The sequence below is a fragment of the Leptinotarsa decemlineata genome, unplaced genomic scaffold, assembly GCF_025532065.1.
Source record: "Leptinotarsa decemlineata unplaced genomic scaffold, Ldec_3_MD MMD2_tig00026347_RagTag_RagTag, whole genome shotgun sequence".
In the NCBI taxonomy this organism is placed as follows: domain Eukaryota; kingdom Metazoa; phylum Arthropoda; class Insecta; order Coleoptera; family Chrysomelidae; genus Leptinotarsa; species Leptinotarsa decemlineata.
In genome coordinates, this window is record NW_027412698.1 from 776,407 (window position 1) to 848,495 (window position 72,089).

At 33.1% G+C, this 72,089-nt stretch overlaps 3 protein-coding genes across 6 annotated transcripts; all 3 read left to right on the plus strand.

Moving 5' to 3' along the window:
• The first annotated feature begins 13,247 nt into the window (after positions 1-13,247).
• LOC111517931 (uncharacterized) lies at positions 13,248-21,042 on the plus strand. Of its 2 annotated transcripts, XM_074183876.1 has the most exons (9): positions 13,248-14,835; positions 15,015-15,226; positions 15,301-15,402; positions 16,537-16,680; positions 16,759-16,821; positions 17,599-19,241; positions 19,535-19,695; positions 20,089-20,163; positions 20,213-21,042. In XM_074183876.1, exons 1-9 carry the CDS (start codon positions 14,763-14,765, stop codon positions 20,254-20,256), a joined length of 2,517 nt encoding a protein of 838 aa, XP_074039977.1. In that variant the 5' UTR covers positions 13,248-14,762; the 3' UTR covers positions 20,257-21,042. The 2 variants fall into 2 exon arrangements, with proteins under 2 accessions (XP_074039977.1, XP_074039978.1); XM_074183877.1 differs by having other exon boundaries at positions 13,248-15,226; positions 15,317-15,402.
• Positions 21,043-24,227: 3,185 nt separating this feature from the next.
• On the plus strand, positions 24,228-27,927 carry LOC141486121 (uncharacterized). Its single transcript, XM_074183839.1, has 3 exons — positions 24,228-25,046; positions 25,253-25,378; positions 25,723-27,927. The coding sequence occupies exons 1-3, from the start codon at positions 24,881-24,883 to the stop codon at positions 27,786-27,788; spliced, it is 2,358 nt and encodes a 785-aa protein (XP_074039940.1). The 5' UTR covers positions 24,228-24,880; the 3' UTR covers positions 27,789-27,927.
• A 1,552-nt stretch (positions 27,928-29,479) lies between these two features.
• LOC141486195 (uncharacterized) lies at positions 29,480-36,083 on the plus strand. Of its 3 annotated transcripts, XM_074183917.1 has the most exons (8): positions 29,500-29,867; positions 29,924-30,003; positions 31,789-32,012; positions 32,073-32,123; positions 32,194-32,268; positions 32,321-32,385; positions 35,058-35,251; positions 35,774-36,083. In XM_074183917.1, the coding sequence occupies exons 1-8, from the start codon at positions 29,863-29,865 to the stop codon at positions 36,007-36,009; spliced, it is 930 nt and encodes a 309-aa protein (XP_074040018.1). In that variant the 5' UTR covers positions 29,500-29,862; the 3' UTR covers positions 36,010-36,083. The 3 variants fall into 3 exon arrangements, with proteins under 3 accessions (XP_074040019.1, XP_074040017.1, XP_074040018.1); XM_074183916.1 differs by having other exon boundaries at positions 29,499-30,003; XM_074183918.1 differs by lacking the exons at positions 35,058-35,251; positions 35,774-36,083 and adding an exon at positions 33,071-33,795 and having other exon boundaries at positions 29,480-30,003.
• Positions 36,084-72,089: the final 36,006 nt, after the last annotated feature.

Sequence of the window (72,089 nt, forward strand, 5' to 3'; positions counted from 1 at the left end):
TATTTGTTCAAATACAACGAACTGCGGCAGCATATCTGACAGCCTATCAGCTCTGCAAATTGTATGATTGCAATGTAAAGTAACGGTATCATACGAAGAGCACACGGGAAAGACGATGTCCAATAACTGTAATTATTCAATAAAGCGTTTTTCAATTTCAATTCGGGTTATTAGCAAGTCAGTTATGTAATTTCAGCAAGTGAGAGAAACACTCCTTAAAAACATGCTATTTTATTTATGTCAACACATTTTCCGGCTATCAGACCTGCCTATCAAAAGATATCCCCTTAAATGCAATATACTTTGTGCCTGCCCCGCTGGGGACCAATTCATGTTTTTAGAGTTCGGCAGAGCCGACCTGAAAGAGCACTCACCATACAAACTAATCGGCTTCGTTAAGAAGCTGGGTTTATTTGGTCAAGTGTTAATAGGTGTGAGCCACAATAAACCCTTGCGGGTTGTGGTGGAGGGTCGAATAGACCCACTCACTTTAGACCTAACCTAACCTAAATGCAATATAATTACCTATTACATTTGTGAAAAATGATGAAATTTTAATTTTTGTGGCAGTTCTGATAATGATTATATGTTGGCCACCTTATCCAAATTTAACCTATGAATGTTTTTATTCAGGCGGTAAATGAGGAATTTATAGTGTCATATTTGGCAATAGATAAGGTAATAAACCTATAATTGATGCAATAATCAATACATTTCTTTTTTTTTCATGCCCAAAATTGATTTTTCATGAAGTAAATTCAAGAGGGACGTTCGTGACTGCTCGCTACAATATTTTGATATCTCCTTGATATCTCCATTTTTTTCTTTAGATAACGGTATCAAGTCTGGTGAAATAATGTGGTTGTGTAAACGTAATTTCTCTTCAAAAATACAGCACTTTCATATATATTTTTTGGAAGCTTGAATTCGCCACTTTCATTGAATATCCCTTGAACCATAATATGAAACGCGATAATAAGCTAGTCTAGGATGGCCAACAGAAAATTTTATTTTCCTTATAAGTCTGCAAGGTTACTTTTTTGTGCAGTGGTCCTAGGTGTATCCCCCAAGTTTCCTATGTGAATTTTATCGATATTTCCATTCATTCAGGTACCAAAAAATGCATCTTTCTGAAAGGAAACATTTTATATATAAAAATAAATTTGTCAAAAAATAGACTTCCGTTGTTTATCCCTTGTGCTCTTCAAATACATAAACGAAACAGTGTCAGATGGTTGATATTATACCTGCTTTCTTTGTTCATTTTCAGACTCCCCCCTCGAAAATTCTTGAGAAAGCTGCTGGTTCTGAAAGTGTAGAAATTTTACCAATTCCAAAAATATTCGTTTCAAATGAAAACTGTCTTTCAGAACAACCTCAGATTTCTAAAGAAGAAAGGGCAAATGAAAATATAATTTCAAGTAGTGAAGCTGAAAGAAAACTATCAGCTGAAAAAATGTTGTTTGTGGAAGATAACATGAAAACATACGCATACTTAGAAAACCTTATCGAGGTACGATATTCAGTTTATAAGTTTTCATTGAGTTCATTAGGTACTGAATATCACTGTAAAAAAAAATAAAGAAAATATTTCTTGATTCATATCTGATTTTGACTCTGTAATAGAGTCGAAATTATATTGTTTCGATATTTGATTATTCAACTCTAAGAAGTGATTCAACTTCATTAACCTCAACTGCTCTTATGTATTTACGACTGTTATTTTTTGCAATTCGGTGGTCATTCAATATTTTGAAAGGACTACTTTTATGTATGAATTTTAGCTGCAACAACCAGGAAGTACAGTTTCTAATGGAAGAGAAACAGTATAACTAGTTTCTTTTTCACATAATGAAAGTTCTGATTTGGTAAATATTTAATATACTTTTCTTTTACGAGTTATTGATTCTATTCATTTCAGTGTGAAACATCGCCTACTGAACTGAGTTTCACAACACAATTTCTAGAACGCGAAGGAAATATTAATTGCGCAGATATTTCAGAGGTATTTCAACATATTCATAACCTATCTGAATAGATACTGCATATTCCATCTTTATAGGGTTTCCAGTTGGTTGAAGATTCACAAACTGTTCAGGAATCTGTACCAAAAAGTAAACGTTTTGATATGAACACTGATAAATTCCTTCATAATTTTGGAAACATTGTTGAAGTAATGTATTGAAATATTAACTCAACCGATTATTCCATTAAAGCATCATGTTTCAGAAAGAATCAAATTTAAATTTAGAGAAAATCGATAACAAGAGACGCTGGACAAAAAACGTGTTGCCCATATTGCTATATTGAAGTTACACACTTTCCTCGGCATCTGCAACGAAGACATGGAAGTGAAGGGGCTGTAAGAGAAATATCAAGCTTGTCAAAAATGGATTCCCAATGAAAAATCCTACTAGATAGTCTCCGTAGACAGGGAAATTATGTACTCAACAGCCAAACAGAAAAAACACGCCCTGTTAGAAGACCAAGAACCGAGGAATCCAGAGCAAATTATTTTCCATGTAATTTTTGCCTAGGATTTTTCAAAAAACAGTACATATGAAGACACAAAAATAATTGTAAAATGAACAAATATGAAAAATAATCACTTATCAGAATCTCAAGCTTTCTATATATGTTCAAGCCAAAACAAAGAGTTCTATGAGTCCCTGACATTGAAAACCGAAGTTCTGAATAAGATGCGTGTAGATGAGATATCTAAAACGGTTATGGAAGACATATTGATTTGTAGCTATGGGGAGAGCCAGTTGAGAAGGCACAAACGAGTACAATCGGCTACAATGGTGTCTAACAAAATGAGAGAGCTGGGCAGGCTACTCATTGTTTTGAAGCAAACAGTTGGTATTCGAAACTTATTTGATGCCCTCAAACCAGAGTTTTTTGATAACATTGTCACTGCTACAAAAATTATTAGTGGATATGATGAGGAAAACAGAAATTACAAGTCTCCTAGTCTGGCACTTCACATGAGTACAAGACTAACTCAAGTGTGTGATATTGCAACCAAACTGATGATCAAAAAAAGTAAATTCATGCACTACGAAAACTCACAAGATTCACTCAAAAATATCAAACGCTTCAAAATGTTAGTATCGTCTCATTTTAATTCAGAAATTTCCAGTCTTGCCCTGAAAGATCTGAACGAGAAGCAATGGAAGAAGCCTAAAACGTTTCCACTTACCTCAGAACTTCAACAATTTCAGAAATATGTCATGGACGAAGCAAGTGAAGCGAACAAGCATATCAAAGCAAATGAACAGATATATATATTCATTTCCGGAAATTAACAGAGTGTGTTATGGCTTTAACTTTATTGATAAACCGAAAACGAATTGGAGAGGTTCAGTTTTTGAAACTGGCGACCTACACAAGTAATGCAGAATCTAATCACCCTGAAGAATTTTTGGAATCTATTACGAAAAATGAAAACATATTAACAGAACATTTCAAAAGGATTGTTACTGAAGGTAAAGGTAGTAAGCCAGTAGCTATTCTGTTCCCTAAGAAAATTCAATTGCTTATTGATGTTATATTGTCTGTCAGATCAAGATGCGTGCCTGAATCAAATGAGTATTTATTCGCTAATGCTAAAACCACAAACAGATGGCTCAGTGGTTATCATATTTTGAAGAAGTTAGCTGATCTTTCTGGTGTTACAAATGAGGACTTGTTTACCTCAACAAGACTCCGGAAACAAATCGCAACTGTTCTTCAGGTCATGAACGTTAGTGAGACTGAAATGGAGCAATTTGCTAATTTCATGGGCCACACGAAAAAAACTCACGAGGAATATTATAGGTAGATATCAAATTATTCAGATGTCACATTACTAAGAAATCGGGTAATCATAGGTACATCAATTTCATTTCAGCATCATTCGGTGGAATGTTTTCAAGTACGTTATCATGACATCAGTACATTTCAACTTCACATCGGCTGATTGTGAGCAAACAAGGGATCAAAAAACGTTGTTTTTTTCTGATTTTCTTTGAATGATTCAACTGAGAAACACTTCAATTTTCATCTTGTATACATATCAGTACACAGCATGAAGAAAATGAACTTGTTAGTGTCAGAAAATAGACTATTGTTTAACGAGCATGTCCCACGAGTGAGAAGTTTGCAAATCAAATGAGTGGGAAATTAACATTCCATGCGAATTATACATTTTTTTTTGTTCTACGAGTGGAACAGATAATAGCGAAATTACCAACATTAACAAATAATATGAACCTCAAAATTTCCATTTGACAAGTACAATTACATAAATGAATAGAGCTGTCATTGCTTAAAATGTGACGTATTCCATGAGAAACGTGATCTATCAAAAACAGTTAAGATAGAGCAGTTTTGTGTTATAGCCGTTGTAATTTAATCCACCTCAATATTGCTCATATTCATTATTTCACACTATTTTTTTCATTTCGCATTTGAAATTAATAAAACAATGAGTTTCAGAAAAAAATATTGTTTTGATATAAAGTAATCGAGAGAGAATGAAATTTGATAGTTGCTCATATTATTTCTTCACCAGGAACTTTGTTAGAACTTGAATCAATGTTATGTAGAACTATAATTTTCTCTCCGACGTTCCAATAAAGGCTCAAGAGTTGTTATATTACCAGTCATGGAAGTGAAAAAAAAAGTTAGCTGTTTTTTCCGAATTTGCTGAAGGCTAAAACATTAGCTAACTTTTTTTATAATTTTCATGACTGTTAATATAACAACTGTTGAGCCTTTATTGGAACTTAATTGGAGAAATTTGAAATCAGATTATTGGGAATCCTCCACCACTATTTTATCAATTTGTTTTATGTTTAAATCTTCTTTTTTGTATTTATTTGTAAATATTCACGTTCAATGATCGATGATCATTGTTTGATTCATTGAAAAAATAATTCAGTGAATCTCACTGATGAAATTGATAGTTTTCTGAAATTTTCAAAAAAAATTGGGATTTTGCAGTGAATTCATTTTGGAAATAAATATGATTATTGGTATGAAAAGTTTTAGAAATGCCATTTTGTCGAAAGGAAACATACAATAGATGAAGTTATTTGAGTTTGATACGAACATTTTACCACGTATTACGACCACTATTTTTTCTAAACTTAGAACGAAAAGTGCTTTGAGGATAGAAATCCACCACTATTGCTTAATACTTCATAGAATACTCTATGCAAAATAATTTTCCGTTAATTAATCAATTAGAACATTCTTGAGTAGGTGGAATATCAAGCACTTCCACTCTATCCAGCGAAAGAAACATTGTTGTTGTAGAAAATCGAATGAATACCGTAATTGAAAAAATATACAGGGTGTTTATTGAACATGTGGGAAAATTTAAGGGACTATCCCTCGGACTATTCTGAGGATATTTTGTACTTTGATAATTTTTCATAGGGCGCTTTGTCTCGAAGATACGGAGCGAAAAATAATTTCGACAATAATAATTTATGACCAAAAATTACATGTAATGTTTCTTAATCTTCAAGAACTGTTGAAAATGACTATCCCCCGCTCGGATACAAGAATCCAATCTTCTCCTCATCGAATCCCGAACTCTTTCAAAAACACAGGGATCATTACTATTCAAATTGAATGTCTGCAGCTGTTTGTATAGTAGTCGAAATGTTGTGTATAGGTATTTTTTATTACTTGGTATGTTCAGTGTAGTACGCTATACTTTCATTTCGGATACGTTAATAATTTTAAAATTATCAAAATTGTTCGAAATTCTTTTCGAAACACGGCGCCCTGTCAAAAATCATCAAAGGACAAAATAAGAAAAGTCCCTTAATTTTTTGTCGCATGTTTGATAAACACCCTGTATAATTAGTAATCGTGCAACTCTTTCTCTTTTGATAATTTTGTGGGTAACATTGATTGATTTGAACAAATAATGTTATCGTTCTAATATTTGTAATAAAAAAACATGATGAATTGTTAAAGTCACTAACTTCCGACGTCGAACTCCGAATGACGTCCAAGTTTGAAATTTGAATTTTATAAAATTCCAAGTTTAAAGTCGGTCTTCAATAAGATTTCACATTTGAGGCCAGAATTTTATAAACTTCCGAGATTGAATTTTATTTGAAATCTTATTGACTTTTATAAATTTCTAATTTTGAATTGCATTGAATTCCCACTTCAGACTCGGAACTTTATTAAATTCCGACACAAACCTCTTAATTTTATTAAATTCCGAATTCAAAATTGGAAATTCTTACTGATTTCACTCGAAATTGGAAAGTTTGCTATGTATTTTGCTGCACACTTTGGTAGGTATTTTGCCACATATTTGCTGCAAACAATTTCAATACGGTGAAGTAGTCCATCCTTAAATTTGAGTACTACAATTCAATGAAGGCAGAATCATCTCGACAGACGTGTATTTTTATTGAATGAAATTAAAAAAAAACCTTTCGAGGGTATATACTTCCATCCTCAGTATGGTAACATACATAAACAGAGGAAGCTCTAGAACATATTCAAAAAGTTAAAACATTAAGTCCTGATAACCCCCATAACTCGATAATTCTTTCCTATCTGGACTGAATTGTTAAGCTTATTGCATATTTATGTTCTATACCTTTATCTGTTTCTTTATGTTATCACACTGAGGATGGGAGTGTATACCCCCGAAACATAATAAACAATTTCACGTTTCTGACTATTCCTTTACTGAATTAGTTTCGAAATCAATTTCGGAAACTTTTTTTCGAAGCAGGAGTAGAAATTATTATTGTAATACTACTAGGAGCATCATCACCAATAATAATAATAATATATTCAGGTTACCTTAGGACTTATTTCAAACCGCTAAGGTATCAAAAATACGTATTGCTATCAACAAAGGAAAAGGGAGCCGATACAAAGGAAAATCTCTGGATGAGGTAAACCTCAGCGATATAGACTCATTAGATGATTCAGACCATGAGTCAACGAATATTCCGAAAACTAATCGTCCGCTGATGGAGGATAAATCAAAAGTCGAATATGAAAGTTCCAGTAAAGAGACGAAGACGATAATCAGAAAACATACCTCCACTGAAATTATCAATGAACGAGAAAGTGAATCAGATTCTTGCAATGCGACTAGAAAATGTCACACAAGCGAAGAAGAATTTATTCCAGGTTCTTCCAGCTCTGATGAAGGTATTTGAAGGTAGTTTTTTTAATTCATATTCCCACTTTGTTTTTTCAACCATTGGTTTAATATTATTACCAATACAGAGTGATTTTTTGGTGGACCGACCCAGAATATCTCCAAAAATCAGATGGTAATAGCTCAGGTAGGTATGTGTTTATCAAGGGGAGACAATGAACCATTTCTCCAATGCCCTAAGTGAAACGGGGGAGCAGTACATGATGGCAAAATTGAACACATTAGTTTTTTCTACGTCGATTATTTTGCTTTTGAATCTCATAAAGGTGTTCTTTTTTGAATTTGAATATTGCTAAATGTCCAAGAGGCATGTTCGATTTGAAAATATTTTGCGTAGAAAAAAAAATGTCAATACAAATGTGTAGGAAATGAACAGAGTTTTGTTCATTATTTGAACATTTTTTTCAGTTTGCATCGAATTCCAACTGTGGAGAATTTTTACCCATGGAGCTTTCATTGGTATTGATCCTGGCTTCTTCTTCAAAGTTTTGTCACTTAAACCAGTCTATCTTTCGCTAATAATTACCAATTATCATGAAATCTTTACGAAGGAGTTCTCCCATTTGTATCGAAACATTTTTGGCTGTGAATTTTAGAAAGTATTTTAAAGTGTTTCTTGTGAGGAACTTTGCCAAAAATCCAACAGATATAATTCAACGGAGCATGGGACAAAAGTTGTTTTCGGTTAGACAGTTGATAATGGAAATAACTGGTGTATAAGTTTTTGTGAGAGATTGTATCAATGAATCTGAAGAGTCGTTCGTTTATACTTCAAGGTCTTTTTTGGAAAAGACGATTTTTGGCTTACTACCCCTCCATCTTGATACAAAGAAATGGTGGATTCAATTAAAAAACTTCAAGGTCCTCCTTCACAGTAAATTAGAAACCAACCTCAAAAAACTCCTCGTTGAATTCCTCATAAAATCACCTATCCAATAGATACCACATATGAGGTTATTTTGTTTGATATTTTGAAGAGGATTGTGTGTAGAGGAGTAAGTGATACGCATTTTAGCGATACCTCATAAAATTTCATAAAAATGTACGTGTTTCGGGATATTAACATGTCTTATTTTTGGAGATATTAAACGTTTGTCCTTTCAGAAAAATTATCCTATATTAAAAAATATTCAATTATTGCAATTATTTATTTATATTTTGAGTTATTTTTGGAATGATCCATATATCTGTGAGTTCAGGCTGGAAAGGAGTCAAATCACTTTCCAGTAACGTCAATCTTTCCGGAGAGGTTTCAATAATGAAAATGTTGGAAAATCTTAAGTCCAAAATATGTGTTAAATATGCAATATTTTTCTTGAAGTGGAACGAAAACCGATATTTTATAACGCAAGTTTCATTTCAATTCATTTGAGATTAATAAATACTAAAAGAGGCTGAAGTTGGTTTCATTTTCAACCCGTATAATATCTTGATAAAGGTTTTCAATATATCTCATTTCAGATCATCAGACCCGCACAGTTTTAAAAAAAAGAAAACCTTCTCAGAGACAAACATGGTCTAAGGAAGAAAACCAAATAGTCAAGAATTTTTTCGCAAAGCACATCGCAGAAAAAATTGCTCCAAAAAAAAAAGAAGTGGAAGATTTGAAAAAGAAATATCCATCACCATTCAAAAATAAAAACTGGGCTGCAATTAAAGCATTCGTGTACAATTGTTATAGAAAGAAGAAATACTTTTAATATATTTTATTTGATATTCTTCAACACATGTTGTTGTTTCATTCCAATAAAAATTATGATACTTTTTATATTACGTGTTTATTACTAATTCCGTAGACGGTTGATTGGACAATTATTGTCAGCAATTCTCAAATTGAAGAATACTTCAATCAAATGAATATTGATTCAACTTGATCAATTTTTTTTGTACTGAAATATTCTTTTTTTTACTTTGGTTGAAATGTCTGCTGCAAGTTATAATCGATTATGATATGAAGTATTTATCGTCATGAACAGTCAACATAATGAAAAAATTGAAGAATCCTGTAAAATCCTCACCGTTATTGAGTTTCAATCTCCACTTTATTATGTGGAATCTGAACAACATCATACCTCCAAAAACTGAAGGGAGTTTTCGCAAAAACTATTGCTAAGGAAAAGAGAATTGAAACTTGTAACTAATATCTGTTTTACAAATTATATCTTATTTTATGTTCGTAACTCAGAATTTTTTTCGTCATAGAAAACATACTTATTGCGATTTTTACCGATTTTTGAACTAAGTCATATATCGGAAATCCGTAGTGCTGCTGCGGATTTTTGTATAGAATTTATTGAAAGAGGTAGACATTCTGGATAGTCACTATTCATTTTTCAATAAAATCATTACCAGATCATTCATCATATTTTAGATTTTTCGTTTGTGAAGAAAATGTCATTTCTCATTTACTCATTTCTACTCAGTCACACTTCGATTATTTTTGTGCCGTCAGGTTTTCAAATCTGCAATTTCAAACTTCAATCCAAAGTTTCCTGCTAAATGTCTCAAATTGAGACACAACGCGATGTCTGTTGAGGCGTCCATGCCAAATCATTAGAATTTGAAAATCTACATTTGAAAATACAAACAGCAAACTGTTTAAAATATGTCAGTTTAAAATTGGTTTTTCCGTTAACAGCTGTCGTACCCCTACGAAAGACAACCCTCAGAAGTCGAAACTTGTAATAGCTATAGATTAACGAGAACTTACCTTTTAACGTGTGATTCCTAACATTATATTGATACTTTCAACTTACATATCCAAATTTTTGCATCTAAGATAGCACAGAAATCAAAATTGCTTCGACAAGCTAAATGGAATAACGCACTATTAGTTATTATATTACTATTATCCTAACTAGTACGGAAACAGTAATTTCCATACTAGACACCGTTATCCGAAAAAGCTGATTTCGATTAAGTAGTCGAATGTGGGAAAGTATGAGTTCAGATCAAGCATATTTCTACAAATGAAAATGTTACGAAGCTCTGAAAAAACTTCTATATGCGGAACAATTCCTGATCTAAATTGCTTGTAGATATAGGGTGATGCACGCACACGCACGCTTGTACAAAAAAACATACAAAACAGGAACTTTTTCAAAAAAATTTCCATCTCTATTATTGGATTTCTGCACCACGATAATCTAGTTAGAATATTATTCATCATGAAATGCAAGTGCAGCGTTGCCCGATTGTGGGCTGACCAACATGCGATCCTTCGAAAGTGTTCGTATAAACCTGGGCTCACAAAGACACTATTCACATCAGATATATACAATTACACAGCCACGCCTCTTGGCGGAGTTTTGTGAAAGTAGGTGGTGTATCAGCTATGTGTATATGGTGTAATTGTCGGCCCAACCGAAAATTTGCAAAACGTCATTTCACAGGATAACATGTCCTAAAAACCCTATATACAGTGGGAAACGTTGGTGAGCCCGAAACCGGGACGACCGACGTTTCCAAGGGCTGACCAGAGTTTGCATCGTATATTCTAATGACCGTTTACATATATATATATATATATATATATATATATATATATATATATATATATATATATATATATATATATATATTGTTATAAAAATATAAAATTTGACGAGTATTTATAATTTAATTAATTTGATTCTTGATTGTTATTCTGACAGTTCGAATAATTTGAAAATTTTCTGTGATATCAAAATTCTTAGTGCTCCGGCAGATACCTGTCCTTACCTCTAAATCTTACCTCTATTCTTCAAGGTTGCTCAGCTCAATCGAAGCTCATGCAGCTCTCTTTCTCAGAGTAGAGTTCTTGGAAAGGTGTTATGAATAAAATTTTGTATGTCTGTGTTTTTGAAAATAAAACTTTGTCTCAAAGTTAAAAAAAAATATAATGAATGTAAAATTTTGTAAATGTTTTGTCAAACCAAACTTAAATTACTCTAAAACTGCGCCAAAATACCTTATGCTAAGAAATGTTCCAGTAAACGTTAAATTTGAAACAAAAATATTCTTAGAATTGTGTTCCGTACAGTTAAATTTACGTGTAGCGACAAATTAGTTACTTGAAAACTTAAGATGTCTGTGGTTCGTGCGTGGGAAACGATTCTAAAAATATCTGTGCTCTAAATGTCAGTGAATTTTTCAAATTTTCCCAATATTAAATCCAATAATAGTTCTTGTAAATAAAATGATGAAGTTCGTTGATAAATAAAAGTTCAGAAGTTGTGATTTTCACACTGGAAGTTCCTTGTGACTGGAAAACTTTTGATTCGATTCGGAGGTTATGAATTGTTCAAGATTTTCAAAATGTATTTTTCTTATGGATTGGGAATTATAAATGATATTGATACCTCAAAACTGGTACAGCTTCCCTGGATTGGTTTTTTCCTGATTGGAATTTTGAATTCTTCCAGACACTCTAAAATCTCCAGTAAGTATCCTTTCTCGTTATTATTATTTATACTCTGGCTCCTATTGATGGTTTTATATTGATAAGAACATGCAAAACGGCCTTTTCTCTTTCTTTTCCCTTTTTATTTCTAACAACTCTTCAAAAAAATTCGCGGACAATTCAAAAGCTTCTCTCCCTCTTGATTATTGATTCACCCCTGGCAACCAGACAAAATTTTCCTGCCTGCTACTCTTCATGACAATAATTTTGAAATTTCTTCAAATTTGACACTTTTCACTGTTCACACATTATATTTACGATTTCTGTTACCCAATTTTCACTAATACTAATAATGATTAATTTTGATTACATTTCATCACATTTTGTTTTGAATTTTTCTAATTTTGAATCCAAAATTCATCATTTTTCAGAAGATAACACCTCCTTTTCAATTTATCAATCTGATTGGCTACTCTTTAGTTGCATCCAAATCATGTACTGAGTGTTCTTACCATTTTTCAGATAAAATTCCTAATGTCAGTGTTAATTGAATTTTTGTTATTAAATTGTAGTGTAAATCTGTTTTATTGTATGTTATTATGTTGTATTAATGTCTTTACGGTTTTCAGTGTTTTTATCCCGATGATTGATGGTTTCTGATTAGCTGTGCTGTTTGGAAATGATCTGAAAAACTCTAATACTGATAAGTCACAACTTTGCCTGATCTGGGCATGAACATTACTCCAAATTATACAGATAAGAATTTGAATAAAGGTAAAGTATCTGGCTTTCTGATAAAATTAAACATCTAAGAATAACTTTGATTTTCACAAACTTTCAACACTGAACTAACAAAATATGTGAACTTTTAACATCAAATTAATAATAATACGAAAAACTTTTAACATCGAACTATCAAAATAAATACAAGCTTTTAACTTTCAACTACTAAAATAAATGCAAACTTTCAACATTTAACTAATTAAAATATGAAAATCTTTAACTTTGAAAACATGCCTCAAGGCGCATTTTCTTATGTACAATTTTCTTAATTTTCTCTGCCAGTGGCGTACGTACGAGTTTTGAAATGTATATTTTTGGCGGAAAAATACTACGCCACTGTTTTATCTTGAATTAAAAATTATTTTTAAAATCTCCATACATTTTTGAGCACATTTGATTTGCTGGGTTTTCTTTGTCCGACGCATGGTTTTCGCTCAAAAAATTAAAAATCGCTTTACTCAAGGATAAATTCCTAAAAATCTGATGCGGTATCGTGCATCGACTGAAAGCAAACTAAGAGATCAGATTTGTTGCAAAATAATTGAGGATCTAAAAGGTATTTGTTTGTTGTCAGATGCATTGTTCTCAATTAAAATTACGTCATAACGCAGCACCGCTTAATAATTTTTGAAAACATAAATTTAGTTATCCTGGAATAAATGACGTGTAGCAGAATTTATTTACTGCACCTCTTGGAAATATGGAGTTTGTCAATATGTGATTTCTTTTAAAAATTAAAAACAGAAAAAACAACGTTCCCACCATAGCAATAAAAAACGAATTCTCTGTATGTACAAACGTCAGTAGCTAATATTGATGTTGGTTTAAAGTAAGGTGTTGGTGTTAAAAACTGTAAATATGGTAAATTATACGAATGCAGAAATGGCGCAAATGCATTAGGGATATGGCCTTGCCGATGGTAATGCAACAGAAGCCAGGCGCATTTATTAGGAAAGATATCCTAATCGTGCCTTACCAGATAGCCGAACCTTTTCAAATATTCATCGTCGACTTGGGGAAACTGGTAGTTTCAAGAAAGGGACTCCGGAAGGTAGACCTCGTGTAGTAAGAACTCCTGAAATTGAGGAAGCGGTGCTGCAAGAAATTGAGGAATATCCTGAGACGAGTACGAGGAAGATCGCTAGAACTCTGGATATTTGTCATCAAATTGTTTGGCGTATTTTGGTTGATTTTTTGTTATACCCATACCATATTTCAAGAGTGCAGGCATTACTCCCCAGAGATTTTCCACAGCGTGTGAACTTCAGTCAGTGGTATCTACAAAGTATTGCACTAATGTCATTTAAAATTTCCATAACAATCATGTGTGGGCTGAAGAAAATCCCCATGCAATAACCAAAACACATTTTCAACACCAATTTTCGGTTAATGTATGGGCAGTAATTATAGGTGATCATCTAATAGGCCCATTTTTTCTACCAGGACGCCTTGATGGTCGTTCTTATTTACACTTTCTCGAAGAAGACTTACCTGGGTTATTGGAAGATGTGCCTCTTGCGTTAAGGAATCGAATATGGTACATGCACGATGGCGCCCCTGCTCATTTCAGTGTAATTGTCCGAAACCATTTAGATACAGTTTATCCTAATCGTTGGATAGGTTGCGGAGGACCTCAGCAATGGCCAGCAAGATCCCCCGATCTCAACAGTTTAGATTTTTTTTTATGGGGTCACCTTAAAACTCTTTTGTATAAAACTCCCGTTAATACTTTAGAAGATTTAAGAGTGCAAATAGTTGCCTCGTGTGAAACTATACGAAAAACGCCGGGAATATTTGAACGGGTGCGTGATTCCATGTGTAGAAGGGCGGAAGCATGCATACTAAGTGCAGGTGGCCACTTCCAACAATTTTTATAATCAGTTTTGGTATTATTACTAATTAACAAATTTGTGCTATTCGTTTAGACTTACTGTCACAAAATAAAATAAAACTCGTTTTTGTGAAAAACTTATTTTTTTGCAGATTATGTTTTCAAATATTATTAGGGAATTGGTAATGCGTTATGAAGCAATTTTCTGATTCTCATTCATTTTAGAATTGATCTAATTTCTTAATTTGCTTTCTGTCGATTTTTATTTTTTTGAGTGAAAATCATGCGTCGGACAAAGAAATACCAAGAGATCAAATTTTCTCAAAAATGAATGACGATTTTAAAAATGATTTTATTTTGAAAAGAAAGCATTGGCGTAGTACTTTTTCCCCAAAAACATTCAATGCGAAACCCGTGGGGATGCCACTGTTTGAAAAAATACAAATTTGTGTACATCAGAAAATGCGCCTTGAGGCATGGAACAAACCTTGTTGTCCCTTGTGGAGCAGCACTCTTTAAGTTAGTTTAGTTTCGTTCGGACCTATTTGAGTGAAGGAGTGATTAATTTTGCATCGAATATGACCGCTCGTAGTAAAAGACTGGTGGAATTGGCTCTGAATAAGGAAGTAAAGCATACTGCAGAAAGGGAAGGTAAGTTAAATCATGATTTTTTTTTATTCTGCTTTTATTTCTGAATTCCCCAAAGAGCCATAGGCATGAGTACATTTTCATATGGTTCGAAATATGACGTTTCCGCATTTTAATGTAAGCAATATTTTTCATAATATACTCTTAGGCTACTGATTTTTCTTTAACATTGATTCTACTAGAATTATGTCGCACGGATAATGAGCACTCTCAGCACTCTGAAAACGAAAATTCGTTCTGTAAGGACTACGTAGTGGAGGATTTAGAAGGAGGGGAAAATGTCTGGAATGAATTTAATGAATGGAAACAGAAGCAAATTGAAATGAACGAAGAAGTTGAATCAAACCACACTGAAGAAGAATATAAATCATCAACGGATTTTATTGATTCATCAGTAAGTTTTTTCCATACTTTCAGTTTTGTGTTCGAGTTATATCACTATTATAAAATATTTTCTGTATTTGCTAGACATCTTGGATTCCAGATGAGGAGAAAGAATCCAATTCAACAAGTGAGTGTCCGTCAGGTACTTCAGAAGAAATTCCAATTCAAGAATTGTTGCAATATCAGGTACTCAATATATTATTTATTTTAGGCGATGTAATTAACTTGAATAATATGTATCGGGGAATCCCAGTCGCGTAGGAACATAAACTTGGAGTTTGAGATGAATAAATGCTTGGTAATTCGTATCAAAATTGATACATGCAACTCCAAAGGTCGCTAATTACAGAATTTTGATCGAGAATCGGTTTAATTTTTTTTATTACAACCTTTTTTTAACTTGCTTCGATCGTATGTCAGTCTTACCGGTTCAAAATTTGTAATCCATTTTCAAGCATTTGCTGGCATCCGATTGAGCTGAAATTTGGTAGGTGTTCATAATTCCGGTGACAATGCATTATGAAATTTCTGTTAGAGAAAAATACAAAATGGCGGACGAGTTTTGCGATTATAGTCCGAGTCTATTTGAAATTGGTATGTGAAGATTTTCGGCGTTATGAATTTTTTCTCAAAATTCATAAATTCAAGATGACGGAGCAGTTTTGCGATTATGGTCCGATTCTGTTCAAAATTGGTATATGGGGTTTTCGGGGTCGGATATTATGATTTTTCTTTCAAAATTCATAATATGAAGATGGCGGACAAGTTTTGTGATTATGGTCCGATTGCATCCAAAATTGGTATGTGTGGATTTTTGCATTCGGAGATAATGATTTTTATAAAAATACATGGGATGAAGATGGCGACGAGTTTTGTTATTATGGCCTAATTCCATTCAATATGGTATGTGGGGGTTTTTGGAGTCGGATATCATGATTTTTTTGTCTAAATTAAAAATTTCAAGGCGGCGGACGAGTTTTGTGACTTCTATTCAAAATTGGGATCTAGGGGTTTTTGAGGTCGGATATTATAATTTTTTCGTTTAAATCAAAAATTTAAGATGGCGGACGCGTTTTGTGAATTATGGTCCGATTCTATTCAAAATTTGTATCTATGGGTTTTTAAGGTCGGAAATTATAATTTTTTGTGAAAATTCAAAAACTCAAGATGGCGGACGATTCTATCAAAAATTAGTATCTAGGGGTTTGTGAGGAGTTTTTTTTGAAAAAATGTTTGACCATCATGAGTGATTCATTTATATGATGAAATAAAGCCGTTTAACTCAAAAGAAAAAATTATTCCTTCATAAATTCGTTTTAGGAAAAAAAATATTCGCAAGAGAATATGATTGATTTCCAAAATACGAGTATTGCTTTAGTTCTTGAAGAACAAACCCCAGCATCAATCAGCAATAAAAATCTTCAAGACGTCAGACCGACAGCGAACATTATACAAAATATCATCGTAAGTTATATTACCTGTTTCAGTTAGAGAAACAACATTTCAAAAAGAAGTTCAGAATACAATATAATTCAATTTCAGTTAGATTCAACCAAAGAAAAGGAACCAAAAACAGTAGTACCAGAAAAAAAAATTAAAATAGAGGTGAGAAAAGCTGATCTGAAATTAAAATTGTATTGATATAAAAAGAGAATTATTGTAATTTTCTAAATATACCAAGTCACACAGAATGACCCTATTGAAACTGCCATTCTCGAACATGACGGCACCTCTGTTGATTATAGGCGATTTCAAATAAAAATGCATCCTGCAAAATATTTAAACCTACGTTGTTAGTAGATATTTTCATATATCTTTTATCGACCATGTGTTTTCATTGCTTTCATAACATTACTTTCAACAGTCTTTTGGTACTTTGTATTTGTTTACCAAACTATATAAAATAATGAAATTACTATACTCCATATTTGTTCACAAACGCTAGTGCCACTATCAGTTCATACGATTTCTATTTGAAAGAGAGCTATGCTATAATAACACTGAACTTTCTCAAGTCAAACCTCTAGGGGGTAGCATCTTTTTAATTCCTTTCAAGAGCGATGAGGATCAAATTATACTTTCTCTAGAAGTCTGTCGAATAGCTATGTTATGTGAACTTTGATAGAATGGACATTAAAAATTAGTGTCAATAAATATTTAGTTAGCTGAAGTAAAAACGTCCAAATCTGAATTTGTTGTGAATTATTGCATTCGATGTTCCTCCGTTCCGATATTTCTTACGACACTGTTCTGTAATCCTTTGTTGCCTAGGCAAACAGTTTTGGAACTGGTGAGTAAAAATCGAGGAGTGGAAAGTTTGAAAGTCCATTCTGTGTGATTTCATACCTCTTTTCCACTACTTATTTATTTTTTAAATCGTAGAATATTGGAAAAATAGGCGATTCAGAGAAACTAGTCGATGTTAGTCAACGGAAAAGTAGAATATGGGATAAAAACGACAGATGCATTTATTGTGATCGGGACTGTACAAATTTCTCGAGGCACTTATTCAAAAATCACGCCAAAGAAGATTCTGTATGTAAAATCATGCAGCTTCCCAAAGGTAATACGAAAAGGAGGCAAATGATCAATATTTTACGAAAAGAAGGAAATTTAACTTTGCTAGATGAAAACAAAATCAGACCCGTTCAAAGAGCAACACGAAAATATGAGGGAAGCCAAGAAAACACTAAAGAAGCTATTGAGTTTATGCCATGTCCTTATTGCAAGGGTATATATCGTTTGAGAACTCTGCGAAAGCACTCGAAAATATGTTCATGCAATCCGCGTAATGGCGAAAAATGTAACGTTGCTAGTCTAGGACAAAATCTCTTGGTTTTCAAAGCTTCTCGAAAATCCTTTTTGGATAAACTGAGATTGAAGAATGAGGTATTTCCGAAGATGCATGCAAACAGAGCTTCGTTCAATGGTAAAAATGACCCCGTTATTTGTCAGTATGCTGAAGACTATTTACGTAAACACAAAAGACCTCATATTAGAAACGCAGTTTCTAATAAAATACGAGAACTCGGTAGACTTCTTATTCCCCTTCGGGATATCTATGGTTTCAATACATTGCTGGAAGCAATGAACACGAAACACTATGATAAGGTTGTTCATGCAGCCCAAATAATTTCTGGTTATGATGTCACGTCGAAAACATTTCAATCACCTTCTTTAGCAATGCACCTAAGAACAATCCTATTGTTAGCATGTTTAGCAGCAAAAACACTTCTATTGAAGCAAGATCCTGTTTTACCAGTAACCAATTACACAGAAGCACTTAAGAATGTGAAAAACTTTCGGTTACTGATAGACGAAAGATGGAAATTCGACATGAGTAGTTTAGCATTGAAAGACCTCAATGAAAAACACGGAAAAAAAACCCACTCGCTACCTATAACAAGCGATGTCATTAAATTTAGAGAATATGTCGTCAATATTGCTGAACAGAGTGTTGATGTATTGAAAGAAAATATTAATGATCTGAAATCTTTCAAAACATTAACCGAGGCTATTCTTGTATTGACTGTTCTATTGAATCGAAAAAGAGTTGGTGATGTGCAATATATTAAACTCGATTCTTATAAGGAGAGTACAACCAGCAGAAATCAAGAAGAATGCATTAATGTATTATCTGAGTCAGAAAAGCTGTTATCTGTGCATTTTAAAAGAATTGTTTCCATTGGAAAGGGCAGCAAATCTATTCCAATTGTCTTCCCCAAAAATATTCAGACATATATTGAAATTCTTCTATCTAGCAGAGAGAAAAATCAATTGGTCCCAAATGAAAATCCATTTCTATTCGCTTTGATCGGAAGTAAAGACAAATGGATGGATGGATCATTAGTTCTTCGTAAATATGCAGCATTATGTGGCGCTGAAAATCCAAAAACATTAACGTCCTCACGTCTAAGGAAACAAATAGCTACAGTTCTACAAGTCATAAATTTGAATGAAACGGAGAAAGAGCAGGTGGCGTCTTTCATGGGACACACAAAAAAGACCCATGAAGAGTTTTACAGGTGAAGTTACTTATATGTTTGAATGTTTCATATTTCATTGCTTCCTCACGTGATAAGTGGTTTTACCAATTCAACCATATTCCATATACTATATTGAATTTGAAAATGAGAAGTTGAGTGTCAAAGAACTTTCTCTAAAACTATAAGGAAAATTCATTACAAGTAATATTCATAGTTTGAAAGTTGTTTGACAGTACTGTGCCATTACACTTCCATTTCCAAATTGACTCCCATTCCCAAAAACCATACAATTAACTAATTAACTGCATATTTATATAATTATGCATGTATAGGCTTGCACAAGATGTATTCCAAACAGCGAAAATAGCCAAATTGTTATTGATGATGGATAAAGGAGAGGGGGCAGATTTCAAAGAAAAAACTCTTGAAGAAATCGATATTCATCTGGACAATTTAGAGGAAGAGAACTGTCCAAAAATAGAGAGCGATATAGGTAAATTATCCCAAGTATATTCCAATTACTAAGTCTTGAAGGGTACAAACAGAAAAGTCGATTTCTATTATAAGAAGGCATGTTTCAATTTAAAAAACCGATTTTCTTCTACTTCTGTGCACTCCAGGGCCCATAACACAATACTTTAAAATGAAATTTTCAGTAAAGTCATCCTTCATTTGAATAATGTTCCAAATCTGGTTAAGGCTGCAGGTTGTTTCATCAAAGTACTCCATTGTTTTTCAAACAGCTCACACGACAACACCTTGAATAACTTAAAGATCGAAGTTATCAAGGGTGTTGCGTTTTGAATGGCATATCTTGTATATGTTTTTCACTGAACTAAATTCTGAACTTAATAACTTAATTTTTTTTCTTCAAATTTTTTTTTAGATTCTGATAATGAAGCAGAGAAAACTCAAACACCTATAGATAAGGATCACCATTTCAGCTCTAAATCTAACGAAGGTAGATTACACATTTACTTAAAAGTTTCAGATTGATTATTTTTTTATAGGAAATGATTTTAAGAGGAAGAGAATGGGTAAAAAACAAAGTTGAGTGGATCGTGGAGCAGCGAACAAAAATCTTTAATGGAGAAGTTTTTCAAAAAACATATTTGTGAAAAGATTACTCCTAAGAAGGAAGAGTGCCTACAGTTAAGAAATGAATACAAAGACAAAACTTGGGTGCAAATAAAAGTTTTCATTTATAACACCTTCAGAAAGGAAAAAAAAATGAGTTCCTATTAATAAATTGTCAATAAGTATTCACGTGTCTTCTTCTTGTCATCTTGTGGTACCCAGATTTTGTGTAATTTCTGATTTACCAACAAAAATATAATAACTCAATACACATGGTTTGAGGTTTGGTATTTTATAATTGTCTATAATTTCTCTAGAACTCCCCCAGAAAATTCTTGAGAAAATGTTTCACCTCACATCACACGACTACTATGAGAAAAGAAAATCGGTTACCAAACTTTCCCTCTTCAAGCTTTTTAAGTCTGGAATTCTCAATATTTAACCATTGATGGATCAAATTGCAACTATTTACTTCGGACGTTCTTTGAAAGAAGCGAGATGTCACAGACGGATGTGTGAGTGATTCTATGAACTATTTCAGATTACATATCCTTAGGAACGAGCAAAACATATTTTTTATCAGCCAACTTTCGAAAAAGATCATTTGAATACCTACCGAAAATCCAAAAATATATTTTTTTTATCTCTCTTATGTTTCAGAAAAGGTTTTGGGAACTTTCGATTATGAAATATAAATTAAGGACTCTTAGCTTTTATTCAATTGCACTGAAAAGAATAAAACACGTAATCGCACATCTGAAGAAATTTTATTTTATTTCTTTGAATAAAAATTTGTCCTTATTTTTCATATCTATTCGATTCTTTTTAGTCATTCAGTCAGCACCTTCAAGAACAAAAATCATAAAATCCCCTTAAGATTCCTGAATTTTGACAAAAAATATATTTTTTGAAAAATAGACTGCTGATACTTGATGAAAGTCCATAATTGTTTAACTCCACCTGATGAAGCGAAACACGTGTCGTGGTCCAGTTGACCCTAAGTTTCATATAGTGAAGTTTAACTCTATTCTTTAAAATATCTCCCTCCCCAAAAATCACTTGATACAATTTATTCAAGAATCTAATAATCACAAATTTGTCCGCCATCGTGAATTCCGTAATTATGACAAAAATCATATTCTCAAGACACCAAAAACCCCATATACAAAGTTAGTATAAAATCTTACCATAAATCACAAAATTCGTTTACCATCTTGAATTCTCAAATTTTGGCAAAAATCATATCCAAAAAACCCTGATACCAATTTAGAATAAATATTTTGACGTAAAATTCATAATCATCTACCTCAAAATGTCTGTTATGCCAATTATAACGAAAATCGTCTGATATTTTGCAGCCGTCATTTCGAAATCTTAAATTTTGATTGAAAAATCAATACCACCGAACTCAAATTTTCAATAGAATCAAATATATTCAATATTGTGTTCTCCACGAGATCCCACCTTCATATTTCCATAGTGTAGATAAATCAGAAAAAAAAATCATCAAAGGGATAGTGAAACAAAATGTATCTTTTTCAATGCTATGGTAGAGTATACAATATGATAAATTCAGATATCATGAGCTCCACGACGTTGCCGGATTCTCGGATCTCGCTTTAGTTAAAATATCTCCACTTACATACTCCGCTCGTAAGCGCCCTCTACCCTCAACAGTCGAGAACTGCTGGTGTATAAAATTGCAGAAAAATTCTTCAGATGAGATCCTGCATAAAATTCAAAGCAGAACTCTACCTCATCGATATTGACTGAAAAAATCCGAAATACAAACTAAAAAAGGCGAGATCCGAAAATGGATCTCGACTTTCCAAAATGATGTCACCTTGGCAAACATTCTTCTGTATATGATCTCATCTTTCCCGTTTATGAATATATATATATATATATATATATATATATATATATATATATATATATATATATATATATATATATATATCTATCAAATATATATATCAAATACCACCTATCTAACTCTCTTTAGTGTAAAGTAATTTGATGTTTTCGTGTGTGCCCAAATGATAGTAGAATGTAAAAATTCATATATAATTAGTGTGGGGTTTATCCACATTGGCGCTGTTATAGATGTTATAGATCCAGCTTTCACTCTATCGACATTTTGGCATCGAAAGTCTGGCAACACCGTATATTGATATTTTTTTCAATCTCGAAATCTTATTACTCTTCGAGTAATTTTTAGTGAATAACATTTCAACCCCAAGATATATAGCTATATACAAATGGGATTACTTACTATCATTATGGCATCAAGATACACCACTATTATAGTAATAAAATGAAGGAAAACGTAATTCAGTTACATTGTGGCAGTTCGCCACTTAGTCATACGTTTTGTAGTATTTATTAGTTTTATTAGTTTTTTGGTTTGTTTAGGATTTTTTGGTAGTTTTTGAGAATTTTCGGGTTCAAGGCTTTCATTATAAGTGAATATTTGTGATTATGAGATTCAAGTAGCATACCAATTTGCACCCATTTATTATTTTTCTGAATTTCTTTGTTTTTTTAGAAAAATATTAACTGTTTGAAATTATTATTAGCTCAAATTATTGTTTTTAGAATTTTATGGATAATAGTCCCAAAGTATTACGAAAAATCTTAATTATTTCCTATAAAATCGGAAATATTTCAAAAAAATATAGAATCCCAATAGAAATGAGCTTCTCCAGCTTCTATTTCAGACAAATTTGAATTAGATTAGATTATTAATCCTAGTCTAAGAGTTTTTATGTTGAATTAGTTTTCTGTTTCAGAACATTTCCTACCACTTTCGGTAATAGTGTATTCTTGAAACACCTTAGGTACTTAATCCAAACTGGAATTGTTTGAAAAATATAAATCCAGTATGACCTAAATAATAGTAAGGTTAATAAAATAGAATAAAATATATAAAAGTTTCTATTTAAAATCAGCTCCAAACAACCAAACCGGTAATAATAAAATCAAAAAAGAGAACATAAGATTTGCATCTATTTTTTGTATCAAAAATATTTTGAAACAGCTAAAAACTAAAATTTAAGTTACATAAATGACTGTTAATGTAACTAAGATATAATTAATAAAACGGGAATAATTTTCCGAGTGTAATGATTGAAATAATAAATATAATTACACAAGGATCCCGCCAAATCCATAATTTCAGAAGTTCTAGAACTCACCATAGAATAGAATAGAATTTATTCATCATTGAAATATCATACACATATAACATCAATATTTATCAGACTTGTCACACAAACTGAAGAAAAACCAGCTTATACATTCAAATCCAAAAATTCTTCGACATTGTAAAAGGCATTTTCTAGAAGAAGATCTATTGAAGCTTTTTTGATTTTTGAATGTATTGTAATTTTCAATATTTCCTAGTAACCTAGTTGCTTTGTTAAAACATATGACTCCTTGATAGCTTGCCGAGTCTTGCCCAAAGGCTAATCGTGAGTAGGTAGTCTCAGTTCATTTCCTCTGTGAGTATTGTGATCATATATCATACTGTTTTTTGTATGGTGTGATTCATTTCTTTTGATATTCATAGTTATGAGCAAAATATATAAAGACGGTATTGTTAAAATAGCTAGATCTTCAAAATCTGTCTTGCGTGATTGTCTACGATGTATGCCAGCGACCCATCTAATAATTATTATTTTTTTAATAGTAAACACTTTTGTAAGGTATGCTGAGTTTGCCCAGAATATTAACCCATTTGAGATATTAGATTGTACCTACTAATTCGAAATAGGCCACTTGGGTACTTCTAGAGATACTGTTCCATGTAGTTGTCTTATTATGAAGCAGACTCTATTCACTTTTGTTATTAGATAATCTGTATGTTATTAATCCTAGATACTTATATTGATTCACCTGCTATATAGATTTGTGATGTATTTTTATAAGTGAACAATGATCATTAGTAAGATTATTTTGTTGATAATTGAAGAGGTGAGTGCATGAAGGGGTTATGTACCAAAATGTAAAATTTCCGGCTTTCAGAGGGAATAAAGGAGTTATGTGTTATACTTTTTTCTGCGCTGAGTCCTGCTCTGTAGAACCTGTATTAGCAGAGATCCTAGAGCATGAAAGAGGTATGTTTTTAGAGCATTCGTAGTTTGCAGGGGATGAAGGGGATATGTAACATAAAAAAGCACATACTTCTAGTATGCACAAGTAACAAGTGTTTTCCTAGTGAAAGAAGGTGTTATGTTACAATAAATCGCACATACCTCCTCCATGAATTCATTCAATTATTCTAATATACTTTCCTCTCAGTGAATAAAGGGGTTATGATACACAAACACCACACATACCCCCTTCATGCATTAAAAGGTAAGACAGATGAATATTAAGAAAGAATGTATGTGTCAAAATATTGAACATAACCCCTTTATGCGCTATGAATTGCAATATTGTACTAAAGAGAAATAGGCATGTGTGAATCATACCTCCTTCATGCACCAGTCAGCTGCTGATAACCCAATAAACTAGTAACATGATGCTTGTTTAGTGTTGCTAAAAATTTGTGATTTTCATTGGTAGTTTCATATAAAGTTGGTGTTAATATTGTTATAATGGCTACAAGAGGCCAACGTATGTTAAACCTCGTTTTGTCATCTACTATTAACACTGAAAATGAAATAAATGTTGCAAGTAACAGTAATGAACCAGATCCTAACCTACAAAATCAGAAATCAGTAAGATTGGAAGTAGAAACAAACAATAATATTCAGCAAATAGGTAAGTACAAGTTTTATTCATTACAATATTTCATTGAATAATGATCAAATACTTTACTATGATAGGCTACAGTGAAACGATCCTTTTTCGCAGCTTAGGCCTACCTAGTTTCGTGTTATGCCGCTAAAAATATCTTAAGCCAATTTTTACTATTTTCAAGTGACGATTATAGACAGAAGTTTAGACATAAACGTGTTTTTTTTCAGAAATAGTGACACCATCCACATCATTGCCTACAAATGAAGGAGATTCACGTATCACGAAAAAATCAGAAAAGAGGTCATTTCCAAAGAGGAAAACGACGAGAAATGTTGACAACTACAGGAAACTACGTAAGACTATTACTTTACTTTCCTTCAATACTAGTATGTGAAATAATAGTGTACAATATAAGTTGAAATGAAATTTGGTTAAAGGGATTAGCGGTCCCTGAAAACAACGTTCAGGTGAGAAAAGTGGGGAAAGCGAATTTTCCAAATGTTATTAAACTTTTAATCGTGATTTTTTTTGTGGTCCTCCATCACGAAAAATGGACTATCTTTTTTGAGTTGATTGAAAACTGTTCAATATTTCAAAGTCTTACAAGAAAAAAAATATCCCATTACAGAAAATGCAAGATCTTCATGTGTTTTGCTACCATAATAAAAACATGTGCACTCTTTTTCGTCTGTTGTAGATAGAGGAGACGATTCTGAAGAAAGCGACACTCTTTTTGGTGATCCTTCCAGCGATGAATATAGCCCGGATGATAACGATCTTGATGAATCAGATTACGAGGACTCTGACAACCAACCGAAAAAACAAAAAATTCAAAAAAAAGTGGTGCGACAATCAGAAAATGAAGTTTGTACCAGACAATGTGACACTGATGCAATTGATGATCAAGTCGATGTAGTCCAAAGTGGAGATGGAGATCTTCTAATGGCTAATGAAAATTTTATAAATTCTGAGGAGCCGCAAATTCACACTGTAAAGCGAAAGAAGAAAATATTTTCTCCGAAACTCAAAGTAACTAAAAAAAAGAAAAGAAATCCTAATGAGTGGAAGAAAATCAAACGAATCTTAAACAGAGAAAGAGGCGAGTCCTACATAAACTCGAAAGGTGACCTCAAACCAGCTAAAAGCGTCTTTGTAGGGAACCTGTGTCCTGACAAATGTCGCTTGAAATGCTCAGAAGTTTTCACCTTGGAAGAAAGGGAACAAATCTTTTCGTCATTTTACAAACTAGACATTAATGCTAAGAACTCTTTACTATTTAGTTCAATGCAAAGAAGCATTCCACAAAGGAAGCGAACTGGTGCAGTCAATCATAAAACTGCGACATTCAAGTATACTGTAACTGTCGGGGGAAAACAAACAACTGTTTGTAAAAGGGCCTTTGTCAAACTATATAATATAGGCACAAAAAAGGTTGAATTAATCCAAGCCTCTATAAAGAGTGGTTTGGGAGCTCCTGCACCTGACAGACGGGGAAAACACAAGACCAGACCAAACAAAACACCAGATAATGTAGCGGCTTACATCATTCAGCATATCTCTAGTTTTCCTGCCGAGGAATCGCACTACTCAAGGAATAAGAATATTCACAAGAAATACCTTCCTCCATTACTTTCAATTCCAATAATGCACAAGCTATACCTCGAAAAGTGTTTAGCGGATAAGGTAGATGAACAGTTTAAAGTTAAAGAGTGCACTTATCGCTTCATTTTTAACAATGAATTTAACTTGTCTTTTGGACACCCTCAGAGCGATACCTGCAGTACGTGCGATTCAGGTGTTGCTAATGAAGAACATGTGGAGACCTATAAGTTGGCTTTCGAATCTCAAAAAGCAGACAGAGAAGAGGCCAGAAATTCATCCAATACTGTGTACATGACATTGGATCTGCAACAAACAATGCCTCTACCTAGACTTAGTACTTCTAAGGCATTCTATCTACGCCAGATGTGGTTTTACAATTTGGGATTGCATATCATAGCTAAGGATATTGATAGAACAATATGTTGCACATGGACTGAAAATCAAGCAGGCAAAGGTAGTAATGAAATTGTTAGTAGTCTTCTTAGAGCAATAGAAGTCGAAACTAATTTCAAAGAAAAGGATCACTTGATACTCTGGACTGATTCCTGCTCAGGGCAGAACAAGAACTTTTTGATGGTGTGTATTAATCAATACCTTGTTGGAAAAGGATATTTCAAGACGATTGATCACAAGTTCCCAGAGGTTGGTCATTCTTACCTAGATTCCGATAGAGATTTCGGGCGAATCGAAAAACGTTTGAGAAAACATCAAAATATTTACACTCCAGATCAGTATCGCGAAGTTATAGTATCTTCTAATAGAAAAAATATGGTGATTGATATGAAGGATCATTTCAGGGACACAGAAGATTTATCAAAAAGAATGAAGATTTTCAACAAGAAAAAAGATCTCTTAAAAGAAAAGGTCTGTTTCAGAGATGGCATCAAATGGTTTCGAACAGAATCTTTTGGATCATATCTCTTCAAAGAAACTTATGACGCCCACACACCCTTCAAAATGGTCATTCTTCACAAACAACCCAGAGATGACGATCCACCATCACTCCCGAATGATTTCGTCATCCCCAGGATCTTCAGAAAATTCAACTCAATGACAAAAGAGAAAATACAAAACTTGAAAGAACAGCTCTGTTTTGTTCCAGATCAACATAAATGGTTCTATGAACAAGTGTTGAATGAACAAGATGGAAACGTAGAATAATAAGTATGTTGAAAAGTGCTATGGTTTAGGAAGAAAGTGACAAGAGACTTGTGTCACTTTACGTTTTGATATTTCCAATGAAATGTGTTCTCTATTATACTTTGTTAAAATATGCATAACAAATACATTTTTCTGAACAGTTATCTAGTACTTATTTTTTCCTAACTACTAATCACATCACCCATAAGATAGCTAAAAATGTACATCTGCGTAAATGTATGAAGGAGGTGAGTGAACATACCTGTCTTTACAAGAATAAAAATAAATGAAAAATAAAATTTCCTTGTGAATAAAGGAGGTATGTACAAATTCTTTTTTATTTATACTTCAATAAGCAAATATTTAAGTTGATCACCATGCCAACATAATTTTATACTATTTAGGAGTACAATAATGTAATTTAGAGCAAAAATGTACATAACACAAAAAAGTTCCAGCCCTTGAACTTTGGGACTATTTATCTCAGAAAGACCTTTTTGTAACATAACCCCTTCATGAACTCACCTCTTCAATTCATGAAAACAGTTTTATTTATATTAACAAGTAGACCTTTATTTGTGCACCATTGTGAAAATTCATCAGCAGTTTTATTTGCAGCTTGAACAGAGAGGATACATTCATTTTCTGCTACTATTTGATATCTATCATCAGCATATATTATTGTTTTTTGTAGAGAAGTTCATTGTTTGCACATGTCACATACCATTTGATGCAGCTCTTTGATTTCTTTTGATATCCAGGGTTTGTCCCTTTCACGATTATAATTGTTTTTGACTCTTCTTAGTGGAAACGCATTATGGTAATGATACTGATATGTTGTATAGAACGCATTGAAACATTTGTTTAAATCAGTTGATAATATCAACTGATTTGAATGAATGTTATATGTATACATCTTCCCGAGTTTCGTTTGCCAGCACAGTAATATAACGTCTCTCTTTCAACACAAAATCTAAAGTGAACTAAATTATTCTCTGAATGCAGTCACTTCAAAACAGAAAAGTAGTCCCACCACACTGGCGAAAAATAATAGTTTGTAAGCAGACTGCAAATTTGTAGTAAAATTTCAATAGTTTTTTATAACTTGTGACGTCTTAATGATGGTAAAATATCTTTCAATTGATTACATACACGATTGCTACAAATGTTACATGACTTAAACTTTTAATAAATTTGTTTGCACATTGAGTCCATAATGATAGTACATGTGCAAATAAGACGCCAAAATCATATCTCTTGTCAATGCTGAAAAATTGGCAACCTTGTATGACGCCAAAATGTTTCCTTATGGAATGATTTTTTGTACAGAAGTCAAAATTCTCCTTGGAGTGAAATATATAAATATACATAAAGTATGAGATAAAAACATGCCGACAACAGTGTGGGGTCTAAAAAAATCGCTGAATCTATATACACGGTTAGTTTTTAATAAACGTTCTCCTTGTAGGTGACGCCAGATTACCGTTTTATGTACGGACGTCAAAATGATAGAATGGTGTATATATATTTATATATTTATTATGTCCCTTATATATATATATATATATATATATATATATATATATATATATATATATATATATATATATATATATATCTATATATATATATATATATATATATATATATATATATATATATATATATATATATATATATATATTTGCACCGCTATCGTATATGCCTCCATACGTTGAACAGGCACCCAGGCCTCCTCCATGAATAATCACTTTAATGAAGTATATTCTATGCAAAAAGTAATAAATATTGACTATTTACCCTAATCATAGGAGAGGGGTAAATAAAAAACAATTTTGCACAAATGTATGATAAGGTTAATCTTACGAATGAACATGCCTCCGGACATGAATTAGGCTAACGGGCTCATCCGTATATATCTTTAGAGAAATTATGATCAATTTGCCTCCGACATGGTTGCCAAGTTGCAATTCGTATCGTATTATATCCAGTCGTACGTATGTTATCGAGTTAGTGTACGATATTTACTACGCATTCATTTATTGTTTCCAAGAGAGGTAGTAAGTTATAATACATATTATTATATGTTCAGACAATGAGGTGAGTAAATTAATTTTCAATAACTTTTTGACTGAAATGCTTTTTTATATTGGTAGACTTAGAACGAGAACCAAGTTGATGGTGCAATTAGCACAAGACGTGATATCGGCTGAAGATAATGAAAATTATTTGTTAGGTGAGTACCTATGTTTTTTTAATTCGGCACATAAAAACGAGAAATTTAACTGCGGACGGTTGACCAAAACCACTCATGAAATCGACCAAATAAAATTGAAAACAACTTTTATAGGATGATCCCAAAAGTTCACATTTTTCAAGGCGTGGAAAAGTAATCAGAATAATCAAAAAAGTGAAAAATAATCGCTTTCTGTTAATTGTTCTGTTAATTTGGAAAAGATAAAATGGCACATTTTTATGAAACTAGGAAACTAATGATGGATATGTTTAGTTGTTAGTACTTTGAGTAACATCAAAAATTGAGTAGAGAATCAATAGAATTTTCAAAACTTTTGTAAATTCAACAGTTGACGCAGAGCTCAGATTGACATTGGGATTTTGGGTTTGAAATTTTACCGTCAATCAGTTGTCCTCATACCAGTCGAAACTTCTGGCGAGCTGAAGATTAACAAGGTTCTACTTTTCAACGTGCGATTCCTAGCAAAGTCGAGAATATTGCCACGAATATTAGTTATAGAATCGGTTGCCCATCCAAGCGCTTGCTAAACGATGTTTATATATCTTCATTTTATTCTTATCTTGAAAATAGTATACTTGGAGACAACCAAACTGTCACTAATCATGGGTTAACAATTCAAAAACCTTAAATAATTCATTATTTGGAAAATGTTCAATTGGCTCTCTGCATAGAACGAAAGTTAATTCGCGAATGTGGTAGGTATACACTCTTCCTACTAAGCTTGTATTGAGTTGAGTTGATTCCGATTTTTTGTGAATAGTTTGATCTCAAGTCTGAGCCAATATAAAGACGGTAATAATAATCAGTTTAATGTAATTCAATAAGTATTGCTGTTCAGGAAGTGGATCATTAGTTAGGAAGTAAATTAGCTCAATTATTACTACCTTGACTAAATGTCTCCAATTTTTTATTATTATAATAACAATGATGGTCATAATATTCCGAAGTATACTACTATATTTGATATCATGTGATTGCAAGTGCATATTACTATCTACATCGTCGGGGTCTCACTTTTTGGTCGGGCGGTAGCCAGGCGGTTCGACGTGGGTGCTTTATTCAGTAACTAGAATTGACTGCCGTGTTGGTCGGTGGTTCAAGCCCTAGTCTGAATGACCGATTTTCAGTTGCTCCTGCGTCGTCCAACCCGTGTTAGGACTCACACGTTGAAAGGTAAGACCTCGGTAATTCTTAGCTCGCACAAGTTTCGACTTTTGAGGGTTGTCGTTTGTAGTGGTGCGACAGCTGGTTAACGAAAAAACAGATTTTTTTTAAACAATACTCGTTCAGTACTGACGAGACACCGGTGGTATCTTAAGCCTTAGAGAATGTAGAGTTCATTGTAAAAAATTTTAGAATGATGATGAGAATAATAATTATTATAATTCTTCAAAATTCAGATAAATCAAATGAGAAGTTTTTAGTTTGTTTTTATCGTTATTTTTTATATGCAGAATTTAATGGTTCCACTGTATTATAAAAAAACCAAAAATGGATTTGATGTTTGTTATAAACAATTCATAGATCAACTGAAAAATGTAATGTATGAAAAATAACTGAAAATATCTTTTGCAACTTAAACATATCTACTACTTCAACTTAGCTGATTTCTATTTGCACAGAAGATAACTAATATTTTGAGTGATATTCTGAACATTGTGGTACAATTTTTATACAAATCATCATACTTTTCTTATACAAGATTTGAACAAAATTATCAATATTAATTTTTTTCCAAATTATTGTTGATTTTCTCATATACAGATCAAGGATATGATAGCAGTCCTGCCCCATCTCTAGATGTATCATTTGATATTGATGATGACTTGGATGGTTCATTTAAAGACCCAACATATGTTCCATCTGTTTCATCTTTGATTACAAAAGATGGGTACAATGACATAGACTGTAGTCCAGAAACGTCACTGAAACAGGACTTTGCCAATAATGAGGAAATCAAGAACTCACCAGAACGAGAAATAAAAAAAGTAGGAATCAGTTCTTACTTCTTTCAGTTTCATAAAAAAATAATTCTTATCGTGTTTCAGATTTTTTACATGAATGATGGATTTAATTCAAATGAAAAAAAATATATATTGGTGAGTGAAAACTGATAACATTCAGAAAGGCACAGTTTTATATTGGTGATATATTCTGTTATTTTTTTAGGATCTTCCAGTGGCAAACAAATCTGCAAATAAAATAAATATAATAGATGATGTGGTTCTCAAAAAATCTTGCACGGTATGTCCGAAATCACTGCCTTAGTAATATCAGTCTAATAATATTTTTTCAGGGAACAAATCCAGTTATAGACTTTGCTGACAAACTGAATTCTTCACGACCCTCTTGTAATGTTAGGTAAATACAGAAGTATTTTACAATGTCAATGCATGCGAAGAAAAGATGTACATAGCGAATCTATTCAAATCAAATTGAAAAAGCATCCGAATAATCAGCATTTCATATGCATATGACGACCATCAGTAACATAATATATTAAGTAAAAAAATAAGTTGAACGGTTTTATTGACGTTAAAGATAATAATGATGTAGATAATATACAAGAAGGTGAATCAAATGTACCTACGTATTGAATTGTATTGTCATCAGAACTGAAGGTGTGAACCAAATATTTAATCAATCTGTCAATCGGAAGAGGGTCCTATTTCAATTACTGAATTTAACCCAAACAAATAAAAAATGAATGAACAAACGGCAAGCTAAATCAAACCATTTAATAAAAACTAAAGCACAAGTATTTTGTTAGGCGATTGATGTTTACATAATATTCTTCTCAACATGTTTACTTCTTCGTCAATATATCAAAATTGAAAACTTCTAAAATAACTCTTAACTTTTTCTTTTTCTACAATCGAAGTTTTCCGTTTTTATATACAGAGAAATAATCCTAAAAGTGTATATTCTGAATATTTCAGAATTTCATGACTGACCTTCAAATTGAACTACTGAGTAGATACTTTCAAAAAAAAATAATGTACCAGTTTACAGCCTTTAATTTAATTTATTCGTTTAAATTTTTCAGCTATGTTAAAAAGAAGAAAACATTTTGTAAATATTGCTTGTCACAAGTGACAAACTTTGAACGTCACTTGGAAAGAAACCATAATGACTGCAAAGAAGTCACAGAAATGCTTTCGTTTCCCAAAAAACATGCAGAAAGGAAAAAAATAATAGGATTGATTAGAAATGCTGGCAATTTCAATGAATATTTGAAAGGCAATTTACGGCCAAAATATAGCAACCCAACTGAAAATAGAAAATATTATCCATGCAGTCGTTGTAAAGCATTATTAACAAGAAACTATCTGACTCGCCACAAGCAAAAATGTGTGCTTTAAGATATTAATAGCTCTCGAACTGGGGAGAATCAATTAGCATTATCTCAAACTCTTATCGCTTGTTCGTTAGATCAAAATAGTACCTTACACAAATTGAGGGTTAAGGAACAGGTATTTTCAAGAATGAAACCAGATGAAATATCAATGGTTGCCAAAACTGATGTTTTGATATATTCTTTTGGTGAAAATTATCTTAAAAAACATAAAAGAGATCAGATAATATCAGTTTGTTCTAATAAAATGCGTGAATTAGCAAGATTCCTAATTGAGTTTAGAAAAATGACGAATAATTTGCAGTATGCACTCAAAGATGTTTTGAAACCAAAACTATTTGATTTAGCAATAGAATGTGCTAAAAGGCTTGGGGGATATGACATGGAAAAAAAAAGTTATCGATCACCAAGTCTTTCCGCTCATATTGGGACATCTTTAAAGCAAGTATGTGATCTTCTCATACGTCTTGTTCTAAAAGAAGATCCCTCGTTTTTATGTACCAACAGAGAGGAAATTCTAACAGAAACAAAACGGTTTCAAGAACTAATAGATTCCCAGTGGACGACTGAAATAAGCAGTTTAGCTTTAAAAGATCTCAGGGAAAAACAATGGGAAAAACCCATTTTGCTGCCATTAACTCGTGACATAACAAAATTCAAGGAATATGTCACACTGATAGCAAATAGATCAATGGCTTCTCTTGAATCAGACTATACCAACAAAAAACATTTCAAGAATTTGGTTCAGGCTTCTCTTGCCCTAACCATTTTATTCAACAGAAAACGAATTGGCGACGTTCACTATACAAAGCTCACTACTTACACCGAATCTGTTAATTCCATTAACCAAGAAGAATGTGAAAAAGCATTAACCGAATCAGAAAAAATATTAACAAAATACTATAAGCGAATTGTAACAGGTGGTAAGGGTAGCAAACCAGTAGCAATTCTTTTCCCCCCATATTTACAAACGTTTATAGATTTTTTTCTCAAAATCCGATCCGAAAATCAGAACATTGTTCCTGAAAACAACCCTTATTTATTTGGATCTCCAGGAACTGTGAAATGGACAAGAGGCGATGTTGTCATTCGCAAATTTGCACATGAAGCCGGTTTAGAATATCCCGATCAGATTTCATCTAACAAATTGCGGAAACAAATTGCCACAGTTATGCAGATCCTTAATCTCAATCAGGAAGAAACAGAACAATTTGCACAATTCATGGGACATACAAAAAAGACCCACAATGATTATTACAGGTAAAAATTATTGAGTGATGGTATTTTTTGTGAGTCATTTCTATATCTTCAAATTAATCAATAATATGAGAAAATCTGACTTCAATGTAGAGTATTTTCGTTTGAAAATACAACTGGCAAAATATTTTTTGTTGTACGAGGTGTGCCAAAACTCATAGATATATTTATTTATTTATTCAGACATATCACAAAAAGTATTTTGCAATACGTTCATTATGGTTTTTCATCAAATTCTTTAACAAGAAAATTAAAGTTTATCGTTCAAAAGTAATATTCGTTTTCAAGAATAGTAATTTGTTAATTTTTCTCAAAAAAGTATCGAAGACTTGCTTTTAACATTTTTCATGATGAGTATCATAAAGAAATATAAACTATATGAGTAAAGCATTTTTATTGTTCTCTTGGAATTATTGATTAGGTTACCCCAGGATATATATCAGACAGCGAAAATATCGAAACTTCTTCTACTGATGGAGAGAGGAGTGGATATATATAAAGGTAAATCATTACATGAAATTGATATCAACCCACAAGAAGAGTTGGCTGAAGAAGAATCGGAAAATGATGATGATACTCAAAACATACATTCAGTTGCAGTACCTAATTCATTAGGTAAATATATTCTGAAAATTATTACAGCAAGCGACAAACGTGATGGTGGCGATCACACAGATATAGACTCTCCCAACTAAATTACTATTGGAATCCGATAAGCCTCTTGCCGGCCGATGTGGTTACTATAATTAGTTTTAATTAGAGTAGCAAATGGAACATGACTTATTTTTAATTTCTTTTCATATTTCATTTAGTATTATAGGTAGTAGTACAGTTCATTAAAATGTTATATAATTATACACTTATCCAAAAATAAACTTGGTTTAGGTGATGACATTTTCTCAGAAACAACACACATTATTCAGACACTGCCAAACGCCAACAGCATTGGAGGACACGTAATGATACGCCTCTGTACAGTGCAATTTTATGTCTTGCAAGAGCTGTACAGTGAGGGTTACTTTGAAAATGAGTTTATGCACATGGGGGCGGGCTTGCGGTCACGTATGGCGCTTGCTGTACCTTTACTTGAATATATTATTATTTGTCTATCATAAAGTTTATTTTTTATTATTTTAGTGAAACCTCAACATAAGCAACATATTGAATTGAAATCTGAGATAATTGGTAGAACAGCTTGGACAGCTGAACAGGCAGGATTAGTAAAAACTTACTTTGAAAATAACATTAGCTCAAAAAAAGCCCCTAGAAAAAAAGAATGTTTGGAATTGATAAACAAATATCCAGATGTGTTTTACAACAAAGACTGGACCAGAGTGAAAACATTCATTTACAATATATATAGGAAAAAATAATCAAGGATAACATTCTACTCAATTGCTTGATGTTTTTTGTATTTTCAATGAATATATTTTGGTTACTTTTTCAATTTCAGTCAATCAATTCATTTTTCCTTTGATATTGTTATTTTTGTATTCCCTTTTAGATTATGCCTTTTTTAGTGAAATACAAAATATTTTATTTTTTATTCTTATTTACTGTGTATGAATACCTTCATATTATTGAAATCAATATTTAAATTCTAGAATATATTTTCATTTAATGTAGAAAGATTGGTTGTGATAAGGATTTACTGATTCGAAACTGTTATTCTTTTGCCCATGTTTCCAAATTCAATTTCAGCGTACAAATAACTAGTTTTTTCCGTGTTGAAAGGTATTACATAAAATACAAAACCTACACAATAACTTGATAGATTTACTATATTTGAAAATGTACAGAAGATAAAAAAGGACATGAAATAATTTTGTATTCTATGTTGTGCGTTGTATTGATGCCTTTGGAAATGTTTGCAAGATAATAATAGTATTCTACGATTCAATTGGCCTAAATCAATCACAGATTGTCCTTCAATATTCATGAAAACTAGGTGAAAGCCATTGGAAAGTGGGAATTATTTGAGTTTAAGATAGAACACACTTGGTAACATGTATGTGAAAAAATTGTACCCGGAAGGGGGAAATGAATTGACAGAGATTGTTAGGAAAAACATTTGACGACATTGGTAAAATGGAGCTTCTATTTTTAGAGACTCATCATAAAACAAAACAAATCTTGGATAAACAGATATGGAACGCTGTGCATATTATTTTAATGCATTTTCTCAGAGTAGATCCATTGCTGATTATCAGAAGGAATGGTCTTTGAGATAATAATATCAACATGCATCCTGGATATCTTAACAATCAATTAATGGGCAAGTCTTCCAAATTCCAATAGGTACTGGTTGGCACAGGTACAATGAAAAACTTAAAATATGAACATATTAAAGTCATATACCTATTGTCTCCTACTTCAATATTACATTTTCCACCGACTAGCGAAATAATTAGTATCACATGGTTTGTGTTTATATTTCCTAATGGTGAATAAATCTGATTTGTAATTATGTTCTTCATTTCACGTAGTAATATTTCGAAAACTTTTTACTGTAAAATTGTAGTAACACAAATACCTTTAGTTTTTACTAGATGGCAATAATCATGACAAACATCAATTGAATTTTTGAAAGTGAATAAAAATTATAGAGGTTATAGCAGAAGATATTTATAATCTTCTCATCTTGATTTTCAACATTTCAGAATATGAAAAATAAATCAAATCAGCTCATCAGATAAATTCCTAAAACTTAGAAGGAACATTTTGTCCTTCATTAAACTAATAACGATGAGATTGGAACCTTTGGTGTGAAAGTTGAATAACTTTTATCGAGATCAATTGCCCTAACACCAAACTGATATTTTTGCACTCGACGCGCGTTTCGCCAACAAAGTTAGCATCCTCAGGAGAAGAAAATTGAATATGCTAACTTTGTTGGCGAAACGCAAGTCGAGTGCAAAAATATCAGTTTGTTGTTAGGGCAATTGATCTCGAAAAAAGTTATTCTTCATTAAACTATAAATTCAAATAAATAAGGAAACATTGACTCTTTTTGAAACAATGCCATTTTAATGATATACATGGTATATGAATTAAATAAAATACATCCATCAATATATCATTGATTTGTGTACGGGGATGAAATAATAATAATAATAGTTCTCTATTTTCAAACATATGAAAAAAATAAAAATAAACACACAGTCAACATTTAAAACAAATGTTAATTTTACTTTTCAGTATGCGACTGTCGTCTTTAATTATTTTGCCTACCTCAGCAATTGCTGATGCTGTATAAAATTTGAATCAGACCTTTTTTGAAATATTGTTTTAATTTTGATGAATGTAGCCATTATTACGTGATAGGAAATCATTATGAAAAAAAGAGATTTGAAACTTTCTATGTTTTTACGAAACTGCAGTAACGTTAGTTACAAATAACAGTGGTAAAAAACATAAAAGTTTCAATTTTTTTTCATATGTGAGGAGTTTCACCCCTCATTACGCCCTGAAGCTATCAAATTCCATCCAGAAAAGAGCTATCTGCTTGAGTGGAGACACAGATATCATATGCAACCTTGTCACTCTAAAACGTGAAAAAAATGAAGATTTGTTTCTCTTTATAAATACTTTCATGAACTGATTTTGCCCACTTAATTCCACCAAAAGGGATATTTGCCAGAGGTACACGACAAATTGAAACCGCTCATCGTTTCAAGATTCAACTCGGTATAACTTCCTGAAAGCGTTTTTCGAATGAATATAATCTACAACGATTCAAATACAAAGTGAATCAACATTTTCACACAGACAAAACGCCTCGAGTATTCTTCTGCAGTAATTGTATTTTAGCATAAAAAATATGATAATTACATATAAATAACAATTATGAAATGAAATCCGATGAGCGCTAAATACAAACACTTATATTTTGGAGGTCTATTCACCTACACGAAACTTGAGAAAATCTTTCGATTTCATTAAAATATACAAGGATAAAATGACCGTACGAGTAGCCTCTTACAGCGTTGCCATGTTTCGGAACCCATTTAGATTACCTATAGTCGGAGGCATATTCTGTTGCAATATGTTTTTTGGTATATAACTGTATTATACCAGGGCGCCACTCAGTGGAATTTTAGCGAACTATATTGTATAACTATATATGTATACCGCTCGAAATGGACTCCAAACAAAATTTTGCAAGAGAGTGTTTGATGACGTAAAAATGTGAATGGAAGAATTATACACGAGGAAACGCTTTGGCCTCCGAGTTTTCGAATTGGCCTCCGATTTCAGAGGCGTTTGCGATCAACGGGTTTGTAATTTGGAGGTGTATAAAACATTTTGCAGACAAACAGATTTATATTTTTTGTTAGTAAAAATGAATAAATTTTGCTGAGGTTGTCGATGTCTGTATTTTTGTTGATATTGTTTTCTTTAATTTTGATTTCAGCCATTTACAGAAATTGCCTTTTATTTGAATCTGGTTCGAAAGCGAAAGCTCGGGCAGCTAAAAAGAGTAAATATTTATTATAATCAGACCGAATCCCCGAAAAACTACTATTCTATATATACATACGGTCGTTACACTATCGATTATATATATATATATATATATATATATATATATATGTATGTATATAAATATAAATTATATATATATATATATATATATATATACAAAATGATTATATAAACTTTGATGATCACTTTCAATATACTTTTGAAGAAACTCAGGATTTTCACATAAGCGAAGACCCCCCTAATTACATTATAGATCTAGCCCTAATTCTTTTCCATTCATTCACATGAAAAATCCCCCAATAAAACTTTTAATTGATACGGGTTGCCACCCCCTCTCCTTTGAGACCCTATATCGCAGAAAAATATTTTCCTGAAACCATCACTCGACATAATAAGTCTATTATTACTTGTGCAGGTAAATCACAATTCAATGCAAAATACAAAGTTTCCCCGAACTTTTTCCGATTAAAATTCCCTTACAATTTGTACTATTTGATTTTCATGATTATTTTGATAGAATTATAGGCATAAGAGATTTACGACAAATATAATTAAACCTCGACTCACATAATAAAATTCTTTTTAACAATCAAGTGAAAATTCCTTTACATTACCGAGAAGACCTTAACACCCAGAAATTAAAAATACCTCCTTGTTCCTCTATTTTTAAACGAATTGAAACAAATCTTCCCCTGACATTGAACTTATTATTCCAAAATTAGAAAAAATAATGGAACTCCAATTATCCCAGAAATTTTAATTCAAGTAGAAGACGGTTTAACCACAATCGAAATCATAAACACGGAACCCTCCACAAGAATAATCGAAATCGATGAGAATTTTCTCAGATCTTTTGCAACACGTTTCAGTGATATAGACTTTGAATGTTTTTCACTAGAAGGAGTACTGAATAAAAATAATAATAACTACAATAACTACAAAATGAATGAATTCACTTTGAAAGATTTGAGAACACGAAAAAGTAATCAAATGTAATGAAAATATATTTCATAAATCTATTAATAAATTATCTTTCACCAATAAAGTAAAACATGAAATTAAGACAACCGACGAAATTCCAGTCCACACTAAATCTTATAGGTATCCCTACATCCATTAACCTGAAGTAGAAAATCAGATTGATAAAATGTTGGAAGATGGAATTATCAGACCATCTCAATCACCGTGAAGCTCACCAATTTGGGTCGTATCGAAGAAAATCGACGCAAGCGGAAAACAGAAATATAGAGTGGTAGCAGATTACAAAAAAGTCAACAAGAAAACAATTGAAGACGGATATCCCATCCCAAATATAACGAACATCCTCGACAAGCATGACAGACTCAAATACTTCAACACATCGGATTTGGCATCTGGAGTTCGAAATGCACCCAGATTCCATCCCAAAAACAGCATTCAATGTAGAAAATAGTCACTACAAATTCATTAGAATGCCTTTTGGTCTGAAGAACGCTCCAGCTACATTCTAACGTACTATGGACAATATACTGAGATGTATAAAATAAAATTGGCCTTGTCTACATGGACGACATAATTATTTTTTCCACTTCCTTACAAGAACACATTAGTAACTTACACTTAGTATTTCAACGATTACAAGAAGCCGGACCTAAAATACAATTTGATTTAGAGTTTTTAGGTCACGTAATTACTCCGAAGGAATCCAAAGAAAATATCTGCTATTCAAAAATTTCCACTTCCTAAAACAGCGAAAGAGATATAATAATGTCTAGGACTCATCGGTTACTAACGAAAGTTCATTAATAACTTCGCAAAAAATAACAAAACCCCTAACTCAATATTTGGAGAAGGCAAACAAATTAAACAAACTACTGAGTTCATAGGAAGCTTCGAAAGTTGTAAACGAATTGTAATGAATGGCCCGATTTTGTAACACACAGACTTTTCGAAACTTTTCAATATCACAACGGACGCTTCTAATATTGCTATCGGCGCTGTATTATCCCGTCGGTAATGACCTACCAATTGCATATGTATCAAGGACACTGAATCCAGCAGAATGCAATTATAGTACGATAGAAAAAAACTTCTTGCTGTAGTATGGGCTACTAAGTATTTCAGACTCTATCTATTGGGAACAAAATTCAATACAATTCTCTTCAATGGTTATTTTCATTAAAAAAACCTAATTCGAAACCAGTAAGATGGCGCTTAAGAATACAGTAGTGCAGACGCATTAGAGAGATATCGGTAAAATGAATAGCGACTGTGAACGTAATTAACGGCCTGCGGTAATGGCATAACGTCAAGCGGTATTTTAATTTTATTTCCACTTATCGGAAGCGATGCGACGTTTTACCGTGCCTTGATCAACTCACGCTATTCGAAAATGTCCCTTAACCTAGCTTTATGGTTTATTGTTATTGTGTCTTGTACACTGAAATGAAATTATAGTATGATGATGATCATAATGATAATGTAATTTCATTCCAGTGTTTTTGTCAGTTTTCTTAACTAGAATGTTCGCAATCAATAAAGATCTTGATGCGATAATTATTGGTGGTGGAAATGATCAAGACATTGAAGCCGCTATCTTAATGAATAATATGAAGGCCCCCACAAATGTCGTTCTTTTTCAACAGGATTACCCGACGTAATCAGGTAATTCGGTCGGTGTGTCGCAGAAAACCGTCGTGATTGCCGGCTTTTCAAATTATCTGTTTTGATCTGATTTTTCATAATTACATTTTTGCCCACTTTCCCTGGACTATGATGCCCACTTCCCCTGGACTATCCACAGATATAAAACTTGGAAAATGCTGACATCACTTTCAATCCGAACGATATATTTGTATTTGATGACTATGATTTCAATCCAAACGTTATCTGTATAATCTTGCTTAGATATAATTTATTCCGTTGATTATAATTGCTTACTAATATTTTATCCGAGAGTATATCTATTGAGGACAATTATTTTATTTCGCATCTTATCTTCATATTTACTATAAATACTATGACATGTGTATTTCAAAGCAGTTCAGTTTCACGTCAGTTGCAACACAGTTATAAAGTTGTTACCTGCTGTTTATTTAATAAAACAACACATAGTGAGAATCGAATTGTTCTTTATTTTGAGTATTATTATAATAAGCAAGAGTGATTCCACAAAACTGTCAAAAACTGTTCTCAAAACACGGAGGGGTTTCAACGAACCACAACTGCTTGAGGTCCAATGTAACTTCACGACAGTTTTGAAGGAGACCGTAAAAATCGGCCCTTACAAAGTAAATTTTGAATATCAGTAGTGTGCGTATTCAGTGTATATAAAATGAGTGATTTGAGGCAATGCAGTAAACAATTTATGACGGAATTTATTGAAATGTACAGAAACTTTTCATGTCTCTGGAAAGTCAAACCGAGCGAGTATGCTAACAGAGACGAAAAGGAAAAGACGTACAAGGAAATGTTAACCAAGCTAACGGAAATTGATTCATCGGCAACAATAGAAATGGTGAAAAAGAGAATTGACTCAATTCGAGTAACATTTCGTAAAGAGCTTAAAAAAGTGAAAGCGACGAAGAAGTCAGAAGCGAACGCTGATGATATATACCAAACCACATCTTTGGTACTATACTCTTCTACTATTCTTCACCGATCAAGATACGCCTCGAGAAACTGAGAACAATATAGATGAAGATGGTATTTCATCATGAACTGTGGTAAGGAATATTTAATATAGTGTGTATAAATATAAATATATAAAGTGGATAATCTTAGCGACTGGAGAAATGTACAATAAACTGTATTAACAGGGTCTCTCAGTCAAAAAATAGGATAGTATAGTATAGGATTTTTTGTGGGTTTGACAAATGTCATACCTTCACATAAATGTCATTTCTCAATGGGTATGATGATTTTATAATTTTTTACTATAAAGAAAGAGTTATTGATTGATACAATTTTCATTATTATTATGTTTCTGATGTAGTTCCAGTAAATTACTGTAGATGCTGCTGAGATTATCAATGTCAGTTTTCTTATTCATACAATCAGAAGACTTATTAATTTCAACCATTTCAAGAAAAAGGCCTTTGGAAATATTTTTTTCTGTATGTAAAACTTTGAATCTACTAATATTGGAACAACATCTAGAATTCTTAATCATAGAATAACTTCACATAAAAGTGATATAAAACTAATTAAGAAATCATGTGCATTAGCACAACATTCTACAGAAACAGGACATAAACCAAATTACACTAATATCAAAGTTATGTATTATATTATTATTGGCCCTGAAGAAGCTTCCCAATAGAAGCGAAAGCTTGTAAAAGTAGAGCAGAGTTTGATTTTTTGACTGAGGGACCCTATTAATCCATTTTATTATTATACAAATATACAGGGTGTCCCTGGACTTCCTCTTTTTCTCTCGGGAATGTATAGATGGGGTCAAAATATCACCAATACTTCATATAACTTTTTTTCCTAAAATCCTTCGTTACCAAGTAACGGGCCCTCGAAGTTACAAAATGAAAAATGTTTTTCTTTGATAACTTTTCAAGTGAATATTCAAAATCATCCGAATTTTGGTAATTGACTAAACAAATAATTCCTTCAATGAGCTTTCATGCAGGAGTCAGTTGTTTTGCTACAAAGTCAGGAACGGACTACCCCCGATGGTCCACACCCCAAAACTTTGAAATGATAGATATTTTTCAATATTTTTCAACAAATTAAGGTTACTTGGATAATTTTATGAATAAAAGTACTCGTGTGGAAAGTCGATCAGAGCAACGAGTCTTGATAAGAATGTAGTTTCACTCGACGACATCAAACCCGCTCGTCCAACATTATTTGAAATGAATAATTATCAAAGCAGAAATAATAATGATAACGTTAATTCAACAACATTTATCCTGAGATGTCTACCATTATTCGAAAATATCAGTTTTTAAGGAAAATGGAAATGATAGGTAAAATGTTCATAACGAATTTTTATAATGCAAACACGTTTAACTAACGAAACTCAAAAGCTTCAAGAGCAAACAGAAATGAAAAATCCGCTACAGAAACTGCTCGATATGACCACCTTCTCTCTCTATACATTTTCTTAGTCTGCGAAGACACCCTCTCTGTACTTGAAATAGCATTCCAGGGTCGTTTCGTATGGCTTCACAATGTAATGTTATTCTATTCAACAATGCATCTCTTGTGTGAATAGGTGTAGCGTCAACAAGGCTTTTTAGATGCCCCCACAGAAAGAAATCCAATGGATTTAAATCCGGAGACCGCGATGGCCATGAATATGGCCCACCTCTACCAATCCATCTATTGTGGAAAATATGGTTCAGATGGTCACGCACAATCAAACTAAAATGAGGAGGAGCGCCATCATGCATAAACCACGGGTTTGCAATAGAACATGTTCCAAAAGTCCATTCAAATCGTTCTGAATGAACTCCAAATAACGTTCTCCATTCAATCGGTCCTGTAGAACGAATGGTCCTATAAGATGGTTTCTTATGATACCAGCCCAAACATTCACGTTGAATTTCCGTTGGTGTTTGGTTTGCAATATCCCATGGGGATTTTCTTTGGCCCATATATGGAGATTATGGGAGTTGATAACTCCATCTCTACTGAAACCTGCTTCATCAGTGAATAAAACTCGATTAATAAAAGTCATATCCTCTCTTTGCCTATCCATGAACCAATTGGCATATTCCAGTCGTGCTGGAAAATCTTGAGGTGTCATGGCATGTACCTTCTGGATGTGAAATGGGTGGAGCAGTTGTTCCCTAATTATTCTATGAATAGTGGACTTGGATGTATGGAACTGTTCTGATAGATTTCTGATGCTCATTGAAGGATCATCAGCGACGGCTTCCAAAATATTTTCCTCCATTACAACGGTACGTACAGTCCTAGGAGCGCCCTCACCACCTCGTTTTGGCAAAACTGTACCTACAATAATATCGAAATAAAACAACATGCTCAGATTAATTATCAATTATTACATACCTGTCTCCCTCAAGCTGCGATCGACACGCTCGAATGTTTCTCTTGACGGTACCGTTCGATTGGGAAAATGCTCGGAATACAGACGACGAGCTTCTGCAGCATTACAAAATGCTCGTCCATAAAATACATGCATATCTGCATATTCATTGAATGTAAACTGTTCGGCCATATCAAAAAAATTCAAAATATCCTATAGAATATTGACAATACAATGATAATCATATGACAACGCACCACTCAACAAAACAAAATGGCATTCAAGTTTCTCATTTTTTATCAAAACTTTCTAAAAGGTTTTTTTGTCAACATCTGTGAAAAAAATGGAACATAATTATTCCCTGGATATTTTTCACCTGATCATGTGCAGCCGTTTTTGTAGTTCATTAGTTTGCTTTTTATTAGTATAGTAAATATTTTTTCCGATGTGCGGTTTTTCAGCTAAATTTCTCCCATAAAATTATAATTATCAGTGAAACTCCTCAACAGTTTAGCTGTGAAGAAGAATTTGAAACATTCGAATGTTGAGTTTCACGAGATTCAGATAACTGATCAACACGAAACGTGATTATTCCACACGTATTATGTACATACAAAATATGGAATGAATTCGATATTTCATAGTAGAGTAGCTTGTTAGTTTAAAAACACCACGAATCTACAGAACTTGATATTTCTTTTGAAAAAATATCTGCTATCACAATTGTAACTTAAACTTCCATATAGGTACTGTACTTTTTGTTTACGACTTCATTTTAGCATACTTTGTATTATTCCTGTTATAAATGTTGTTGAATTAACGTTATCATTATTATTTCTGCTTTGATAATTATTCATTTCAAATAATGGTGGACGAGCGGGTTTGATGTCGTCGAGTAGAACTACATTTTTATCAAGACTCGTTGCTCCGATCGAATTTCCACACGAGTACTTTTATTCATAAAATTGTCCAAGTAACCTTATTTTGTTGAAAAATATTGAAAAATATCTGTCATTTCAAAGTTTTGGGGTGTGGACCATCGGGGGTAGTCCGTTCCTGACTTTGTAGCAAAACAACTGACTCCTGCATGAAAGCTCATCGACGGCATTCATTTGTTTAGTCAATTACCAAAATTTGGATGATTTTGAATATTCACTTGAAAAGTTACCAAAGAAAAACATTTTTCAATTTGTAACTTCGAGGGCCCGTAACTTGGTTACGAAGACTTTTAGGAAAAAAAGTTATATGGAGTACTGGTGATATTTTGACCCCATCTATACATTTCCGAGAGGAAAAGAGGAATATATATATATATATATATATATATATATATATATATATATATATATATATATATATATATATAAATATATATATATATATATATATATATATATATATATATATATATATATATATATATATATATATATATATATATATATTGAATATATATATATATATATATATATATATATATATATATATATATATATATATATATATATATATATATATATATATATATATTGTTGTTATATATAAGTTATGATAAGATTATTCTGTTTGCAAAGTTAAAGATTTTCATATTTTAATTAGTTAAAAGTTTACATTTATTTAGTAGTTAAAAGTTAAAAGTTTGTATTTATTTTGATAGTTCGATGTTAAAAGTTTTTCATATTATTATCAATTTGATGTTAAAAGTTCACATATTTTGTTAGTTCAGTGTTGAAAGTTTGTGAAAATCAAAGTTATTCTTAGATGTATAAATTTATTAGAAAGCCAGATACTTTACCTTTATTCAAATTCTTATCTGTATAATTTGGAGTAATGTTCATGCCCAGATCAGGCAAAGTTGTGACTTATCAGTATTAGAGTATTTCAGATCATTTCCAAACAGCACAACTAACCAGAAACCATCAATCATCGGGAAAAATACACTGAAAACAGTAAAGACATTAATACAACATAATAACATACAATAAAACAGATTTACACTACAAATTAATAACAAAAATTCAATTAACACTGACATTAGGAATTTTATCTGAAAAATGGTAAGAACACTCAGTACATGATTTGGATGCAACTAAAGAGTAGCCAATCAGATTGATAAATTGAAAAGGAGGTGTTAACTTCTGAAAAATGATGAATTTTGGATTCAAAATTAGAAAAATTCAAAACAAAATGTGATGAAATGTAATCAAAATTAATCATTATAAGTATTAGTGAAAATTGGGTAACAGAAATCGTAAATATAATATGTGTGAACAGTGAAAAGTGTCAAAATTGAAGAAATTTCAAAATTATTGTGAGGAAGAGCAGCAGGCAGGAAAATTTTGTCTGGTTGCCAGGGGTGAATCAATAAGAGGATGAGAGAAGCTTTTGAATTGTCCAGACGTGAATTTTTTTGAAGAGCTGTTAGAAATAAAAAGGGAAAAGAAAGAGAAAAGGCCGTTTTGCATGTTCTTATCAATATAAATCCATCAATAGGAGCCAGAGTATAAATAATAATAACGAGAAAGGATACTTACTGAAGATTTTAGAGTGTCTGGAAGAATTCAAAATTCCAATCAAGGGAAAACCAATCCAGGGAAGCTGTACCAGTTTTGAGGTATTACAATATCATTTATAATTCCCAATCCATAAGGAGAATACATTTTTTGAAAATCTTGAACAATTCATAACCTCCAAATCGAATCAAAAGTTTTCCAGTCACAAGGAACTTCCAGTGTGAAAATCACAACTTCTGAACTTTTATTTATCAACGAACTTCATCATTTTATTTACAAGAACTATTATTGGATTTAATATTAGGAAAATTTGAAAAATTCACTGACATTTAGCACAGATATTTTTAGAATCGTTTCCCACGCACGAACCACAGACATCTTAAGTTTTCAAGTAACTAATTTGCCGTTACACGTAAATTTAACTGTACGGAACACAATTCTGAGAATATTTTTGTTTCAAATTTAACATTTACTGGAACATTTCTTAGCATAAGGTATTTTTGCGCAGTTTTAGGGTAATTTAAGTTTGGTTTGACAAAATATTTACAAAAATTTGACATTCATTATATTTTTTTTAACTTTGAGACAAAGTTTTATTTTCAAAAATACAGACTTACAAAATTTTATTTATAACACCTTTCCAAGAACTCTACTCTGAGAAAGAGAGCTGCATGAGCTTCGATTGAGCTGAGCAACCTTGAAGAATAGAGGTAGGATTTAGAGGTAAGGACAGGTATCTGCCGGAGCACTAAGAATTTTGATATCACAGAAAATTTTCAAATTATTTGAACTATCAGAATAACAATCAAGAATCAAATTAATTAAATTATAAATACTCTTCTGATTTTATATTTTTATAACAATATGGCGCCCAACGTGGGGCACATTTGGAAAGGCAAAAATTAGAGTGAATTTTATAGAAAAGCTTTAAAAATGTAATAAAATGGATTTGAGAGATGGTAAGAAAACTGGAGGTGAACAAGGAGAAGGTAGTGGAGTGCAAGAAGATTTGAGTGGGGAAAACCAAATGAAAATGCTGATGCAATTCATGGTTAAGATGAATGAGAATATTGAAAGTGTGAAAGGAAATATGAGAGAAAGTATTGAAAGTGTAAAAGGAGATATGAAAGAGAACATTGAGAGTGTAAAGGGGGTTTTGAAAGAAAATATAGAAAGTGTAAAAGGAGATATGAGACGAGCATAGAAAGTGTGAAGGAGGAAATGAAAGAAAGCATGAGAGAAAGCATGGAAGGTGTGAAAGCAAATATGGACAGTTTAGAAGAAATGGTACAAACTAAATTAGAAAAAAATAAACAGGAGATGGCTCAATTATATAGAGATTTTGAAAATAAAATGCAGCAGAAAAATGATGAATTTTACAGTAATACAAAACAGGACATAGTGGACATTAACAACTCAATATATAAAAACAGTGAAAATATTCAAAAAGTTAGGACAGAAATTAAAAACAATAATAAAGAAGTGTTAGGGAAAATTAAATATGTAAATGATAGATTAGAAATAAATACAAATAGCACAAATGAAATCATCAATGAGAAAGATGAGGAAAATAAAAATAAATTCATCACTTTAGAAAATTAAATTAGGGAAATAGAGGAAAATGGACTTAAAACTAAAGTAGAAACCACCTACATAGGACTGTGCCAAAATGTACAAAACAATAACAAATTTGAGGGCAATATCAAAAAGTTACATCCAATTGTATTTATTAAAATCTTAAAGAAAAAAATTAATAACAAAATTAAGGGTGAGGAAATGAAAGACATAATTAGGCAACATCTGGTAAATCAACCATTCATATGGTTCAACAGCCAGGAAAACAATATTCAAACTTTTGAAGATTTTGAGAATTTATTTATTAGACAGTATTCGGGGGAAAATGCGCAATTGAAAATAAGAGATAAACATCAATTTGGAAAATTTGACGAATGCAGGAGTCAAAATTATAATAATTACGCAATTCAATTATATGCAACAGCACAATATCTACAACCAAAAATGAGAGAAGATGAAATGGTAGGATATATTAGTAGGCATTTTAGGCAGGAAATATTCGAAATTATTAGCATGCATGAAATCAAAAACATGGACAGGTTATGTGATTATTTAATGAGGTTAAAAAGAACATTGACATATAGGAGTAGTAATACAAATCAATTTAATAATCAAAACAATAATAATCAAAATTTTAATAACAGAACTAATAATAATAGATATAATAATTATAAACACAATTTAATAACAGAAATTATAATAACTATCCACAAAGAAATAATAACAGTAATAATAATAGATATAATGGATACAATAATAACAACAATAACAGATACTATAACAACAATAATAACAGACATAATAACAATAATAATAGAAACAACAATAATAATACATACAGACATAGAACTAATAGTACAGACAGACAAAATTACAGAGATAATAGGGATTACGATGACGAAAGAAATGATGATATGTACAGACATAGGAGAAGTAGAAGCGTAGAAGAAATTAGACAGCTAAACAATATACAACGGACACATGCTACGAATGAGGTACAGAGTAATAATAATGAGGTATAAATTAAAAATTTATTAACAAAATTTATGGTAGAACTAGGTAAACCAACACAAGTAATCCTAGATAACGCAACATATTTCAATAACGACAGGATGAAGAAATTTGCACATAATTTGAATATTAAATTAAATTTTACCAGCATTAGACATCCTGCATCAAATCCGACTGAAAGATATGTACAGGAAATAATTAAATATTTGAGAATAGTTTCACAAGAAAATCATAGAACTTAGGATAATAAAATCAGTATAATTGAGAAATATTTTAATGAGGTACCAAATACTATTACAGAAGAATGTCCAGAGTTGATTATGAATGGAAGAATGCCAGAGAGAGAATGGATTAGTGATGAGAAGGATATGAATGATATAATGGAGAAAGTGAATATTAAAATTAAAAGGAATGTAGAGAAATATATGATAAGAGAAAGTAAAAGGAGAGGTAAAAAAGTTAAGTTTGAAAAGGGAGATTTAGTTATTGTTAAGGCTATGAGAATGCCAGATAATAAAAATGATAAATGTGCCAAACTGATGTTACCATTTGAAGGACCTTATGAAGTTGCGACAGAGAATCCCATGAACAGCTATAAATTAATACACCCAATAAATAAAACTGAGAGAGGTATTTTTAATATTGAGAGTATTTATAAATATGAAACATAAAATAAAATAGAAAAAGAAATCTCGATTATGACAAAAAAGTGAATTCATGAAAATATTTAAAGGAAATTTTATGTTTGAATTTTAAGAAAACGTTCCAAAATTTCAAACATAAATTTGGGGGAATTTTGTTGGGGGAACAATTCATAACCTCCAAATCGAATCAAAAGTTTTCCAGTCACAAGGAACTTCCAGTGTGAAAATCACAACTTCTGAACTTTTATTTATCAACGAACTTCATCATTTTATTTACAAGAACTATTATTGGATTTAATATTAGGAAAATTTGAAAAATTCACTGACATTTAGCACAGATATTTTTAGAATCGTTTCCCACGCACGAACCACAGACATCTTAAGTTTTCAAGTAACTAATTTGCCGTTACACGTAAATTTAACTGTACGGAACACAATTCTGAGAATATTTTTGTTTCAAATTTAACATTTACTGGAACATTTCTTAGCATAAGGTATTTTGGCGCAGTTTTAGGGTAATTTAAGTTTGGTTTGACAAAACATTTACAAAAATTTGACATTCATTATATTTTTTTTTAACTTTGAGACAAAGTTTTATTTTCAAAAACACAGACTTAGAAAATTTTATTTATAACACCTTTCCAAGAACTCTACTCTGAGAAAGAGAGCTGCATGAGCTTCGATTGAGCTGAGCAACCTTGAAGAATAGAGGTAGGATTTAGAGGTAAGGACAGGTATCTGCCGGAGCACTAAGAATTTTGATATCACAGAAAATTTTTAAATTATTTGAACTATCAGAATAACAATCAAGAATCAAATTAATTAAATTATAAATACTCTTCTAATTTTATATTTTTATAACAATATATATATATATATATATATATATATATATATATATATATATATATTATATATATATATAAATGTGTCCCACATTTTATGTGACAGGCAATATCTGATTTGTTGAAGGAAATACACAAAAATGTTTCATACAAAAGTTTAAGGAGTTCATGAGAGCTATATTTTGATATAATTTTTTAATATACAGGGTGTTTGGTGTAGGTGCTACAGACCAAAATTCCATTTTTTAAAATAGAATGCCCTGTATATCATTACATGTTCAGATGCTACGTTAAATTCTGATATCATTTCATGTTTGGTTTTTGAAATTCGGTTACGGCGTTGTTGAGTAATTGCACTTTTCCTTAAATATAAAGTTTCAAAAAAACGTATTTACTCGTACACGAATCTAGTCATATCTTTTATTAAATTGAACTAGACTACTACTGAATACAAACCATTATTCTCACCTCTACGATACGATATCGATATCAGTTGAATATAATATTGAAATTCTTGAGAATGTGACTAACTTGAGGGTGAATTGCTTTATATTGCACAATTTCATCAAGTAGCTTATGCTTGTTGATGCCATAGTAACAAATGTTGTTGAATTGTATCTACTTGTCAGTTCGATTCAGTGATTCTTTGTAAAACAGTAACTGTGTTCTTTGTGCGAAAACTCCAGTATGCCTTTCGCGTTTAGTCCAAGTGATTGCATTGATATGTTATTAATTTTTGGGGAATGTCAGAAAAACTGCCGTCAAGCACAACGTCTATACCAAGAACGTTTTCCAAACAGACCCATTCCGTCACGAATGACTTTTTCGTCAGTTGTAGAAAAATTGCGAACTGGGTCATTTCCTTCTACTATAAAGCATCGTCATCATACGAGATCTGTTAGAACTGAAGATTTAGAGATTAATATGTTGGCTTATATTATTATTCATCCACATGTTTCTATCCGTACTCTTGCAGAAGAAGTCGGTGTGAGTAAATCTAATGTACAGAGAATTCTGAAAGAAAATAAATACCACCCATTCAAAATTCAGTTGGTACAAGGTTTGAAACCCACGGTCTTTGAACGACGACTTGAATTCATTGCTTGTATTCAGGTAATATTAATTGAAAGTCCTAACATATTCAGTCAAATTTTGTGGAGCGATGAATCGCGATTCCACAATAATGGAGTTGTGAATCGACATAACAGTCATCATTCGTCTCAAGAAAATCCCCACTGGGTCCGCGAAAGTAATTTTCAAACTACTTGGGGTATTAATGTATGGTGTGGATTGTTCAATGGCCGCATCATAGGACCTTACTTTTTCAATGAAAATCTCAATGGATTGCGATATTTACATTTTCTAGAAAATGATTTGATTCAGTTGATGGAAGATATCCCCATAGCAGAACGACAAGGAATTTGGTGGCAACAAGATGGTGCTCCTCCTCACAATTCACAGGTTGTTACTGAATATCTGGATAGAACGTACCCAAATAGAAGGATTGGTAATAAGGGTCCAATTCGGTGGCCGGCTCGTTCCCCAGATTTATCACCGCTTGATTTTTTCCTATGAGGTTATTTAAAAGATATTGTTTTCACTACTCCCCCTTTGAATGTGGATGATCTGAAAATGAAAATTCGACTAGCGTGCAGTGATATTACGCCTGATATTATAAGAGCGACTTGTACGAGAGAAGTGATTCGACGTTTCGAAGCCTGTATAATATCTAATGGGCATCACTTTGAACAATTTTTATGACTCATTTCTAGGTACCTACCATTCTTATGAAATGATTTATCAAGTTATATTATTTACATTGTTATTAGTTAAAGATTTGTTTTCGAATACACCTCTTTCAATTTCGCAATTGTTTCATATTCAAAATGATTCCTGACTGAATTCCACAACTCAAAATTGAAACCATCACTTCGAACACCCAAAATTTTGACTAATTTTCATGTGATCTGATGCAGAGAGAATAATTGTATGAGATATTTTCAAAAGTAATAGTCGTTCTCAAGACTTTACATTTTAAGCAATAACTCAACAACGCCGTAACCGAATTTCAAAAACCAAACATGAAATGATATCAGAATTTAACGTAGCATCTGAATATGTAATGATATACAGGGCGTTCTATTTTAAAAAATGGAATTTTGGTCTGTAGCACCTACACCAAACACCCTGTATATTTAAAAATTATATCAAAATATAGCTCTCATGCACTCCTAAAACTTTTGTATGAAACATTTTTGTGTATCTCCTTCAACAAACCAGATAATGCCTGTCACATAAAATGTGGGACACCCGGTATATACATATATATATATATATATATATATATTGTTATAAAAATATAAAATATATATATATATATATATATATATAAAAATATAAAATATATATATATATATATATATATATATATATATATATATATATATATATATATATATATATATATATATATATATATATATATATTGCCAAAGATTATTGCTTTAAGGGATCCTTACGGTGTTATTTTTGTAACCGTTTTGGTCATAAGAAAGAAGACTGTAGATTCCGAAATCGCAACTTCAATAAACCAAGTACTTTTTCAACCGAGCCAAAGTCCATACAGATGATAAATGAAGAAAATGTTAACAACGTCTATGCTAAGGAGTGCCTTGTCAATGGTAAACATACTCTTGCATATTTGGACAGCGGCAGCTAAGTCAACATTATCCATTCAAGCTTTGTCAAGGAAAATTATCTTCAAACTTACCCTGTAAGCAATTCTTTGAAAGCTTTTGGTGAAGCTTTTATAACAACAAAGGAAGCTGTGAACTTTACTCTAAAACTGGATGGGATCAATCTAGAAACATCCGCTATCGTCACCGATGCTGACATGGAAAATTTCAATTTGTCAATTGGACAACTCGTGATGAATACTGAAGGGGTCGCACTTGTTATTTGTTCAGGAAGAGCCAAGTTAACAAAATCGGATTTTGATTTTTTGGAGAAGATTACTTTGGAAGCCAGTGAAGTACGTCCCAAGATTATCGTTAGAGAAGACATCACTATACTCCTCCGACAATGGTACCAGCTGAAATTATCAACATCCACGAAGATGAAGAAATATTTATGGAGAGTAGGCATTTTCAACTCGAACAATGTTTGTTTAGTATTCCTGGAATTGTTTTTAAAGGTTCAAGCTGTATGGTGCCGGTTTTTAACATGAGTGACGAGGAAATGGTCTGGAAAGAGGTTAAGTAGAGGGAATACGAGAGTTCTATTACGTATTCCCTAGGGGACGTACTTACAGTGGTGAGTGGGAAAGAGACGTGTGCGACGTATAGAAGGATGGAAGGAGCATCGAGTAGATTCATTTGATAGATAACGGCGCGGTGGAATTACAAAAATAACGGTATAATATTGATAATGAACTAAAAATCGGATTAAAGAAAAAAACATGGCTGCCAACGTGATAGGAAAAAACATGGCTGTCATACAGGGTGTCTTATCGTTTGAGAAAAAAACATGTACGGGGTATCTCAAATTGGTCAGCGTGAAAATAAAGATATAATAATAATAATGAACGAAAAATTGGATTGAAGAAAAAAACATGGCGACGGGCGTAAAAGAAAAAACATGGCTGCCAACGCAATAGAAAAAACATGGCGTCGAAGTGTACAGTGTGTCTCAAAATACGTCAGCGTGGAAAATAATGATGTAATAATGAATAGAAAATCGTTCTTTAGAAAAAAACATGACTACGGACGTTCAAGAAAACAACATGGTTGCCAACGTAATAGAAAAAAACATGGCTGCCATACACGGTGTCTCATCTTTTATGAAAAAAACATGTACAGGGTGTCTCAAAATACGTCGGCGTGAAAAATAGTGGTATAATAATGATAATGAACGAAAAATCGGATTTGAAAAAACATGACGTCAATATGTACAGGGTGTCTCAAAAAACGTCATTCAAAAAACATGACAGTTTAACGAGGCTCTATCGTTTTGGCGTGTGATTCTTCAATGTGTACAGGGTGTCTCATTTAAGAAAAACATGCCAGGTGGGGGCCTAACGTTTTAGCGTGCGATCCCAATGGGAAACGTTTGAAAATGGGGCAATGGGGGTATTCAGCAATGACATTTCAAAATAAGTCAGATGCGTTTTTTCGTGTTAGTTGGGAAATGGGGGAGTGGGAGTAAAGAAAACACCGGGAGGGTAATATTATTTTTTTCGAAAGAATGTTAATGTCGTTAAACAGTTAAAATGTTTAGTGATAAAATGATATCTGAAGAATACAGACGGAAAGTTGAAAGTTGAGTTTTGTAAACGTGTTCAAGAATTAAAGAAAGCCATTCAATTTTTCGAAGACAAAAAGATTGTTTTGAATCGGTTGGATAATTTGAATATTCAAGACAGAGTGCTCGATCGAAAAGTGCCTCAAACGAGATATCCGCTGCGAAGAATTCAACCTCACAGCATAGATTATGTCGCCACCAATGCTGAGATTAAATTTTGTGCTCTTAACTGCAATAATAAATAACGTTTTGTATGTGAACGTACCAAAGGGCGTTGAATTCATGGCAATTTGTGTGAAGCCCAATAATTTCGATCATGGATGTAGTAGAACACAATGAAAATTGATGAGTTCAACATTTGTCAATGACGACCAATTGGCAGTTTTGCAAGCAAAGTCCCGAAAAATACCTCCTTCGAATATAAACTGAGGCTGATATTCCACGATCTTAGAGAAATTGATACAAACACTGTCGAATTCATTCCAGAACACGCAAGGCTAACCAAAAAGAAGTCACAAATGGAATTTGACCTTTATAGAATTCTCATTATAGTATCTACTATATTAGCATGTATTTTGATTAGAGTTTTACAAGAAATAGTTATGAAACTGAATGAAATGTATATAATTTGGTTCAAATAATAAATATTTGAATATTCACAAATATTCGTTTCATTTCACATTTCGAGTCGAGGATGAAATATGATATGAGGGAGTGTGAGGCGGATGTTTGCTACTGTTAGTGAGCCATCTGCATGAAAACGGTTGCCTCATCAGTTGTAACTGTGCTTCTGTTGCGTTTGTGTGTGTGTTTGTGTGTGTTGCATTATCTTCAATAAACAGATGTAAGTACGGAATTTGTCTTGAAAACAACGTCTAATCATGTATTTCATTTGCGAAACTCAGTAAAATGATTTTAACTGAAGAGCTTTCAAAATTGTGTAGTACAGTGTTTGCTTAATCAAAAAATTTCATTTTGAAACCAAAATATTTCGTTTTCCAAGATGTGTGTGTGTGTGTGTGTGTGTGTGTGTGTGTGTGTGTGTGTGTGTGTGTGTGTGTGTGTGTGTGTGTGTGTGTGTGTGTGTGTGTGTGTGTGTGTACCTGTCGCGCAATAGTTGTGTGGCCACATGCCGTCTAGCAACACGCATGGTGTGGCCTACCTACTTTGAGCGGCCATTTTTTGAGGCCACTAAATGCGGACCTATTTTAAACGAATCTACGTGGTCTGCTGATCACAATGGTACCTACTTCTCTGTTTGACCCCAGAGTGATGGTTCAGGGATGTGTCAAAAGTTGTGTTAACTCATCAGAATTTTCTCTACCTCATGTGGCCATCACTTTCGTCTGCCCAGTGCTGCCTCTACAATAACATGCATCTTGGAAACTACTTTCAAGGACTCTCGATTTATTTATCGAGCGGACTGAAGCAAAATTGGATTCTCGCAACTTGTGTTTAAAAGTGCCTTGTGTGGACAATCAGGTGTTCGTTATTTAGTAAGGCCAAGAGGTTTTTTTTACGATCTTCAGAAATGAAACTTTCTTGTTCACCTAATGCAAATAAAAGATATTCAAATATGATATGATATGTGACACAAGTTACAAATTTCAACTAGGGAGCTATTGAACTAGTTTTTTCAAAATTTGTCGAACAAATTCTCCAAAGAAGACTAACTACCTACAATCAATTCTTGCCGCTAAAAAACTGGGGGTTAAATAAATCCCAACGTCCGTCCATAATAGGTATACCCATATCCCAAATATTGGGATGGCTTCCAACAAAAAATCATACAGATCGTAGAAATTATTATTCATTAGCTTTTTGAGACATGATTCAATTGATAGAACATAGGCAGTATATCTAATTGTATCATTCCAGGATAATGCAAAACTGTACAGAAATATGTACAGATCTTCATAATCAGAATAAAAATAAAAGATTGTCCTTTCCACGTAAGACAATCGTTGAAGAGTATTACTGGTAATGTGGTAATTGGTGATCTTCACAATATTGACTATATATCTTTCAAAAATGAACTACTCCAAAAACCAATAACGAAGCCTGTCGACGCTATTGTGTAAGAGAACAAATATTACGGGTTTATTGAACTGGTTGTGAAAAATTTCACGAAGTTTTGTCAATAAAGGTTTTTAAAATATATGAATCATTAGGAATTAATTGTACAAAACCGCGTTTGAATTATTTGCGACAAAAAGACTCCTTGAACTCGTCAGTTTCTCATTCCATCGTATCTTGTAAAAAAATTTGAATAAACATAGTGCTTTATCACTTTTCCCGAATAGTAGGGATGCTGAAGTTGTAATAGGTTTTGTATTACTTGCAAAAGGAGTTTTGGCAATTGTGATAAAACTTGGTAAAGTTGTCTGATTGATATACGTGGTGAAAATCAATATTCATCACCAGTTTTATACAACTCGGTTATCAATATCAAAATGAAGAATTGAAAATACAATGTCATGCTCTCATGTATTTTTGTCGTGTCGTGCTCACTTTTCGAAAAAAAATTAAAAATAAAAAAAAATCTGTGCACGCCCTTGAGCCAGGAAACAATATTATAAAAATGCCTTATAAGTACTTACTAATGCTCAAACGGTACTATGAGAACTCTAAATTTTTTTAAATTCATGCCGAAAGGTACGCTTTACTTTGTTACAAGGTGGTTTATTAGTTACATTAATGGATATACAAGTTGAATTAAATTGAGTAAGCACCGTTATTGACTTTGTTAATGAAGAAATGGCATTAGCAAATGAGTGTTGTTTACACCCATCAACATGCAAGGAATAACAAAAACTAGTTGAGCTTTGCCTTTTTAATTTTTAGGTAACATTTCTTGTTCTAATGGAAGGCCCTGCATGTATTTTATTCTGGTAGAAAATTAAATTTCAATAATTGGAAATATTGAAAAATGTTTTCCTAAAGTGAAAAATAAGGGATTATTGGGACCTTAACAGTAAAAGTTACCTCATTTCAGGCAGACTGTGAAGTCATCACAGCAGCCAGGTTGCCTCTCAGCTCGCCATACAAGGCGACAGACCACCCAGTCAACCAGAGTACACCAAATTGTTACGTGGTGTCCTGTCACCCAGCGGTGAACCAATCAGAGTGTACCAAGTAGGAGTTACCTCATTTCAGGCAGACTGTGACGTTATCACAGCAGCCAGGTTGCCTCTCAGCTCGCCAGTCAAGGCAGGCAGACCACCCAGTTAACTAGAGTATACCAAATTGTCACGTGGTGTTCTGTCACCCAGCCGTGAACCAATCAGAGAATACCAAACTGTCACGTTGCTCGCCAGCTAATCAGAGCGCGCACTTCTACATCTCAGAACATCGTGGCGGGAGATTTAAATTTTCTGTGGACATGACTAATTCAGGCAGGCAGACGACCAGACGTATCCCTCAACAAGACAGACCGCCCAGTCACGCGGCGCACTTACGTCAGCTTATCTTGCTCAGCACAGCTTGCATAGGTTCCTAGGCAGATTGATATTTCTGTACTGGGTCTACGACTGAAAATACCTGAAATTCCGCCCCACTAACTCATACTCATAAAGAAACTAAATATGTTTTACTGAACAGTGATCATAATTCAATTGTAAAAACAATTCGAAAAGCAATAACCGAGGCCATCACTACCAACAGTTCGAAATTACTTTCAATATCTAACGGTGGTGTTGATGCTAACGATCGAGTCTATCGCACCAAAGACCTGCGTTCAATTCTCCAACGAAAACTTTTTTTAAGACGTCGTGAAACAAAAATGTGTTGAGAAAAAAGATGGGCAAACGTAAGCGCGCCACGTGACAGGGCGGTCTGTCTCGTTGAAGGGTACGTCTGGTCGTCTGTCTGCTTGAACTATTTATGTCCACAGAAAATTTAAATTTCCCGCCACGATGTTCTGAGATGCAAAAGTGTGCGCACTGATTAGCTGGCGAGCTGCGTGACAGTTTGCGGACACTACGTGACAATTTGGTACACTCTGATTATTTGTTGACGAACTTATTTTAAAATATGACAGTTGTCAGAAAATTTCTTCAAATGATAATATTTTCCTTATTTCGATGAGAACTGGCCGAACTGCAAATTCTGTGGGTCTCTCTTTTTGTTATGAATTGTGAATTATTTCGGCAGTGAAATATGATGAAATTTCTATAATGGTTTTACTCAATTGTTTGATTTAACGCCAAACAAATCTGTAATGTCACCAGGGTTTCTACACATCTTGGGCGGACGGTAGCACATTCATCAGTCTGGTTCCTAACTAATTGTAATGAATCAAATTTCATAATTTGAAAGATTTTTCCATTACATTTCACATTTTGAATTACGTTTTTCAACTATTTAATGAAATCAAAGTTGGGAATTCCATACATTGGAATATATCAATAAGATTAATTGTGATGACTACATTTTGTGCGCATGCTCAATTCCGATTTCAATTCATGGAATTTCAATCCACTTTCAGTGGCCAGGAGTTCATTATTTTTATTAAGGCATTCGGGCACGACTGTGTATGAATGGCCACATAATTATTTTGGCCACAAAATGATATCAGTAGGTTGATATGCATTGTAGTTATTTCCGATGATAAGTCGAAAGCTTTGGTGTGTACGAAAAAACTCAAAGTAAATTAAACCAGTGTGGAAGAAAACGTGTTTAATTGTCAGAATAAGGTTGATAAGTCGGCAACAATATACGATCGATTACTTTTCAAAGAACATATCCAACTTCTTGTATTTTCAAAGATTGAGCATGATAGAAAATATGTTCAAAATAGTGAGATCTAATTTGTACAATCCATTTTCTAACTCATGTGAAGAGACTTTTAGCACCTGACTCCATATTACATATTGGGATTTTCAATATTTTAATTTATTATAGATTTTGTTTCGATAGATTTCGAAGTGAATTATGAAATTTACTTTGGGAATTGTAGTACAAATGAAACTAATGAAGATTCGTTGATTATTGTTTTATTAACGCAGTTGGATATGACGGTGTATGGCCACGTAATGATACCTGATACCTTGGAGATAATTAACTTGGAATTTTGAGGTATGTGAAGTGTGTATGTGGCCACTAAGTGGCATCACTAGATTGACATGGAGCGAACGGTGCAGTTTCCGACTTCGGTGTTTGTAGAGAAACCAAAAGTACCAGTTGTTTCGAAAATAATCAAAATAAAAACAATAATAACTTTCATAAAAGAACAATGAACTGGCTTTTTTTGCCACCGAGTTGAACTTCGGATTTAATTTTCAATTCATTCAACATTGACTAAAGAATTGTGAGAAGAAATACATCCGGGAATAATAAAGACGTTATTATTATTATTTCTTTATTCATTTTCAGTATCTTTTCACTCTACTGAGATTTTTCAGTGAATCATATATCGAAATTTAGTACAATGAAATATACTGCATGAAATCAATGGCGACTACTGCATTATCAAGAGCAAATTTCATTAAAGATTCAGCAAAGATTCATGAAAAACTTTTTGTAGTATAAACAAGAGATAGGTGAAAATCAAAGAGTTCGAAGAGTCCAAAACGCATTTTTGGGATGTTGGTAGAACGACAAAACGTTCATCAAATAAAACAAGCATCGTTTATAGAAGTGTGTATATCAATTTTTTTTTTAATTTGAAATGCTCGATTATCATTTGTAGAAATGATCCACTGACAAATAAAATCATTCCCGTAAGAGTTTTCAATACTTTCAGTTGTTTTGAAAATAATCGAAATGAAAAAATCTATATAGCCAGCTTTCAGGAAATTTTCTATAATTTTATATAAACACTATATAAAACAAGTGTATATGGCCACATAATGATACCGGAAATGATGTCCTTGGAGATAATGACCTTGAAATTTTGAGGTGTGTGAATTGTGTATGTGGCCACAAAATGACATCAGTGGGTTGACCTGCAGTTACCGTTGAGGTGTGGTCATGGCCACAGATGTCTGTTTTGATGAAAAGTCACTGGCTTTGGTGTGTAAAGAAGAACTGGAAATAGCTGGGTATTCACCTAATGAGCCTCTACCGCCTGGTTATAATAACTTCGATGACCCCACAATTCACACCAGGGCGTGGTGTCCACACTACTATTGCGCGACAGGTATGTGTGTGTGTGTGTGTGTGTGTGTGTGTGTGTGTGTACCTGTCGCGCAATAGTTGTGTGGCCACATGCCGTCTAGCAACACGCATGGTGTGGCCTACCTACTTTGAGCGGCCATTTTTTGAGGCCACTGAATGCGGACCTATTTTAAACGAATCTACGCGGTCTGCTGATCACAATGGTACCTACTTCTCTATTTGACCCCAGAGTGATGGTTCAGGGATGTGTCAAAAGTTGTGTTAACTCATCAAAATTTCATCTACCTCATGTGGCCATCACTTTCGTCTGCCCAGTGGTGCCTCTACAATAACATGCATCTTGGAAACTACGTTCAAGGACTCTCGATTTATTTATCGAGCGGACTGAAGCAAAATTGAATTCTCGCAACTTGTGTTTAAAGGTGCCTTGTGTGGACCATCAGGTGTTCATTATTTATTAAGGCCAAGAGGCTTTTCTTACGATCTTCAGAAATCAAACGTTCATGTTTACCTAATGCAAATAAAAGATATTCAAATATGATATAAAATGTGACACAATTTACAGATTTCAACTAGTTTTTTCAAAATTTGTCAAACAAATTCTTCAAAGAACACTAACTACCTACAATTAATTTTTGCCGCTAAAAAGCTGGAGGTGTAATAAATCCCAACTTACGTCCATAATAGGTAAACCCACATCCCAAATGTTGGGATGGTTAGTTATTAGAATATAGGCAGTATATTCAATTGTATCATTACAGGATAATGAGAAGCTGTATAGAAATATGTAAAGATTTTCGTAATCAGAATAAAAACAAAATATATCGAAAGATTGTGCTTTCCACGTAAGACAATCGTTGAAGAGTGTGGTAATTGGTGAGCTTCACAATATTGACTATATATCCTTTAAAAATGAACTACTCTCAAAACAAATAACGAAGCCCGTTGACGGGTTTATTGAATTGGATGTGAAAATCTCACGAAGTTCATTCAATAAAGGTTTTTAAAATATATGAATCATTAGGTATTTATTGTACAAAACCGCGTTTGAGTAATATGCAACTAAAAGACTCCTTAAACTCGTCAGTTTCTCATTTCAAATTTGGTCTAATTACAGGGTATAGGTTTAGTGATGACTTTAGTTTCGTGGGGTGATTCCTTCTCGTATCTTATAAAAAACTTTGGATAAACATAGTGCTTTATCACTTTTCTCGAATAGTAGGGATGCTGAAGTTGTGATAGAAAAACAGTTTTGCATTACCTGCAAAAAGAATTTTGGCGATTGTGATGAAACTTGGTAAAGTTGTCTGAATGATATATATTGTGAAAATCAATATTCACCACCAGTTTGATACAACTCGGTTATCAATATCAAAATAAAGAATTGAAAATACAATTTCATGCTCTCATGTATTTTTGTCGTGTCGTACTCACATTTCGAAAAAAAAATTTAAAAAAATTCTGTGCACGCCCTTGAGCCAGGAAACAATATTATGAAACTGCCTTATTACTACTTACTAATACTCAAACGGTAATATGAGAACTCTTAAATTTTTTTTAATTTATGCCAAAGGGTACCCCTTACTTTATTACAAGGTGGTAATAAAGTAAGGTAAGTAAGGTAATATTTCTTGTTCTAATGGAATGATTTTTTTCTGGTAGAGAACTAAATTTCAATAATTGAAGTTATTGACGATATTTTTCCTGAAGTGAAAAATAAGGGATCAATGGGATCCTAACAGTAGAAGTTGTCTCATTTCAGGTAGACTGTGACGTCATCACAGCAGCCAGGTTGCCTCTCAGCTCGCCGTACAAGGCGACAGACCACCCAGTCAACCAGAGTACACCAAATTGTTACGTGGTGTCCTGTCACCCAGCGGTGAACCAATCAGAGTGTACCAAGTAGAAGTTACCTCATTTCAGGCAGACTGTGACGTCATCACAGCAGCCAAGTTGCCTGTCAGCTCGCCAATCAAGGCAGACAGACCACCCAGTCAACCAGAGTACACCAAATTGTCACGTTGTGTTCTCAAACTGTCACGTAGCTCGCCAGCTAATCAGAGCGTACACTTCTACATCTCAAAACATCGTGGCAGGAGATTTAAATTTTCTGTGGACATGAATAATTCAGGCAGACAGACGACCAGACGTATCCCTCAACAAGACAGACCGCCCAGTCACTTACGTCACTTACGTCAGCACATATTTTCGCTCAACACATTTTTGTTTCACGACGTCTTAACAAAAATTTTGGAGAATTGAACGCAGGTGTTTGGTGCAATAGACTTGATCGTTAGCCTCGAGACCACCGTTAGATATTGAAAGTAATTGCGAACTGTTGATAGTGATGGCTTGGTCATTGCTCTTCGAATTGTTTTTACATTTGAATTATGATCACTGTTCAGTAAAACATATTTAGATTCGTTTGAAGACAGACAGAGTCGAAAGTGGCTTATAGATGTATGGGCGTTGGCGTTTGAGAGATAACAAAATATGATATGAGAACAAAATTTGGTATACAGGGTGTCGTTACAAAATACATCAATCAAATCGAAAAAACATGATCGCAATGAGAATATTTGAAATACATCGTGTTATAAAATATGTGTGAAAAGTAAGTATGAGTTAGTGTAACGGAATGGTGCAGGTGTTTTCAATCGTAGACCCAGGACAGAGATAACAACCTGCTTAGGAACTCATGCAAGCAGAAATTTACGCTATTGAATTGTGTGCGGAGAGATTGAAAGAATCCAATCTCATCCACAAGTCAATGAAAATTTTCTCGAACAGTCAAGTTTAGGAAGCTCTTGGCTCCTACCGAGCAAGGTATACATTGCCAAAAACGGTTCTCCTCGATAGAAAGACTTAACAGATTGTCTCTGGTCTAGATTCCTGCCCTAGCTGCTGACTTCTTGCAAAGGAGAGGGGTTGCGAACAACTTCATCAGACCAGAACCTGTCATTGATATCGTTTTAGGCTTTGCCAAACGAAGATTGAACACCTGGATGGCAAGACTTTTGTCAGGATTGATCCACTTCAAAGTGATTATTCACCTTTTGAAGCTTGATACCAAACAGTTGTTGGACTACAGTAGATATGAACTACGATGTTTAACAGACCTTTTTAAAGGTCACTGGTATTTGGAAAATGATGAAACAGCAGAGCGCATATTCTGTGTCTGCCCCGCTGGGGACCGAATCAGGTTTTTAGAGATCGGTAGATGCGTACCATCTGACCACTCACCATACAAGTTGATCGACTTCGTTAAGGAGCTGGTTTTATTTGGACGAAGGTGAATAGATGTGAGACAGATGAAACCCTTGCGGGTTGCGGTGGAGGCTAGAATAGATTCACTCACTTTGGACCTAACCTAACGTAACTTAGTGAAGGGAAAGGAAGTAACGTGTTAGAAGAACACTGAGTTTTGTTAACCAACGTAGCACCATAACGAGTTGAACAAATGTAGGTGAACATAATAGAAGAATGTACATAGAGTGTCGTTTGAGAAAAAATGGTGTTAAGCGATCCAACGTCCATTTCTCTTCGTATACAGTGTATGTATTATGTAAAATGCAGTATTATTTATGATTTCTAAACGAGTTGGTATCTAAGCCGCATTTGTAATTTATGATTTCTCTATGTGCGTTTCAAAAATTTCACGAAAATATAATGCGATGAAACGAATCATTTTCGGCACTTCATTCGCATCGAAAAAATGCATTTTTGTCAATGCGTTGGCCATTTTGGTCAGTTTAATCGCATTATATTTTCGTGAAATTTTCGAAACGCACATCGGAAAATCATAAATTACAAATGCGGTTAAGATACCAACTAGTTTAGAAATCATAAATGATAGTATGTTTTACATAATCCATGCACTGTATACGAAGGGGGAACGGACTTTGGAACGCTACATACCGTTTTCTCTCAAATGACACTTTATATACATTTTTCTGTTATGTTTACCTACATTTGTTCAACTCATATTTTTGCTAACTCAGTTAACGAAACTGAGTGTCCTTCTGACACGTTGATTAGCACGTTACCCCCTTCCCCTCCACTAAGTTACGTTAGGTTAGTTCCAAAGTGAGGGGATCTATTGTAGCCTCCACTGCAACCCAAAAGGGTTTATTGTGACTTACATCTATTCACCCTCGACCAAATGAATCCAGTTCTTAACGGAGTCGATTAACTTGTATAGTGAGTGGTCAGATGGTAAAAGTACGGATCTGCCGAACTCTAAAATCCTGATTCGATCCCCAATGAGGCAGGCACAAAGTATGTGCTCTGCTGTTTCATCGACCAGAGGTGACACACATTGTCATCGGACAGTCCAAGTCTCTGCATATGATGATTCAAATGACAATGACCTGTAAGAAGGTCTGTTGAACATCGTAGTTTATATCTACTGTAGTCCAACAACTGTTGGGTATCAAGCTTCAAAAGGTGAATACTCACGTTGGAGTGGATCAATCCTACCAAAATTCTTGCCATCCAGGTGTTCAACCTTCGTTTGGCAAAGCCTAAAGCGATGTAAATGACAGGTTCCGGTCCGATGAGGTTGTTTGTAACACCCCTCATTTGGAAGGAGTCAGCAGCTTCATTACCTTCCAGGGCAGAAATCCAGATCAGAAACAATCTATTAAGTCTTCCTATCGAGGAGAGCCGTTTTTGGCAATGTATACGTTGCTCGGTAGGAGCCAAGAGCTTCCTTCTGTATCTATAGTAGCCTAAATGCTGTCAAATACCTAGAAAGACTACATATCAAATTATTTCAACAGTTCTTCTATTTCCTATTACTTTTGGGGACATTTGGTACCGACAGTACTTCTTTCTTCATAGGAGAAATTATTTGTTACATTCACAGCAGCAAATAATTTCCTGAAAACAATGAAGCTTCGGGGTCTCAAAATATTTCTTAAAGTCAGACATACACACATCCTCTATAACATTTCAACACTGCCGTGCCAGTGCGGACACGAGCCCATTGTGAGTGGGAATACATCATCGTAGAGTGATTCAATCGAATATTTGATATTCTGTAATGAAGAAATTTCAATTTTGAATTGGTCTACTGCTATCGCTACCTACGTCCAGACTGCATTGGGATTCCTATGTTCCGATATTTATTCTCCACATCTGTATATGAAGTTTTTTCGGGAGGCCAGCACAAACTTTCATAACAATCATTTCTAGGATTATCTCAATCTACATGCTATGACAGATAGTGTATTTTAGCATTGGTGTCAAACTCGTGAGACATTTTCTTCATCCTTGACTAAATGATGTAATCTGTTTAAAATCTGTTTGAAATAATATTTTTCCGTTAACCAGCTGTCGCACCCCTATGAACGATAATCCTCAGAAGTCGAAATTTGTGCGAGCTAAGGATTAACGAAATCTTACATTTCAACTTATGATTCCTAACACGGGTTGGGCGATAGCAAGTGAAAATTGATCGTTCAGACTAGGGCTTGAACCACCGACCAATACGGCAGTCAATTTGAGTGAGTGAACAAAGCACCCACGTCGAACCGCCTGGGTGCCGACCGACCGATATGAAGATAGTTTTTCGAAGACACGTTTCAGAACAAGGAGTACTTGCATATTTCAGTCCTTTTGCTCGTTAATATTTTTGTTACATTTTTTCATAACAGTTTTAACAGGCCTTGAGGAACCTCAATCTTGGCCATTACGATCTTCGGACTTGAATCCCTTGCATTATTCCATCTGGAGGCATCTCAAATTGAATGTTTATGCAACGAGAGTGACGGATGGAAATGAATTAATGATATTTGTGGTGTCATATGCATCACCCAAAGAATTTTGGAAAGTATACGACAATCAATGAGCAAGTTAGGGTTTGAATTTTGAGCATTCACTGATCATTTAGTATTGAATTTCCAGTAAACGAATTAAAAATTCATTATTGCCTCAACTTTTTTTAAAACATACTAAATGAATTTGAAATATTTATCTTTAAACTTGTGATTTCTAGTCCGGGTCAAGCGATACGCAATGAATATCAATAGGTTCGTTAGTAGGAATCGATCTATATACCCAACTGGCTAACGCTCAGAAGCCTTTTTTTATTTATTAGCCCAGAAGAATTACATTTTAAAATAAGACGAATGATTTGTTTGCACTGAAAAGGTCCAGTGGTCCAGTCGTATTATAATGCAACAGGCGAGTCAAGATGGAGATGGAGGTTTGCTTCAGCTTTACTTTTAGTTTTCATATAGTTACTATTTGGGCACAATTTGAAAACGTTTTATTTCAATTTATAAACTTGTACTATACTAGTTGTATACAATGATTTTCATTAACCTCTGCGACACCAGTGAAATTACTCTTGTAAATCTAATTACATCAATAGTAGCCCAAGTTTCATGAGCGAAATATATTCTAAGCAGTTAAACATAACCGCTTATTCATAACAACTTCAACATGCGTTATTCGGAAAAGGGATTTATTTGATTTATTCAACTGAAGTGAAAGTAAAAACTATTTTTGATTTGAATGGATTCAAAGTATGAAGTATTTGATCATAAAACAATATTTTTATAACACATACAAACGTTCTCGGCATATTGTTTAAATTGCAGCAAGCATATTGACACACTAGTTCCAATAGAAATGTATCGACGTACCTGATCAAATTGAGAATATGAGTGAGGTATTCACAATATCACTCGACAGTGACAACACCTTTAATTATTACCTAGCGAAAGCAATGTATGGTAATATATATTCTAATTTGGGGAAGAAACAGATTTCTTTAATTCAGATTTTTTAAACACCGGATCTGTCTTTCATACAATGTGAAATTATGGCCGAGGGATCGAGAGTGTTTATATAAACACCATTCATCAGCGTGTTTTGAGAAGATGCACAGGCATATATATTTGTCACGTAACTCAAGATGTAAATATGGGCATATCAATATCCAGCATTGAAAGTTTTGTCAGTTCAGCTAAATAGGTTTTTCTGATGACCCCCGTCGCACGTGGACGACGGTTACGAAGAACGGTTTGAGAAATGGGAGGAACGAAGCACACATGATTTTTTCCTGGCTTTTTGAAAGGCAGAGAAGACCGAAGGTAACATCCAAAATTTGATGTGGAGAAATTCGCCTGTTTGAACGCTATTAATGTATGAACTCCAGTATGAAAACTCAATATTCAACACACTCAAGAAGTAAAAGAAAATAATAAAGACTGATAACATAAAATTTCTATAATGGTTTTACTCAATTGTTTGCTTTCACGCCAAACAAATCTGTAATGTCAGCAGGGTTTCTACACATCTTAGGCGGACGATAGCACATTCATCAGTCTGGTTCCTAACTAATTGTAATGAATCAAATTTCAAAATTTGGAAGATTTTTCCATTAAATTTCACATTTTGAATTACGTTTTTCAACTATTTAATGAAATCAAAGTTGGGAATTTCATACATTGAAATATATCAACAAGATCAATTGTGATGACTACATTTTGTGCGCATGCTCAATTCATGGAATTTCAATCCACTTTCAGCGGCCAGGAGTTCATTATTTTCATCAAGGCATTCGGGCACAACTGTGTATGAATGGCCACATAATTATTGTGGCCACAAAATGATATCAGTAGGTTGATATACATTGTAGTTATTTCCGATGATAAGTCGTTAGCTTTGGTGTGTATAAAAAACTTAAAGTAAATTGAACCAGTGTGGAAGAAGATGTGTTTAATTGTCAGAATGAGGTTGATAAATCGGCAATAATATACGATCGATTACTTTTCAAAGGACATATCCAACTTCTTGTTATTTCAAAAATTGAGCTTGATGGAAAATATGTTCAAAATAGTGAGATCTAATTTTGAGTGAACACTTTCCAAAGGAATTTGTACAATTCGTTTTCTAACTTATTTTGAAGACACTTTTAGCATCTGACTCCATATTACATATTGAGATTTCCAATATTTCAATTTATTATAGATTTTGTTTCAATATATTTCGAAGTAAATTATGAAATTTACTTTGGGAAATGTAGTACAAATGATTATTGTTTTATTAACGCAGTTGGATATGATGGTGTATGGCCACATAATGATACCTGACACCTTGGAGATAATAAACTTGAAATTTTGAGGTGTGTGAAGTGTGTATGTGGCCACTAAGTGGCATCAGTAGATTGATATGAAGCGAACAGTGCAGTTGCCGACTTCGGTGTTTGTAGAGAAACCAAAAGTACCAGTTGTTTCGAAAATAATCGAAATAAAAACAATACTAATTTTTATAAAAGAACAATACACTGACTTTCTTTACCACCGAGTTGAACTTCGCATTTTATTTTCAATTTATTCAACATTGACTAAACAATTGTGAGAAGAAATATTTCCGAGAATAATAAAGACGATATTATTTTTATTTCATTATTCAATTCCAGTATCTTTTCAATCTACTAAGATTTTTCAGTGAATAACATATCGAAATTTAATACACTGAAATATACTGCATGAAATCAATGGCGACTACTGCATTATCGAGAGCAAATTTTATTCAAGATTCAGCAGTTTAATTTCATGAAAAACTTTTCGTATTATCAACAAGAGAAAGGTGAAAATTAAAGAGTTCGAAAAGAAAAACGCATTTTGGGATGTTGGTAGAACGACGAAACGTTCACCAAATAAAACAAGCATCGATTATAAAAGTGTCTATATCCAAATCTTTTTTTTTATTTGAAATGCTTGATTATCATTTGTAGAAATGATCCACTGATCATTTCCGTTAGAGTTTTCGATACTTTCAGTTGTTTCGAAAATAATCGAAATGAAATAATCTATATTGCCAGCTTTCAGGAAATTTTATATAAACACTATATAAACCAGGTGTATATGGCCACATAATGATACCTGAAATGATGTCCTTGGAGATAATGACCTTGAAATTTTGAGGTGTGTGAATTGTGTATGTGGCCACAAAATGACATCAGTGGGTTGACCTGCAGTTACCGTTGAGGTGTGGTCATGGCCACAGATGTCTGTTTTGATGAAAAGTCACTGGCTTCGGTGTGTAAAGAAGAACTGGAAATAGCTGGGTATTCACCTAATAAGCCTCTACCGCCTGGTTATAATAACTTCGAAGACCCCACAATTCACACCAGGGCGTGGTGTCCACACTACTATTGCGCGACAGGTATGTGTGTGTGTGTGTGTGTGTGTGTGTGTGTGTGTGTGTGTGTGTGTGTGTGTGTGTGTGTGTGTGTGTGTGTGTGTGTGTGTGTGTGTGTGTGTGTGTGTGTGTGTGTGTGTGTGTGTGTGTGTGTGTGTGTGTGTGTGTGTGTGTGTGTGTGTGTGTGTGTGTGTGTGTGTGTGTGTGTGTGTGTGTGTGTGTGTGTGTGTGTGTGTGTGTGTGTGTGTGTGTGTGTGTGTGTGTGTGTGTGTGTGTGTGTGTGTGTGTGTGTGTGTGTGTGTGTGTATTTATAATTATTTCAGAAAGTCTCAAAACGTTTGGTCAAAATTGCGTGTGTGTGATCGAAAAATTTCATTTCAAAACCGAAAGATTTCATTTTCTGTAAATGTTTTCAAAATTTTTGTTCAAAATTGTGTACCTACTACAATGTTGGTATAATCGAAAAATTTCATTATTCATTTCAAAACCGAAAGATTTCGTTTTCCAAGGTGTTTGTACGTACTTATAATTATTTCAAAAAGTATTCAAAACTTTTGGTCAAAATTGTGTGTGTGTTTTTGTAAACGAAAAATTTCATTTTCTCTCAATTTGAAATATCTTGTTTTCCGTAAAATGTTTTCACAATTTTTGCTCAAAATTGTGTGTGCAATCAAAAAAAAAATCATTTTTTATTTCAAAACCAAAATATTTCGTTAGCCGTAAAATTTTTGTTCAAAATCATGTACTACATTGTGGGTGTAATCGAAAAATTTCATTTTTCATTTCAAAACAGAAATAGTTCGTTTTATGAGGTGTTTGTACGTA

Coding starts and splice junctions, on each gene's coding strand:
- LOC141486121 (XM_074183839.1), top strand. CDS start 24,881: ATGGCTACAAGAGGCCAACGTATGTTAAACCTCGTTTTGTCATCTACT. Junction 25,047..25,252: donor CAATAATATTCAGCAAATAG/GTAAGTACAAGT, acceptor GTTTTTTTTCAG/AAATAGTGACACCATCCACA. Junction 25,379..25,722: donor TGACAACTACAGGAAACTAC/GTAAGACTATTA, acceptor CGTCTGTTGTAG/ATAGAGGAGACGATTCTGAA.
- LOC141486195 (XM_074183916.1), top strand. CDS start 29,904: ATGCTTTTTTATATTGGTAGACTTAGAACGAGAACCAAGTTGATGGTG. Junction 30,004..31,788: donor TAATGAAAATTATTTGTTAG/GTGAGTACCTAT, acceptor TCTCATATACAG/ATCAAGGATATGATAGCAGT. Junction 32,013..32,072: donor CAGAACGAGAAATAAAAAAA/GTAGGAATCAGT, acceptor ATCGTGTTTCAG/ATTTTTTACATGAATGATGG.
- LOC111517931 (XM_074183876.1), top strand. CDS start 14,763: ATGACCGCTCGTAGTAAAAGACTGGTGGAATTGGCTCTGAATAAGGAA. Junction 16,822..17,598: donor AAAAAAAAATTAAAATAGAG/GTGAGAAAAGCT, acceptor TTTAAATCGTAG/AATATTGGAAAAATAGGCGA. Junction 19,242..19,534: donor ACCCATGAAGAGTTTTACAG/GTGAAGTTACTT, acceptor ATGCATGTATAG/GCTTGCACAAGATGTATTCC.